The following is a 70,366-nucleotide window of genomic DNA, read 5'->3' on the forward strand; positions in this document are numbered from 1 at the left end:
AGCAATTTCGATTCGGGCTGGATTTGAAATACAAAGACACCAGGATTTATCTTTATTTTATGACCTTTTCTCATTTAGGCATTGTGTGGACCTAAACGATCGTCCCATAAACATTCAAGCACGCACTAAAGTTTATACCTATATTAACGTCCTTACATTCACAGTCGCCTTTGTTCAGTTGCTGTTGAGAGTTTTAAAAGCACAACATTGCCACCCTGCGGTTGCTGTGACGCATCGATTGCGCATTATTTAATCATTAATGTATGGACTGCCTGATTTGATTGTGGTTTGCCGCTTTTTGTCCTCATCTAAGTAATCTCAGACTAAAAAAGCACCAAAAGCTTAAAGTATAGCGACGTATCGCAACGAGTCTCATTCATCACTCCCACGAGAAATCAGAATTAGCCCCTTACCTCATTTTAGACTTGACTATTTTAACCCGGCAATAATTAATAAGAAACATGTTTAAAATGACAGAGGCAACAATCCCCTTTCAGAGGACGTAATACTTTCGATCCTGTACATGGGGAAGTATGAACTGTAGTAAACCTCCAAACTGAAGTTATTGTAACGAGACTGAAACGTTTCAAACACTATAGCCTGTAGGAAATGTTGAATCATTGTCGCGTCTTTGTCTTCTTCCAATGAAATGAAACAACAGACATGTCAAACAGGGGACATGGGAAGAAGAGTGCTAATTCCAGATACGAGATGCACAAAATCACATTTCCCCAGTCTGCTCCTTTTCAAATGTATTTCATCAATGACAATCAATGCTACTCCATCACTGCATAGTCATCTCAACCATACATTACAGTACATACAGCCCTAATGAGAGCAGCATGCTAACGACAGCACGTATGCCCAGAGTTTCGCTCACTCAGTACTTGATGATTTGTTGCAGAGACATTTGCTCTTGGAGGACACAATTTTGCGAACCCTCACTTGTGCCGATTGCGTGACACTTTGGCAAAGAAGCTCGCGCAGCTGGAAAATCCCAATTTGCAAACGACTGAACAGCAAATGTCTGAATGCTTTTCATCAAACGAGAGCAACAGATAATTGCAATTTATGATGAGTTAAAGGGTAATATGTTATAAGCAGATCAGAAGTCAGGTTCCGAATAAGTTTACATTGCGCTGTCTTTGATTGGTGGGCCATCGCTTAATCCCTCGACCAATCGGAGCGCTCCTCACTTGGAAGTTCATTATTTGCCTTGGAAGTGTGGCCAGAGATGTGTCCTTCTGTGCACTGCAGTAACACCCTGCAGAACAGGTGCACAGGTATATAAACTTTCACTCACCGTTATCATTAGACAATACTCAAAACAGGATATTGTCTGATCTGACAGAGGCGCTATAAGTAGTCTGGTCACTGGAGCTCCTTCTGGAATTCACTTTTCACAGTTATTAACCTCTGTTACAAGCTTATTTTATGTGAAGAGTTAAAGATCCTCATATTAACAATATATGCAAAACAGCACATAATCTGATATTTGGCTGGACTCCATTCAGTCAGTAAGGCAATAGAAAACAGTTGATGGGAAGCCCATTTTTTAGTCCCTTTAGCATGGGGATTATGGTTGCTTTACCTCATAACCTGCCACCCTGTTGTGTAATTACATAGTTTGCCCTGAAGAAAGTGGAGAGCATATCATTGTCCACTAAAGCATGAAGGCACCTTGCAAATAAAAAGGATAGGTCATGTATCATCAAAAAATTGGTTGCTCTAGAATTTCTCAATTTTTATTGGGTTTTTAATGGTTTTTTTCTTCCCCTTCACACACAATGAACTTGCAGGTCGAATATTGCAGAAATTTAAGGAGGCCTGTTACTTGCTGGAATGGCCAGTATCCTATCTGGGTATGTTTGGAGAGGTGATTCATGAGACACACTGAATAGGCAATGTTAACTGTCAATATTCTATGAACATTTTAACTACAAGGAATTTTGTACCACACTTCCTATGGTTTGCAAGGTCAATGTGCCATAATCCATAATTGGCATCTCATGTCTGGGTTGGAAACATAACGTGGAAAAACACTGCTCTGCACTTTTGTTGTATTAGCCTGTTCTTGTATGAAGGCAAACTCGCACCATAATGGACTGATTTCATTGGTTAGATACTTCCTTCACTCTGATTGAACAGTCTCTAGCGCTGAAGGACAGAATCGTAGATCTGTCAAGCGACAGCGTAATAAGATTTTTATATGGAAGAAAAATGAATTACTGTCACTTCCGTTGATAAAGTGATAGCACTTGACATGTATTTTACTGCACAATAATAGCCATGTAAACTACCAGGCTGGTATTTAACTTTTCAGACTGCGGTAGAATGTGTCATTTATTACCGATGTATCAGTTATGACTACTTTAATATACTGGTAATTTATCATAACATGTAAAATAGTGTCAATCATTATAATATGAAAAGAGTAATAACTTGCACAGATCTAATATGTGATTTGAGTTCTTTTTTCACATGGATGAAAAGAAAGTATCCCTTAAAATTTTTTTGAATTTTACATTGATAATAATTTTCACTTTTCAATAATATCACTTTTAATACAGGCAGGGAAAGGCCTTGCAATGCAATTGTTTGCAGTCATGGTGGTGTGTACAGTCATCCTGTCCAGTGGACGCATGCAGTATGCAGATGGATGGTCATGGTAGAGCGTGACCTTGAGCTGGTGTCACGGAGATGAAGGTCTTGATGCGATTAGGATGAAGACTGTCGCCAGGCTGATCTCCCCCCACCCTGCCCCTGCCGCCCACCTCCCACCCCCGGCCCCTGGCCCCCAGCCCCCAGCACCCAGCCGGCAGACAGGCTGCACTGATGCTCTGTTACTCCCAGTGTCTGCCAGGAAGACTGTGTGTGTGTGTGTGTGTGTGTGTGTGTGTGTGTGTGTGTTGGGGGGGGGGGGTGGTACTCAGGATGCACAGGACATTCTGGAAGGTCACCTGAATATTGGGAGTCTTGGCCAGTGGGGGAAGGGGGTAGTGGTGGTGGGAGCAGAGCTAGAGAAAGCAAATGATGGGGGTACACTGGGGGTACACCCCCTCAATTGCTAAGCATCCTAACATGTACTGAGATGCTCACTTCTGTTCTGATGAATTCTGAGCGATGGAGATAATGGAAATAACAACAATGAATACTGGTCATTTTAAGGTTAAAACCCCAATGCACATTGTTTACAGGGAAGATCTACTAAAGAGGCAGGTTTGTTGTGTTTCGCTCTGCTTCTGTATAATTCTTGACAGTTGAATCATGGGCTCTGGTTCCAGGGGGTTTCCAGCTTCCAGATTGGGCCAGAAATGAAACTTTATGTGAATGATTTTCTCATCATCACTAAAAGATTAAGATTAAAAACATTTTATCTGTACTTCTTGACTATGTTTTTCATAGCAACCACTTTGTTCCTCAACCTTCGCTCTGTGTGCTTGTGAAATCAAATTAGGATCAAAGTGAGTGGAAAACGATATGAGAACAGGATGTGGGATCAGTCTGTCTCCCTAGTATCACCCTCTACTGGACTTGGTCGAAACAGCAATTTGTATATCTCTGCCAGCAGCTCCCACATAAAGGCAACAACGTGGGGTACATTTAGGGACGATAGAGCAAAGCATCATGGGTGGAGCTACAGTGTACTGTCAATCACTAGCTCATATCATATAAATGAGTCAAAACAGTTTTCTCTCAACAGCAAAGCACTCAAATTTATTCTCATCAGTGAATTACTGATGATCTTGATATTTCCACCACTTTCATTTAGCTTCACTCTCCTGCCATTGGGTTCAGTGACAAGAAAATGGTGACTGCTGGGAGGGTCTCCAGTGCCTGTCCCCACTTCAAACATTTTGACCACGATATTCAGTGAGTTTTTGGACCCCTTTAGCACTTTTTCTTTCCAAAACATGAAATGACAAATCAAGTGCTCTTCAAGGTCATTATGAATGAATAAAAAGCGAACGGATAAAGGTGGAAATTTTTCGCATGCAGCACATCCGTGCCACTTGTTTGTGTTACATGCAAAGCCAACAGTCTGCATGCGGTAAGACGTAAGACTGACAGATGCACATCAAAGCACATTCCTAATGGTTGCTGGTTCAATTTTCAAGACATTTTCTCCACAATTGCCTCAGTAAAATACCCAGCTGTATAAATGGATAACATGTGAAAATTGTAACCTATGTAAGTCGCTCTGTATAAGAGCATCTGCGAGATGACAATAATGTGTTGTAATGTAATGTAAAAATAATAATATGTGTATCGACATCATGGCTTTACTTCATGACATAAGCCTGCAGTCTCCTAGCACTAAATCGAGGTCTCTCTTCCAAAATCTGATGAGATAACTGTGGCCAAAGGATGCAGATGAGATGTTAATCAGTTTGGAAACATGCTGTGTTCGCTTTCTGCTTAGGACTAGACTCCACCCAAATTTTATTAGTGCACCCCTTTCACACGTTTAAATATATTTATGGAACATCAGTCACCCCATTGACACAGCAACCACAGCAACCACTGAAGCGGCTCACTCAGGAGAGCTGCGAGCCAGGAGAAGGAATAGATTTTGGGGTACGCAGAGAGATATAAGGTAAAGAGCTAGTCACAATTCAGAAGGACGACTACAGTGAAATAGTGAGAGGAGGCAAGAGGTGGAGGGTGTGCGTGTGCGTGTGTGTGTGTGTGGCAGGGGGATGAGCGTATTGTCAGCGGTGCTGAGTAAGGGTTATTTGAAAAGTGTTGATTTCCACTCCATTTCTCGGGCTGTTTTGTAATTCTAATGAGGGCGAGAGTGTCTAGTAGGAGAGAGGGAGAGTGCAGATCAGATTAGATATCGACTGACTTCAGGGCGTCTGACACAGACAAGCATTGCACTGAGTCATTGCTAAGCCCTGCCAGCAGTTGTGAAGGGAACAGAGAAGGGGAGAGAGAGAGGGAGGGAGAGGAGGACAGCAGGAGGAAGGGAGAGAGAGAGAGAGAGAGAGAGAGAAGGAAGGACAAAGAGGGAGAAAGAGGAGAGAGGGAGACATGGGGTGGGAAGTTTCATTATTTGTTACAATGTACCATACCACATCTACATTAAATTAAAGTCATTCCATATATGTAAAAACATTGTTTGTTTTCATATTTATTTTAGAATTTGCATAGAATTAACATATAAATCAATGACAGTAAGTGGTAATAAATGATACAATCTCTGTGTGACATGTTTCATTTCATACATTTCAGCCAGATATTTCTTCATGTCTTCCGTAGTATGTTGTCAACAGATATAGCTTTAAAGTTAATTATATGCTCTCTTTTGTTAGTTTCCTGTTTTTGTGCTTTATCTGGTTAGATTCTTGTTAATTGTCTTTTGGCATTTGGAACACAGGACTCACAGAACCAGTCAAAAGTTTGGACACACCTACTCATAGAAGGGTATTTCTGTGTTTTTACTGTTTCCCACAATTTAGAATAATAGTTATAAGACATCAAAACTATGAAATAAGTCAAATGGAATTATGTAGTGACCAAAAATGTTCAACAAACAAATCAAAACTATCCTATATTTTAGATTCTTCAAAGTAGCCAATTTTTTTTAAAATAATTTTTAAATTATTATTTTATTTATTTTTTTTTTTTAAAGAAAGTCATACATAGGCATCAACTTGTCTTGTATATTTGTCTAAGAAACAAATTTCAAGCATTTAAGCATAAGTCTTTAAATCAAAATGTATTTGAATGCATGTTTCCCATTATCTTAATCAGGTGTGTCCAAAGTGTAGACTGGTTCTGTATATTGTGTTATAGAATTGTTCACATTCACACAATGGGCTGTTACTACCTGGTTTAACAGCTTGAAAGTTGTATGTGTGGGTGGTAAGTGGTTTGTTTAATTATTTCTACAATAATTTAATAAATTCAATGCACCAAATTCCAGTATAATGTCTATTGTGATTGATGCGATATTTTCTAATTGTCGTGATTACGATTATTATGTGTTGTGTTTTTTCCATGATTAGGAAAACATATAATAAAGATAGAGCAGTGTTATAAGAAGACATAAGCATTATCTGTTAATGTAAAATCATTAACCATCTTTAAAAAAAAATCTTCAAGATATTTGGTTAATTTTGAGTTTAATTCCGCCGTCTCTACGGGAATTACACTTTTTCTATTCAAACCAAATTAGCTCAAGTGCTGCCACGCGGTGGCGGCATTCGACATGACAAGCCACGGCCACCAAATACAGCACATGCGCAGTCTTAATAAGGAAATGACGTCGGCGGAGAAGCATTCGGCTCTGCTCTCCTGGCACTGAATGCACTTGAATCGCAGGACCCAAGGCTGGAGCAGTGACTGCTGATCGGTGTCATGATCGAAAGGCTGTAGGATTTACGGGGGACGCTAGCTAACGCCGTGAGGTGAGTCGTGTTCCCTTCCGTTTACGAAGATCAATGTGTCATTTATAGATCGAAACAGAGGTCTGCGATGTAAGAAGCACTAGATAGCTAAGGCTAGCAATGTAACGTTAACGTTATAACCAGGAAACAGTACTCAAATCCCTAACACAACGGGGCGCTACGTGGGGGGTCATTTTTAGCTATCAACACGTGCTGTCCTCTTGCTTGGACAGGGTAATAAGTTTAGTTTCCTAGTGTGTTCGGCAACTGTCAAGTCAGCTATAAATACGGCTTTCCAACTAACGGTATCCGTCAGAGTAAATTCCTTATATAGTTCGTCCTTTTCCAGTGGACCTATATGGCTGACAGTAGTGTCTGTAGCATTGACGACTGTTCATCTTAAATTTTGGTATCTAATGGTGCCTAATGGACCGACTAGGCTATTAACCAGTTGTTAGCAAGCTAGCTACAAGTTATGTTCTGAGTATGCAGTTGCCAGCAAGATACAGAATTGCTAAATTTATGAATAAGAAATATAGGCTGGCTAAGTTAGTCAGTCATCCATTAGGATATATTTAGGGTTGCTAACAACAGTTGAAAAATATTGTTCATCTTAAATTGAGCAAAAAAAAAAAAAAAAAATCACTTAAACATCATTCTTATAATATTGCTTGCTAGCCATGTACATACTCCGAACTGTACACACGGTTCTACCTCAGGTTACTGTTAAAAGATTCAAATACTATCGCGCGAACTAAACTATCAGTGGTGTATTTTACCTACTCACTGTGGTGGTTTGTCACTATGACTTCCCTGCTTAGTTTTCACCCTAACACCAAAACCTGTAGTCAGTTTTTTCACTAGCTACTAGCGAGTCTCTTGCAACAAAATTAATGGAGAGTGGGCAGCTAGTTAGTAATCCCGCAGCAAGATGTCCCTTTTTGACCTGGGTCACAAGATGAGCGTTGACAACTGGGAGCGGGCCAATGGATACCAGATTTGGCAGCTGAAAACGAGACGGGGGGTGTGACAGCAGGTGATAATGAATATGTCACAGCCTCCAACCTCATTCCTGGAGAGCGGGATAAGGTTACAGGACGTTCTCAAGGACTTCCCTTTTACCAGATCCCACCCTCTAACTGCTCCACAGTCAGCCTCACCTACCCTAAAACCCAAGACTCAATCATTGTGTAAATTAGTAAATTAAACTGACCCTAAGACAGTGTTTGTTGTTATTGAACGGAGAGAAGAAAAACTTTACTGCACTATTCCAGGTGAATTAAAACTAGCTGAAGCATTAATTATTTCAGGGCAGCAATTCAAAATTTCACATATTGAATGTGTTAATGGGATGACAAAAAACAGCACCTTGGGTGTTTAGGCGTATGGGAATATGAGTGGGTGGAGCACTCCATCACTAAGAACCAGTCCAGGTTCATCTTACCCAAATCTAGACCTAACCCAAATCATTATGTCCAATAAATCTGATATTGATCCAGGGGTGGGGGGGTCTATGCCCCAAACAGGATGGTGGATGCAATTGAGGACGAGATGGCCTTCTACTCTAAGGCTGAGAGGTACTGGCAGGAAATCCCCCCCACGGTGGACGGAATGCTGGGAGGTTACGGCAGCATCTCCAGCATCGACATTAACGGTTCCAAGAAGTTCCTTCAGAAGTTCCTGGGGGTGAGCAACACAAACCAACTTACAGAATAATACAGAATTATACATTGCACATGCACGCACACACACAGACAGGGACAAGCAGGGACAGAGAAACGCAGGCAGATGTGAAAGTGTTGTTATTGTTACTTGCTCATCCATTATTTACAGAACTCACAGGTTATCAAACACCTATAGAGCTGGTTATTTACTGATGGTAAATATGAAGGGTAGATATGAATATGAAGGGTATTTAAATGAGTCGCCTATAGAATAACCTTTTCTTTTCAAATGATATTTTAGCTGTTGTTTTCCACATACTGAATAAGATGTGGTCTTTCTCTGAGTCACTGCACTCGTGTTTCTGCCTTACCACTATGAGAAATAGTACCAGAGATTGGTGCATAAAAATTATATATGATGGGAAGACCCCACCCCTCTCTCCTGTCACCCACTAAGGAGGGCAAAGGGAAGACAGGTACCGGGTGTGCGCTAGACTGCGGGGCAGGCATCGGTCGCATCACCAAGCGCCTGCTCCTCCCACTCTTCCGCACGGTGGACATGGTGGACGTAACAAAGGAGTTCCTGGACAAGGCCAAGTCCTACCTGGGCGAGGAAGGCAAGAGGGTGGAAAACTACTTCTGCTGTGGCCTGCAGGACTTCAACCCGGAACCCAGCCGTTACGACATCATCTGGATCCAGTGGGTCATCGGTGAGTCACACAGCTCGGTCCCGTCGGCCACGCCGACCTACCTGCTCTCTCAGGCAGCGCCGCACTTCTAATCAGGAGATCGCACTCCCTGCTCTGTGGTCAGGGCCAAGAATCCAGTCAATCACAGAACGAGCAGCTGCTGGTCTGTGTGTGACCGGACTGCATTGTATTGAATTATGTTAACTCCCTACAGGTCACCTGACGGATGATCACCTGGTGGAGTTCCTGCGGCGCTGCCGCGGCGGACTCCGCCCGGACGGCCTCATCGTGATGAAGGACAATGTGGCGTACGAGGGCGTGGTGCTGGACGAGGTGGACAGCAGTGTGTGCCGAGACCTGCCTTTGGTCCGGGAGCTGGTGCAGCAGGCAGGGCTGCAGATCGTCTGTGAGGAGCGCCAGGAGAACTTCCCCGAGGAGATCTACCAGGTCCACACCCTGGCGCTGAGATAGGACAGACTGAGGGAGGGAGGGAGAGAGAGGGAGGGAGAAAGAGAAGACAGAGTGGTGAGGACATTACCAGGTCCAAACCTTGGTTCTCAGATAGGATGGCATGAGAGAGGGAGGGACGTGGGAAGAGGTGTTGCAGGACACTGGGACTGTTTAACAGCATTGACTGTCAGAGAGTGTCTGCCCAGCCAACTCTGTGTGTGCGTGTATCTGTGTGTCTGTTGTGTATGTATGTTCATGTGTGTTTGTGTGCTTCAGGTTAGTGCGCCTGTGCATGAGCACTTCCCTGTGTGTGTGAGAGCGATGAGGCCCAAGGTTCATATATGCTGCAGCAGCAGGGACCTCTCATGCCAAACTTTTCATGAACCGTGTCCAACCGTTCTTCCTCATAACAGCAACAAACAGCTTGCTTTCTGGGTCATTATGACAGATCAGTGCTGGCTGACGGTGTTCATTTGGGAAAGAATGACAATCCCTCAGCTGTCTGGAATCCTCGTGCCTGCTGAACATGGGGGAACCAGTGGGATTAAAAGTGTGTACTGTATTTGTGGATCGTACATGCCACTAGAATCCACATACCAAATGATCTCTGTAACTCCTGTCTGCTGGTCAATAATGTACCACCTCAGCATGTGGTTTCCCTTTGGTCTTGACAGAGATGCTGAAAACAGAGTTATCTTACATTTGTATGGCGTGAATAGGTTTCAGGGGGTTGCTTTAAAATAACTTATCGGTGGTTGTGTTTGTGATACAGAAACTTTTACGATGACATGTTTGCTAGCCGGTTTTCTTCAGTTTGGCTACTGAATGTAAAATTAATCTTAACATAAACACACACCAATGTTGTCTTCTGATTTCTGTGACTTATTTTGTGAGAACTACCCACACTGCATTCTCCTGCCCTTCATCTACAGCTTAACAGCTCGAGTCCCTTGTTGCTGTCAAGATGGATGATTTTCAGCACCACTGATTGACTGTCAGACAACTTTCAGACATAGTTGTATTCAGTTCCCTTTCAATTCACTTAAAGCAAGAAATTAATTGTAATTAGGACGATTTTCAATTCATCAATCTATCATTTTCTATCAGAATTTTCAGTTGAATTTCAGTTAATTCCCTTAAGTGACTGAACTGTAATAGAATTGACCCCACCTCCGCTTTCAGGTTATCAAGCAACGATGAAAAACATAAGCATATCCATGAGTATCTCCAGTTGCTAGGTAACAAAAAAATGACTACCCAGGAAAAGGAGAGGAAGTGTACAGTACAACTGCCAACACAGTTGAAGTGCTCTCAAGTGAGTTATATTTCAAATAAATAATGGCAAAATAGCAGATGAACCCAGGCTGTTTCCTGTTTACAATAAAGCTCACTGGGGATTGCTTCATCGATGTGCAGATGTTCCTCCAGACTTTTTTCCCCATTCAGTAAGTCTGAAAAGGTAACACGGATTTCTGCAGGGCTTCTGCTAGTGCTTGGTTGGTGATCCTCACCAATGGCTTGGTCTCGCCCCCTTGTTGAGGCTGGTGCTCAGAGCATGGTGTGGCTTGAAGTGGTTCCCCTTTATCTTAGGACTGCATCATTTAGTTATGTAGTAAATACATGTGTATTTTTGTGTAGTTTTTATTTTTATTTGCGTTTGTATTTATTTTCTTCACTTCCGTGGGAAAATTCTTTATAGAGCCTAACTTTCAGGTGGTCCTGCTCAGTTCCGGGAGTCCCCTGGCAGGTAGTAACAGGAAGTATGGCCAGGAAAGCGTTAAACCACCACTCCAGGATCAAAGCTTGAGTCACTGATCTAGGTTTATTTTATATGTGTGTAGAGGTACCTGTATATAACTACATTGTGCCAAGGTCTCTACACAATAAATCCTGTATAATAAGGTGTATTACACACTTACTACACAATTACACATGCACAGGGTCCCTAAGGCTTAGTCTTGCCAGTCTTTACAAAAGCTACCCTTTCTGGCATTTAAATTGGGAATTGCATTTTCTCCTTTTAAGACATCATTTCTGACTGACCTTTAAATGCTGAGCTTGAAAGGCTAGACTTTACACCTACCACCCCACCACACCCCCCAATTTACATAAAAAGAAGACTAAAAGAAGGTATGCATTCATGTTTATTTATTGAATTCTTATATATATTTGCTATTTTGGTTACAGAGGGTGGAATGCGGTGCAGGTGAGAGAGACACAATGTACATCTACACAGGTTTAACATTGGAAGTGGATAAATCTATCAGGCCCTTTTATTTGCATAGGTTCAACGTCACACTAACAATGCAAGAAAGCAAAGCAAAAATGGTGGTATCTACTTTCAACGCAACAACTCGGGTGAGGTTTCCACCAAGGAACATGTACACACATAACATATACATAAATAAAAGACTGTGTGTGTCAGAAATGATTCACAATACTTTGCACTTCAGAGGCAGAAAGATAAAAACTCATTAAGCGCAGTGTGTAAAAATTACAATCACAATTCATTAGACAGCAGCGATGGCCCCAGGGACAGAGAATCGTCCTTTAAACTGGTGACTGTTTGTTTCAGATTGTTTTTAGTGGTTCCTTCCATTTTAAGTGATGACTGCTCATCAGCGGCTGATTTGTTTTCCACTTTGCCTAATGTTGTGAGTCTTCATGCGCTCCACATCATACTATTCTAATTTTAAGAAACTGGGTTAAATCATTATGACCTTAAAACGGAAAGGAGATTGGTTTAACTTGTAATCAAAAATAACTTTTTGTTAAAAACTGCATCAGCTACACACCTCCACATGAGCTAATTTCAGTTATCGGTTTTACCCATCTCCAATAAAAGAAGACTGGTTCAACTTATAATTGAAATGAGTTCATGTAGAGGTGTGCATGGGACACAGTCACATTAGATGCAGTTGAGTTAAAATGCAATCAACTGCTAATGTGTGACACTTCATTAAATTTGCCATGTTAAATGTGCAAATCAATCAAAAAGAGGTTCAGAAGGGTTATTACATAACGAGTCTCTGATTTGCTCATTTATAGCTCACTACAGTGGTGTTAGTAATACAACGTGTTGTCTTGATGGAAAGTAGCACAAGGTGTTCTTGGCTTTTTCTCCCCTTTCTAATTTTTCAAACCGACTTTGAAATTGGCAACTGACCACAGCGCACTCGACTTGCTGGGCCTCCCACACCCACAAAGGAAGCACTGCAGTGAGGCGTGGGCCATTCTGAAGCACTAACCCACAGGCAGTAGGCAAGCCACTAGAAGGCGCCAGTAAAGCGGTTAATCACAAAGGAATCCTGGCATACTTAAGTCCACCCTGACCCAGCAGATCGAAGCCAATCGTGCAGTACTACTATGGACTTACGGTCATAGTAACGTAATGACAGATACCCAATGAGGTATAAATTAACAAGTGATGTTGTCACACAGTCGATTTCCGAGTGGGAAAAGGAACAAAAACTCACAACTGGGTCAGACAAAATGGAGAGGGAGGGATTTTAAACGGTGCGTGAGTGAAGTGCATGGCTGAAGTTCATGTATCTGTGGTAAATTCACATGGAGTTTGGCTCCTGCAACAAAAAGTCCAGAAAGCTAAGGAATACATCTATGTTAAAATATTATCACGTTACAACACGTATAAATCACTGCCACTTTAACATGCATATTGTCACACAGCTACATATTGGAGACTTATATTGCAGAATGACATACAGGGTAAAACATACTCAGAAAACCATGAATAAAAGCGGCAATATATCCTGGTGCATTTAGTAATACATATCACAAAAATGACAATAAATATTCCTGACATTCTGGATCCATAGATATATTGAAATGCTGTTTTTCATTTTTAGAAATATATGCAGGGGCTCTTGTGTAGCTCAGTGGTTAAGGCACTTGCCTTGAGCTCAAGCAATGATGTTTGATGATGTCAGTGAAGCTGTGCCCATCCTCCAACAGGCACTTGGTTCACTTCGGGGGGGCTGGGGGGACTTGCAGGGGGAAGAACAGTTGCAGCTAGCATGTGAGTCAACAGGAGGATTGCATTCACTGTGCCCCAGTGCCCCTGCACAAGCACAGTGGTTGCTGCGGTGAAATGAGCCTAGTGTATCCTATCGGGCATTCCAAAGAGGGCTCCAAAATGGGGAGAGAGGCATTAGAAAAAGAAGCACATGCAGTTATTTCACTGGCTGCACTGCGGTTAAAGAGAGTCAAAACGCAGGGCTGAGCAGCACCTGAAGGGCTGAATTCAAATGGGTGGGTTCTGACTATACAGACAGACACAATTAAAAAAATAGCAAGATCCACAATGAAATTCTCTGTCGTTTAATAGAGGACAGTACAGCATGCTGTATCCTTGAAAGGTGCTACTATATGGCAGTGTCACACAACAGCTATTTTGTGTGCCAACACAGAAAGAGGTCCAGCACAGATTTCAGTAGGTAAGACACTACAGTGCTTTTATGCATTAGGCACCCAATACACTGAAAAAAGGGAGAAAACACTACAAGTAATGAAGGCTGTTAAAAAGACTTCTTTGAGTACATAAACTTTTAACTTTTATAGGTTTCTTTGATCAATCTGAAATGGCCATAAAGCTATTTCAGGCCTGTGCAAAATAACAGCAACAGAAGAGTGAGGCTTCATGAACCCCCAAAATGGGTGGAGCTATAATGCTTACTCAGCAGGTCACTGATCTGAACCAATAACTGTGTCTCTTGATCAGTTAGTTTCTGCAATCAAAAAATTTTAATCTTCTGAACAACAGACCGGGTTTATAATTACTGATCTTCACCAAAGTGCATCTACTTTTGAGAAGTGCAACACCCACATTATAAGCTAAACATCATACTTTTTGACATTTTTTATTTACATATTTAAATATGATCCTTTTTTAAGATGTTTACATGTGTGAATTTTCTTAGATTTTCTCAATTACATGTAATGCTGCACAATAGCAGCAATTTTCACAGTCTGACATAACAAAAAAATCTTAAAAACATAAAAACATTTTTTAACATCATTTACAACTAAGAATTAACTTATGGTATTGTTGAATATTACGTAACATTATTGTCAATGCAATCTTTCTTCTCGCAATTGCAAAGTCAAATTCTTCCAGTTTGCACTTTCCCTTATTTTCCTCATTGACATATTTAAAATATATATATATATATATATATATGAAAATTTAACTGCCAAATTAATTTTAAAAATCTTTCACTTTTGATAGTACAGGCTTCTGCGCAAAAAAAAATGCTTTTGGCCTGCCATCTAGCTGGTAGCTGTGTACATCACACTGTATTACACTTAACTGATCATGCTGTGCAGCACAACTGTATGTCCAAATGAGAGATGGCATAGATTTTTTTTTTTCATCCAAGCTTCTGAACTGCAGTTAATGACCAACAGTTGCTGCCAGTTGGAAACACGATAAAGAAAACGATGGGGTGACAAAGCTCCACCAACCACGGGGCTCACGCAGACTCGCTCTCCATCACTACAAAATGGCACACTGCTGGACTGACAGCAGACGCTCACCGATTTGAAAACACACATCACTACTACCATCAGCATCATTCCTCAGTATTTAAGAGTTGACAATGAAAAACTGTTATATCTTTACTATGTTAGCATACAGTTTGAGTATAGATTCACAAACACCCCCCCCCCCCCCAGCATGCACGGTAAGTACACTTGAATTTCTCCGGAAACGGAGCGAATTGGAAATGTGATAGTTATTGGGGGGGGGTCAGGGAAGATTGAGGAGGCCGGCAAATCCAGGTGAGTGGAAGAATGTCTGGAGAGTACAATATAAGAGCCCTTCAAGCAACTGCAGTGCAACGGACTGGGGGTGTTAAAGCCCCTGCCTGTCCCAGGACTACAGAGACTACCAGTCCAGGGAGGTCGTGGATAAATTACACAAATTATACTCCATCCATCTGCCCCATGACATGCAAAGAATAGATATCCTTCCCCTGCACTTCCACAGATCTGCTACGCCTTTATCCTGTCACCAACCACAACAGATGAGCAGTAGATGACACAAGCCATAAGTAGGCAATGTTCAAAGAATACTTGCCAGGCAATTGTGTGCAGTTCTGCCTTGAGGTAAAAGCCATTATGATGTAATGTGGCAGTGAGGTGTAGTGGTAACATGGCGTAGTGGTAGGGCTCGTAACCAGAGGGTTGCCGGTTTAATTCCCCTCTGGGGCACTGCCATTGCAAAACTGCTTCACTAAATGTCCAACTGTATGAATGGATAATATGTAAAATAGTAATCTATGGGGGGTCACTCCACAGCTTGCACTGAATGGGTGGGAGGGGGGGGGGGGGGGGGGGGGGGGGTCATCCCACTGAAATCCTGAAGCATTCACATAATTTCCACCACTCGTATAACATCATTCACATAATTACAGCCTTAGTTTGACCAGATAAGCCATTCCTCCCTGACTGTGATTGGTTTAAAGAGAGGCAGGACCAGTGCAGGACGGGCACGGGTCACTCCCGGTTCAAAGACAAGGTGTCTCCGCACACCCCTAGCGGAGAGGGAAACGCTGGCTCTGAAAAGACTGAGAGTGTGAGGGACAGAGGGACGGAGAGAGAGAGAGACAGCGGTGGGTGGATGGATGAAGAAGGCAGGTGGGTTCCCGTTCGGATTTCTGGCACCCCTAGTTGCGGTAGAGATGGACGCGCTGGGCGATTTCGCCGCGGCACAGGGGGCAGGTTTGGAGGGCATCGCTGCACACTTGGCAACAGCAGACGTGACCGCACAACAGGAAGATAACCTGGGGCTGGAGGGCGGGAGGGGGAGAGAGAGAAGGAGATCAGGGAGACAGCGGGAGAGAGAGCGAGAGAGGGGGAGAGTTATTAAACATAAAAGACTTTCTCATTAGGAGCAGTTTTGCTGTACTGGGCATAAGTGATGGGCAGGTGGGCTCTCGTGCAGTGAGGATGGGTGTGTGCCCTTACCTCTTTCTCCATGCACACCACACACTCGGAGCTTCCAGGGCTGTCATCCAGGTCCGGGGCAGTGGGGGTCATCGCTAGTTCAGGGGAGGCCGGGGGGCTCGGGGATGGGAGAGGGGCGCTCGGCTGGGACGGACCAGCTTCCTCTTCCTGGGGGGATGCTTTAGATGCTTCTGTGGGGAGAGGACATTCCAGCCTCTGGTCATCTGAGTCTCTCTCTCTTTCTTTGTCCATCTATCTCTCTCTCTTTTCCCTCACTCGCTCAAGAATAGCCAGTTTTGCTGGAACGACATGTATCTGTCCCTTATCATTTCTATTCTTCACTCCAAACATGAAACATGTTTTTGAAAAATATTCCACCAACCTTAAATATAATAATATATAAAACCTTACAGTGACAACAACCTTGGGCAAATAAAATAATTTATCCCCCCCCAAAACTAAAAGGGTATCTTTTGTCAATGGTGGGGTTAAAATGATTCACCAAGGTGTTCATTGCCTCAGTATTATGTAGTATTCTCCACTGGAGATCAGCCTTTGGAAGTGGATTCTTATATATTAAAGTACATAACAGCAGAAGCATACTATTCACAGCTAGGAAAGCTCTCCATCTTGTGTGGGGCGCTGTAATTGTTCCCTGAAAAAAGAGATTTCACACTGAGCAAATATAATTGCTTTCTGTTTGCAGTCTCAACTGTTACACTGCTCAACCATCTCTATTTTCACAGAGAGTCTGATTCTGTGCTGCCCTCGGGCTCCCATGGATTCAGAGACAGGCCTAAGAAACGAGACTGACGTTCTGGAATTTTCCTAGCCTTCTACACCTCCTGGCTGTTCTCAAGACTCCCAAAGCAGAGCTACAACAGCAGGGAAACTATGATTGCATTGCTGTGGTGAGAGATGATCACTCCTTATTTAAAACAAAAGTTTACATTTTATAAACTAAATGGTTTCACACTGAGAAGAAAATTAATGACATACTGTGTCATGTTAATGAGGCGGATGGAAGGACATCTAAACCAACGCTGTTTTGTGTGAAAATGTTTTTTTTGTCCTTTAGTTTTTTGTGGCTGTTTGTCTCGCCATCTCCCACACTCCCTGTCAGTGGCTGTGGAGGATGTGTCGGTGTGTGAAGTGTTGGAGTGAGGCGTGTGGGTCAGTACCTTGGGGTGGAGCGCTGACCCGTTCCCTGGCCCAGTTCAGCAGTGCCTTCTGCACTCCCACCTCACAAATTCCCAGCTGTGTGAACAAAGACTGGTATCACCACTAAGCACATACACACATGCACGCATGCCCGTATGCACACGCATGCCCGTATGCACACGCACGCACACATGCACACACGCATGCATGTGCGCAGACTGATTCCACCACTAAGCACACGCGCACATTGCACAGACACACATATAAAGATGGATTTCCGGTCAATGGAGTGAGCACCTTGCTGAGGTCAGAGGTGGTCATGTGACGCAGTGCCTCGGAGGTGATGCGATGGTGAGCCATCACAGGAAGGTAGTGCTGGGCAGACAGCTTACAGAGCAGAGACACCAGGTCCTCCTCCACACCAGCCTCCTGCAAGGAGTAGAAATAGTCACATACACACACACTTATACTCACATACAGACAAACTTATACTCACATACACACACACTCACTGCAGCGGAGCACAGAGGACCAACTCAGGACCGTATTTAAACTTACACTCACACACTCTCACACAACTAAATAAAAATGATACAGGCACCACAAGTTTCCAGACTACATACATGTCCTAGGGTCAGTAACACTTTAACGTAAGGGGAAATCCACCAGTTGAAATCTGAACAAAAGATATTCAACCCATTCTACTTCTTGACCAGACCAGAGCTTTGTGTTCTGAACACTGAAAATTATGCCTCAACCTCTGGTGAACAGGGACGCATTCTGATTTGTTACCACATATGCATATTCATTCAGAGGGCTAAGAACAGAACATCCACAGCTAAAAGAGTAACACAGCTAGTACCAGAACCTCAACAAAACACACTGAGGACAGATGGATTATAGAGCTGAATATCGGCTCAGTAAGTAAAACATCTGTGGGAAAACAGTTAAGGCAGGCGAGACAGCGATGCCCTCTGTTCCACGGAGGCATCTCCAGCGACAGGGGGAGAGGGCCTACCTGCATTCGCAGCGACAGCGGCTTGGCATCCAGAAGCCTCTGATACTGTATCATCCAGTAGTTCTGCTGAGTGGAATCGCTCTTCAGCTCCATCTCCGCCTGCCACACGCAGGGATGGACGGACAGAGAGACACCGCTCAAACTCAGAGCTGAGGATTCAGCACCTCTGCTCTCACAATGAACTCCTATTGTCAAGGCAGTGAAGAGAGATGTACCTCACTGACTTACATGAACCAAAAGGCTTTGCTCTGCATAGCAAAACACTGTGCTTGTTTAAAACTCACAGACACCACATCGTAGCTCCACCCATATTAGGGTTGATGAAGGGTGACTCTCCTACCAATACCTCAAGCTCGATTCCAACCATAACTCTGACCCTAACTCAAGGAAACATCTAATGTAGATCCATAGCTGTAGTTATTAAACCATGTGCTGGGAGGTACAACTAGGATGGGCTTTGATAGTGTCAGTCCTCAAAAGGTCCTGTTGATTTCGGAAAACTTGCGGAGTAAATGTTTGATAAGTAATCTAACCTTAACCCCCACCCTAAATGAGTAGAGACTAAGTTAAAGGATGTCACACTCATGGAAAAGATCACATGGACAAGGTCAACTATTTGGACAGATATTCTTGTGGCATCTGCACCCTGCACCTTTGACCTGACAAGATGACAATCCCCCCGTCCCTGTCCCTGGCTCCACTGCCCCTGTTTTCTTCCAGTCTCCAAGTTTTTGACTCCTCTGTCTGTGTCTGACTCCTTCACTTACAGTTGTCTGACTCTTCGCAAGTGACTCACCAGGACTTGCCGAAGCTCCACCTCTCTCTGGTCCTTCTGTTTGAGCAGCTGTTGCAGGAGGTCAGTGAGAGCTGCACGCTGGTCAGCAAGCACCTCCTGAGAGAGGGAGGGAGGGAGAGAGAGACATGCGCAAACATACGCACACACACACACGTAAGTACACACACATTCATTTAAACATCTTGGCACATCAGTCCTAATACTTTCAACTCATATACAAGGGGAATAGAATATTTGGTTCACTATTATCTGTTTGAAGCTGTGGTGGGCAGGGAAGAAAGGGAGGGGGAGACAGAGAGAGAGCAAGAGAGAGAGAGGAGTCACCTGAGAGACACTCCTGTGTGTACCAACACACCATTACTCTAATAACACTCTCTACCTGTTTCCTGTGTTTCCTCAAGACTGTGTTAGAAGAATGAGTGTCTGTCTGTATATCTGGGTATCTGAGCTTGAATGTGTGTGTGTGTGTGTGTGTGTGTGTGTGTGTGTGTGTGCGCATCCGCACATTTATCTGGTCCTCCCTTCTTCTGTGTGAGGTTGTGTGGAATGTATATATGATTGTCTGCATGTGTGTGTGTGTGTGTGTGTGTGTGTGTGAAAGTAGAAGTGTGTTTATCTATGCTCAGATATTCCATCACCCTCCCTCTCCTCTACTAATGGTCAGGGATGGAATGAACGATCTCTCACAGGGGTGTTCTCATGAAGGACGAGTATGATGGAAGGAGTGAGAGAAGCCAGAGAACGAAAGCAAAACGGCTGCTGCCAGTACAGGAGTGGGTGGGGTTGGGTGAGGCAATGGGGGGAATTCTTCAGAAATCACTGTTAAAGGTGCATGTCGAATGTGTCTGACACAACCCCAGGGGCCTCTCTCTAATAACAGAGCCAACCTCTCATCTGTGACTCCCTGATAAATATACTTCAAATCTGGGTCACAGTAATGACTAATATTTACTGTTCTGCCTAATATTTACAGGTGTTGGTAAATGCTCCACAGAGAGGATAAACCCTAATTCAACATTCCCAGTGAGAGTGTGGTCTAAGGGAGAATTACACCAATAGCAAAGAAAAGGGCAACATTCATTTTATAGCTGCATTTTCCTTAAAAAATAAATAACAATAAAGTTAAATAGTACTTGCTGCCCTTTTCTCAGCCACTGATATGCTCCAACTAGGATTCTACACCCTAAGAAGCCTACATTGTCATTTACATTACTTGTTTTCCTTCAGAGATGCCCTTATCCAGAGCAACGTATATAGCTTACATTTTTACACAGTTGAATATTAACTGAAGCACCTGAATGTTTAATGGTACAACAGCTGTGCCCCACCTAGGAACTGTGCCAGCAACAAGCCTAGTTCCTTAACTATAACACCACACTGCAGCTGCAGTCTAAATCAGTGTTTTAATTTAGAGTTACATTTCTGTTAGAAAATGTTATTCACTCCTTAATAAGAAGCATACAAAACCAAATCATGCACCCTACATCTAGCCCTGCCCCTTCCTGTCAGAAGTGGCAGGCTGTGATTGGTCGACAACCCCCCACCCCCTAGGCACGTACCTGCAAATTTTCAGTGTCCAGATTGCGCCTCTTTACTTCCAGTTTAGTCAGCTGCCTTAACTCATCCTCTATTAGCCTAATCTAGAAAACACAGAGCAACGTGTGAACCGCCAGCACAAAGCCCCCAGAAAAAAGCGCACCGGCACACACGGGGTTAAAACAAGTGAGATCCATGTCACTGCTCCTTGTACAAGCACAGCACTCCAAAAAAACAGCTCACTCATGCCACAGGGGCTGAGTTAATCACTTTCCCAGGCATAAAAAGCCAGTTAACGAGTTGATTGTAGTTGGCCAGCCTTTCAATGGTGGATTCTCCAGACTCAAGGTTCAGGTTCAGCCTCAAGGCTGAGGATTAGAGGAGCTCTATACTGTCTATATATGTGTGAATCTACATCTTATGAGATATGAAATATTAAATGGACGTATTCATTGGGTGTTATGGTGTCTGTCTCTACTAGATTTGCGGTCAATTCCTTTTCAATTCAGTCATTTCAAGAAATGAACAGAAATTCCACTGCATCTAACGCTTTCCATTCATGACAATCATCCAATATTTGCTTCTTTTCTTTTGTTTCTCTATGAACTGACTTTGTACTCAAATCATGTTAATCTCAGAGCAAACTATGTTTCCTGGCAAAAGCAAAATCTTAATTTTGTTTGTTGATTAATATATTTAATATTTCTAATATTTTAAAGTTAAATACAAGGCATTCCATTAGGATATCTCTCTACACTGTTTGCATTTGTGGCATGATGCGCTTAATACATAATTCCTTTATTAAGAGTGCTACATCAAATAAAATTTGATTGGCTGAATCTGAGTTTTGGTCTTGGATTCAACCTCAGATCTTATTGCTTCAGTGGCGAACATGGGACCCAAGTCCCATCAGACATCCCCAACTCCCAACACTGAGGTACTCAGTATATTCAAAAATATACCTAAAAGGTAACAGCATGTATTAATACATTCATAAGAAAACCTTTATCAAAGTCAATGGTGGTCAATGGGCCCTATTTTTAGCATTACACAGATATAGTAAATAAATCATCTGAATGCTCCCTTAGCCGTAGAGAACTATCACCCCAATGACAGGAGAAGCAGAGTTAAGAATCTTTTTGTAAGAGGAGAGCCTTTCTCTGTTTATACAGGAATCTCATTGGATGAGAGAGATACAGGGAGCTGCAGGGATTGGCTGACTGAAACAGAGGAAGGGCAATGCAAAAAAAATCACTTAAAAAAACTGCGAGCAATGGCTGGAGGGATGCTGCTCCCTGATGGAAGGTGGAAGATGAAAATGGACTATGTATGTCTCTTTACTGCCCTCAGAAATTTCCTTTGCAGCTAATACAACAGTAATATCAACATTCCACCTTAATACTGTTAGCAATGGGATAATTTGAACCCTCTACAATTCACAAAAACTGCAGAGACAAATCTACATCCAGCACCGTTTCCTGTGTCCTACCAGGGGATAGACCCTGCGTCCTATTGGACCAGGCAGAGGCAGCCAAACCCACCTGGTTACGGATGAAGCCGTGCATGCTGTCTCTTTGGAGCTGCAGAGCCTCAAAGGCTGCCTTCTGCATCTCCTCCTGCAGGGGGCGAAACAGAGCAGTGGCAATACAGAGCAGCAACCAACACCAGTCCTGAATAAGCCCCTGTTCTACATGCTGTGAAGTGTGCCTGTCTGAAGGCATCTCATTGTACAAAAAGTCTGTGCATACTCACTGAACATTCTACAATATGGACTGGCCAGTGAGGTGGGTATAGTCAGTGTAGCAAGACATCACAATGCCATAACGATTGCTGAATCTGCCCACAACTGTTGTGCAGCATGATGCCCTCGTACACAACCAATACCTCACTCAGATGAGCACCTTATCAAGACCTCTTTGTTGAATCCTTAGTAATTACTAAATGGTTAACTGGATGTCCCATTGGATAGCAGATTCAGAAACCATAAAGCCATTGGATACACACAAAAACATTCGGAACCGAGATGCCTGAGGGTGCGGATGATAAGCAGAACGCTCTCCTGGGATGCTATGGGACTGACTAAATGTGTTTTGGAGTCACTCTTTTTTGGGCATGTATTAGCTGAATTGTGTACAATGAATGGGATGAACCAGTGAATCTGCACAAAAGTGCAATGCCCTCAAGCACACACTGTTATTTAGCTCCTGTTTACAGCAGGTTTTATTTCCCAGAGGTGCTGATGGGAAATGAAGTTCAACACACAGGAGGACCTTTAAATCACTCAGCATGGAAAAATCCAGCTAGTACAGTCTGTGTTACATTAAGTTATTTCTCAAATATAATAAAGAATTCATTTTTAAACATTACCTTTCAAATGCTGTGAGCTACCCAAGAGCATACATCACACAACACCAAGAATCCCTATTACTCCTGTGCAAATCCTAAATTAATTCCAGTGTAATGTGTTTCTGTATTGTCTGACTCCAAGAAACGTCAGTGTAACTTTAAAGTACTAGCCTCACAGAGTACAAAGCATATGCACCCTGGACCATGTTTAGAGACTGGCACCTTTTTTCATTGTTATACAGCTGACGTGTGCTTCCCTCGAAAACTACCGTCACTTGTAAACTGCAAGTGTTGCCAACAACCTCACAGCCCTGACCGACAGATGTTCGTAAGCTGTTAAGCAGGTATGCAATGTGTGAGTGTATGTGTACGTTTGAATGCATGCATGTGTGTTTCATACCTCTTGCAAGATATGGGCAATAGCTTTGGTTTTATCAAGCTGCTGCAGCGACAGCACTTGGTCAAACTTTTTATCCAGACTTTCCAGGCTATCAAGAGACGGAGAGAGAGAGGGTGATAAAGAAAGGAAGAGAATGAGGAGTTAACAACTGCAGCTTCTTTAACAGTATAACACCAGCATAACAGTATAGCAATTCAACAGAGAGTGGGGGGTGGGTTAGGGTTTGGGTTAAGGACAAGGGAATTGGTTAAGGATTGGGTGGATTGGTTAGGGTTAACAGAAGGGGTTAGGGATAGGGATTGAAAGCCTTTTCTCTGACCTCCTACAGGTCTCGGTGACCAGGCTCTGTCTCCGATTTTCACACGCCTCCTGCAGCAGACGCATTGAGTAGCCCTCCGACAGCATCTTCTGCATGGCAGCTACAGAGTGACATTAGTATTTATTCTCCATCTACACATCCCTTCTTGGAATCACCAATTAGGCATGCCTCATTGCAACAACCTCTGCACTTGTGCACCATCGCAGAAGCAAGACAAGTATAATTCTGCAATACACTCCTACGCAAGCCAACAGCTATTTTTCTTACTACACATCCCACAGGACTTGGCAGTGGAGAGGGTGCTTTTCCACTGATGCCACCCGAGTAACTTGCAGGAGACTGACGAATCGCAAGGGGCTTGAGACAAGAGCAGTGAGACGAGGAAACCTTGCTGAAGTAATCCCACCTCCCCCCTGTCCCTGGTGGAATATAGTCAGTTTGTTCCACTAATGTGGGCTCATGGTCATTGTTGCCAAATGACATGGGCAGTTTCACCCCTGGGCAAAAGGAATTTAGCCTGCACTTAAGACAAGCCGCTTACTGACTGAACCACTGTTTAAAATATCACGTAAGCATAAATAAGCATAACACATGGTTATTTATAGTAAAATAAGAAAATATAAGAAAGCCAAAACAAATCCAAAACCATTAACCCTTAGCATGAGAACATACATTCAGCTCAAGATATGATACATTTTGCAAAATGGAGTGCTCAAGATGAAATGTTCTGAATATGATAAATGATAAAAAAACAAAATATAACGATTAAAATATAATATTGTACAATTATTGTATAAAATATAATGATTGTACAGGTTTCCTTGTCTTTCTTTGCTTTTGTCAGATATCAAAGCCCTATCCATGCCAACTTTTGTGATGTACCATGGGTTTGTGTGCCCTACCACTTTTTTAAGACGGATCCATAAATGGCTGAACTCTGTTTAGCTAGAGCTGACATAAGTAAGAAAAAACACTGAAATTAACAGGTTATATTGATTACATGAAATTGCTAGTGAAGGCAGTACCTTTCTTGTTATGATACATAGGAAAGTTACTCTAACATTATCTAAATGGTGCTGCTGGATTTGCTAGCAAGCCAGTGAACTAGCCAGCTAATACGCAGGCTTTTGAAATATCTTACTTTACTTCAGAGACTATTAATGTTACACAGCAAAATTTATTTGCTGGCTTACTGAAAGAACTATTTACTTTTTGAAAGGGATAGGAAACATTTCAATCTTTGGGAACGTAACTTAGCTCTAAGCGATGTGGAATAGATCAGTTACGATATTTACATATTTACATATCAGTGACATATTGCCATATTCCATTAGCATATTCCATATTGCATTAGTACACTTCTCTCTTTAAAGGCAGCAGTTGCTGGCTCCACCACCTTCCGTGCGTAAGCTAGTGCCTAATGTACTCTCGCTTCAACTTGGTGACTGACAGCCTGAGCTCACACTCTCCTTCTAAAAAGGCCTTAAGGGTCACTTCTGTCATGCCTATCATGCTTAAAATCTTCTTGCTTAATGCTGCAGTAATAGGTGCTGTGTGTATAAATTAACTACAACTCCCAGACTCACCAGCAATTTCCCTCTTTCGCAGTGAATTGGCCTCTTCCTGTGTGATGGCAGTCAGGTGCTCCATTCGTATCCTGCCGAAGCAAAGGAACACTGACGTCAGGCAAAGTCACGAAGCTAACTGGTCGATCAATATTGGAGCCTAGCAAGTGAAAGCTGTTCCATTAAGAGGGCAGTCTGAAAGGGCCTCCAGCAAGAGACAGTAATTGGTTTATCCACTGCAGTTTTCTGTGAAATCGATGTGCTGGGGTCAGGTTCCATCACGTACCGATCTTCTTCCAAGGACTGCAAGAACTCGGTACTCTTTTTCTGTCTGCAAAACAAAAATGTCCATGCAGTCAGACAGATCAACCACTCAGATCCATTTCCCTACAAAAGGGCATTAAATGCAGCTAAATTTTGATCTAAAGCAGGCATATGACAGCATCGTGCTTCACGCAAATTAACATACATTCACACCCAATCGCACACCCATACACACAAGCCCACACATGCTTAAAAGCCTACACCCACACACACACACACACACACCACAACACACAGACACACACACACACACGCAGACACACACAGACACACACAGACACACACAGACACACACAGACACACACACCCCCTACCTCTTATTCTCTAGCAGCAGACAGGAGATGCGGCTGGAGATGCTGGTCTCTGCCAGCCTGATCTGGGACAGCACCCTCTGCCTCTCGGCCTCTAGTGCCCTCTGCTGCTGGGTCACACCCTGTTCCAGCCGCTCCTGCTCCTAAGAGACAGGAGACAAGGACAGGTGTCAGGAGACTTCCCTTTTATAATGTCATCTGCAGTCAGGTCAATGAGGAGAGCTGTAAGGACTCAAAGAGTTCTTGTGAAGAAAGCTGTATGGACTCAGTGAGTCAGTGAGGAGAGCTATAGGACTCAGTGAGTCTTAGTGGGATATCTGTGAGGACTCAGTCAGTCAGTGAGGAGCATTGTATAGCCTCAGAGAGTCAGTGAGGAGAGGTTTAGGAGTCAATGAGTCAGTGAATAAAGCTGTAAAGACTCTTACCTGCTTCACAGACAGCAGGATGTCCTCTTTGCGGGAATTGTTGAGGAGGAACAGCTGGGTGTGCTCCCTCTGTTCCTCCTCGAGGCGGCGCTCAAACTCCAGCTTCTCCTGATTCTTCTGCTCCTGGGAGGGGGAACAGACCACAGAAGGTCAAAAAACACCCCACGTAAAAACCGACACTGACAGAGAGGAAAAAAAACAAGCTTCCTACCTTTCTCTTCTCGTAGTCCTGGAACTTACTCTACAAACAAAGAGAGAGAGAGAGAGTGTCATCTCAGAGCTGAAGGGCTGTGAAACAAAAGCACAGTCACAATAGTAGCTCTTTTGCACTGGCACCAGCCTGTCTGCAGCAGTCACTCACCTGCCAGGCCTCTTCCTGGCCATCGACACAGTCCGTCTGCACTGACCCGTCACTCTCCAGCACCGGAAGCAGGTACTGCGAGGGGGGGCAGTACTCCAGCCCCAACTCTATCAACATACAAAAAGGGATACGGTGGTTAGGAGGGGGGGGTGACATAACACCAAAAAACAGTGTATGAGAAAAACTTGACATCCCACATCTTTGCTGCAGACAGCCCCGTACTTACGTCTCACGGAGAAAGTAAATGATTGTGGGGATAGTATTCGTTTCAGTTCTGACCTATTGACATGAAAGTGAATATGTGCGAATGCGAGTTCTCTGTGAGGCTCGCATAAGCTCACGAAACCACAATTTCATCATGCATTTATTGACGTACAGATGAACTGTGTGTGGGATGTCAAGTTTTTCCCGGGACACAGCTAAACTCAGCTCCTCTGCAGCAGCGTGACTCACCTGTGCAGAGGAAGCGCTGGATAACCTCGGTGCCCGCGCTGCACACCGAGGCCGGAGGGAAGGACATCTGAGCTGCGTCCAGGGTCAGGCACTAGCGCGCACACACACACACACACACACACACACACACACACACACACACACACACACAGACACACACACACACACACAGACACAGACACACAGACACACACACACACACACACACAGACACACACAGACACAGACACACACACACACACACAGACACACACACACAGACACAGACACACACAGACACACACAGACACACACAGACACACAGAGCGTCAGAACACACGCAGAGAGCGCAAAAACACACACACGTTAGGAGCTATTAGTGCTGAGGAGAAAAAGCAGAACTCATCTTCATCTTATTCACTTGTATTGATGAAGTAAAGCATATTGTTATTATTATTACTGTTGTTAATGCTGTAGATGCAACCCCATCCACCCCATCCACCCCCCCCAATCTGCTCATTACTTTACAGTGGCCTGAGAACTGGGAGTATCCAAGACTATGACACTTCCCTTATTATGACATTAACTGTAAATGTACTGCAATGTACATGTAATGTAATGTAATGTAACTGCAACACACTCCTAATGTAAAACACACTTCCTGTTCCTTGCATGAGCTACACAGGCCCAGCGCCTGCTTTTCAGGGAGAGCTGCACTTGCACGGCAGCATTCCCTTCAGGATTCGTATGTTCCGCAGAGAGCATGCCCAGGGCCACTCCCAGCACACTCACCTCCAGGGTGCGGATGTTGGCCAGGGCCTTGGGCAGCTCCCTCACCATGTTCTCGCTCAGGTCCAGCGTGCGAAGGCTGCTCATCTGGCCCACAGACGAGGGCAGCTGGCTGAGGCAGTTTCCTACAGGGACATGCAGCCACGGACGTCAATTTCTCCAGGTCCACAACCCTGAGGCAATTCACCTACGCCTGGCACACTATACCCCTTTTCCACTGACAAGCTGAAACCAGGCTGGTTCTCTCACTCGCAGGTTCTGGGTACTTTTGTACAATTTTTTTATGCTAGTGTTAGAAGCACTAGGGGAGAAAACACCCTCACCTTTTACATTTAGGGTCTGAAGAAGGCGGAGCTCCCCAATGGAATCTGGCAGGGATTTTATGTGGTTCTTCTCAACGTTGAGAACCTGAGAGAAGCGACACAGGCACACTGTAAAATTGACAAAGTAAAAACGTTCATTTTTTCTCCTGAAGATTTGCTCTTGTTAATTATCATATATTTTTAGCTTCAACCTGCAGGGACTTCAGCTGTCCGATGTCATCAGGAAGTGACGTCAACTTGTTCTCATGGAGATCTAAAACCTGTATTCCATGGGAAGAGAGAGGGAGACGGAGAGAGCTTAGTACACAGTCTAATTCCTGTCACCCAAGCAACCCAGAATCCCAGAGGGCCACAGTCCCCAGGATCAGTGGAGGGACTTGAAGTGACCTTTTAAATTTGGAATGCGGGACTGCTATCTGGATCTCAGTACACATAAATCACCAACTGGAGCAAAAGAAACAGTTTAACCTACAAACAATATTCCACTCTCTTGCAAAGATAGCCCTTGTTATATAAGGTACAGGCTGTGTAATATTTTCTATCTTCCACATCTTTGATTCAGAAAAACATGTCAGAACCACATGGACAGATTGACAATCAGGCAGAGATAAAGTCGGGAACAGAGGAGTCATGACAGGGTGACTGAGCTGTGAGAGTGGGCCTTATCTCACCAACCTTTAGTGTTGCCAGGGAGGTTATACTGCAGCCTTTGGGCACCAGCAATCTCAGCTCATTCCCATGGAGAATGAAGACCTTAAAAATGAACAACCTTGAGAAAAATGTCCTCATTCTGTCTTCCTCTGTATGCAAACAGAGAGGCAGACCGATAGAGACAGACAGAAAGATGGGTAGGCAGGCGGAAGCACACACAAATAGACAGACAAGCACAAACACTTATTCTTCCTTCACACATCAACACATAACCCTACCTTTTTTTGAAGGACCTTGCATATGGAGAAGGCACTGGCAGGAATCTGCAAAATAAAACCAATGAAGAGCAGTCTAATCTTCACTTCCACAGAAGGCTATTGTGCCTAGACCCTTAAACCCATCTTTCTCCTAACTTGTCTAGAATCTACAGTACATCTCTGACCATACCCAGTCTGGTCATGAAGGTCCCCAGAATCTATTAGTAGTTGCTAGCTGTAGTTTAACAGATGTTCTTATTCATGGAGATTTACATAGCTAGCATATTATGCATTTACACAGCTGGATGTTTACAGTAATGATTCTAGTTACTGACATTCTCCAACAGGTACAACAGCAGTACCCGAACTAAGGGTTGGACCTGCAATATATGAGCGACAATCCCAGCCCTTAACCATTAAAACACCACACTACACCGCCCCCCCAATCGCTGATTACAACAGGAAGAAGTCAATAACTTCCGGGTCACACAAATCGGACAAATTAAATATCAAAATCAAGCTCGGCCCGTGGCCCATTTTTTCATTTCCTATTTTTGAGCATAAAAATTTCTGAGCATAAAATCGAAAGTATGAAAAACAACCCGTTATTTGTTTTTTGGTATCAGATTCATAAACAAGCATGTTGTCTTTCTGCTCCCTGCTCTGCTGTCTCACTTCCAGAGCTACAAGTGCAAATTGGTTGGCAAAAGTCAAGGTGTGCAGATTTGAAGCTGTAGGGACCGATTTGAGAGGTTGTAATCAGTGAGCTTTGGTTGTACTGGAAAATGGACTCAAGTAAAAAAAAAAAAAAAAAATATGAGTAAATGTTGGATTACAAGTTTGCAGCTGTCATTGTATTTATGTAAATATCAATCTACACATTTGTGAATTTCACCATACAAGTTCACATTTTTTCTAAAAGTGAAAATTTAAACATAGTTCAGATTTTTGTTCGACACATTTTTACATTGTATTCTACAAGTCCTCAAAATCAAGCTACAAGCTCTCGCATTTTGCATCATATTTACCCCAACCCCCACCCCAAGAAAAAAACCCTCACCTCTGCGAGCTCACAGGCTGAGATGTCCAATATGTCATCAGCTCCAGCTTCCTTGGACTGAATGAGGACAGAGGGAGAGTGACAGAAAACGCTGTCACAACATTATTTTGGTCTGGTCACAGCGATGATGTGCATTCAAATTTGAATAGAACAAATCTGAATTCAACTGCCTTTTCACATCACTGTAGATGTGCACATTCATGAGTGCCTCCCACGCTCACAGGGGGCTCCCAATCCCTCATCTCTGAAGCCGAGAGCCAGGACTCACCAAGCACAGCTGATACTCCAGCCGCTTCTTGGAGTCCTCGCTGGGCTTCCTCTTCCTGAAGAACAAGGGCATGCTGGTCCTGACTTCCTCTCTGCCTGGCTGTCTGTCTCTGCGCACTTGTCCCACCCCCCTCGGCTCTTCAGACTCCGAGGGGTTGCTGCTGCACTGCTGGAGAAGGTCGCAGGATAGTAGTGTGAAGATATTACCCAGAACAGCAAAGAACAATTTGTTGTGGGGGAGAGAAGACACAGCACTAAGCAATAAAACTGAGTAACTTCTAGCACCTCAGTTTCTCTCTCAGCAGACAGGTGCACAGTACACTCACTATAACCACATAATGCATAATTGTTTGCCTCATATTCTGGCATTACACGGAGCTGACCCTGTTTTAATATGAATTGTTTTGTGTGGTAATATGGACAGCAGCCATACCACCCCTTTGTCTTCTCCTGCTTAACAACGGAGGAAGCTAAGTGGCTCTTGGGTTTGTTAGTAGATGGATGGGAGACTTCCTGGAAAAACCGGGCTGTTGATGGAGGTGCTGTTGGTGAGCCTTTGGGGGGCACTCTTCCCATTGAATAATTCCAAGCATAAATCCACTACCTCAGTGCAGTGATGGGCCTCCAAGCAGATGCTGTCTTGATATGGACGAATAGGGCACTATTGTCAAGATGTGGAATCTTACCACTTGCTATTAAGTACTTAGCTTGGATCCTGACATAATACACTTCTGGTGGCACAGTGCAGTAAACCTGTGCATAGAGCTTGTCGGATTTCAGCACTGGATTCGCTTGATTATATTCCGTCCACACTCTGGTTAACTGGATAAGGTCAAGCCGCACCCAAGCATATGCAGTTTTGTATCTCGTTAATATCTAAAGACTGAATGATCACACTACAGTAACTACTGCGCAACAGCATATACGCAAAAACACTAAATGTATATGTAGTCAGCTAGACATGGATTGATCCTGTAAGTAGCAACCTGGCTACGACTGTACCCACACATTTGTCAGAAGAGCAGTTCAGAAAACAATAAAACATATCTTTAAGAAGGCGCAGATTCCATGTATTGCTAGCTAGTTAGCTATATGCCAACACAGACCCCCTCCCCTCCCCTCCCCATCACAACGACATGTCAACATTAAGTATGTGAAGCGACTGATAGCAGCTAGGTGGCTAGCTAGTTGGCTCTTTATCTACAAACTGCTATCTTGCCAGCAACTTTCTATCTCATCAGTTAACATTAACTCACTAATCAGGTACGGTTAGTTAGCTGGCTAGCTAAACGACTGTTTTACATTTACACAACGTTGATTGTCAGGTTTGATAGTTTCAAAATTAGCGTAGCTCGCTAGCTAGTTCCGTACCTTACCTATAAGCTGGCTAACCAATCCAGAAAAATGTAGTTCAAGACCAGGAAAAACCCACCTCTGATAGCTCGCTGGCCAGCTACAACGACCTTCTTCTCTTTGGGATAGTTTTGCTAAAATAAACCTTTTAAGACTTTAAAAATAAACATTTTAATATTCTGTTTCACTGTTTTAATATGTGCTTTGCCCTCTGTCCGCTGTTTGTTTCGATATTTGACACCGCGATATCAAACGACCGCGTTGTCAAGAGTGTTTTACACAGCCTGTACAGCACCTATTATGGCGGTGGTGATTATTGCTGTCACGCTGGATGCCGCAACAAAGATGGCTGCCATAATCTCGCGTTATTTTAAAACAATAAATCCCAATGCTCTGCTCGCAGTCTTCCTTTCTCATTTCGGTAGACGGTGAAGGTGCAACAGTCTTCGGTCGTCCCGATTCCGGGTTCATCCGACACCCTCACTGAATCAAGCTGAACTGAGCTCAACTTCTACAACACCACCATGCCTCCTAAATTCGACCCAAATGAAATCAAAGTTGGTACGTGTGAAAGTCGTGGTTGTGAAATGTCACGGTGAGAATGATAATGGATAACTTGCTAACTTAGCAAGTTAGCTAATGGAGCTGCGTCTGTCAAGATGTCCCTTAATACTTGCTCTGTACTGACTGTGTGTGCGCTTTAATTTTGTTTAGGTCTTTAAAGGGTTCAGGGTGGACTGCCTTTTAGAGATTGGAATATATTTAGTTAAATAGTTAGCTAGCTATCTTTGGGGTAATTCGACCCACGTTGTGCCGTGGCCTATACAGACTGCACAGCCTAACATATGACCCTGGTTTAACGTTAACGGTTAACGTCTTTAGAACATGTGAACTATTCTGTGTAACAGGTTTTTTTTTGTGTTGAATGCAATACTATGTCTCCAATCCGTAATGCGCTAACTTGTATTTGCGCGCTGAACAGCTAAGTCTAGTTGCTAGCTAACGTTAGCCAACATCGCTCAGAATCTCGTGAAGCACGTGGTTACGGTGGGATAGAATGAGCGTTAGGTTGCGATCTGGTCGTATGATTAAAACGTCTTAAGCAACGTAATGATCAGAAATATGGTCGGATTATTCTGACGCATGTAGTATGAAATATTAGCGAGGTGGTTCGCTTGACGACAGGCAGTTGGAACACTGTTTTATCGCATTCGTTCATTCAGCTGTAGCTGGATGTGTTGAATCGAAAAAACTCGTATTTCGCAAAGTGAAAGCTTAATGTTAAATGTCATTTTGCATTCAGCAGAGGAGTTTGGAAAGACGCTGCTTGCAGGATTAGTTCGTATATCTGGCGTAGCACTGAAATTACATGCCTAAGGCCACAATGAACTCGAGCACAACACTGGAAGCACCCCATAAACTTTATACTTCATGGCATAAAGTAAAGACATGTAGCAAGACTGGTCCAGTTCTGAAGAATGGTTTGTAAAACCAGGTTTATGAACAGCAGCTCCAAAATGTGTAAAGGAAATGCGTTTTTTTTTTTTAATAAAAATAACCCACCATTGACGCGGTTTTACTTTAATGACGTTTATACTATGAAGGCAAGTCCATAGGAGTGCAGTGTGTCAGATACAAAATCATCTAATGTCACGTGATTACTGAAAAATTGTAATGTGGATTTGTAGTGCAGGCCTCATTCCACTGAATAGTGACAGTCATGCTGGATTGTAGGGCCTGTTGTCCATAGTCTTTAGGACACAGTTTTATCATTCCACAATTAATATGGTGCAAGGAGGCCCGTTGATCACATAATCAAAACAGTTAAACACCTAGTGACACCCTCAGCCAGAATTCAGACACTTCCTTGAGTACATATTTGGCTTTTTTGAAAAGTTGTAGTTGCCCCACAAAGTGGTTATGAATTTTAACAGGTAAAGCAGGACTTGACCGGTAAATTGACTTGACTGGTAATCCCTCGCCTATTAACCATACCCCATATGAATTCATAATTGGACAACCACAGCTGGGACAGCCTTAGGGAGACATTTGCTACTCTAAGAGAAAATGGAGCTTGCCATGTGTAGTAGTCCATCCACGCATCCAGTTTAAAAAGAGTTTAGTAGCTCAGGTTATTTAACTTTGAATTGGCTCCATTTAAATTATTTTTTAAAATATATCAGTAGCTTCCACATCAGGGATATTCGCAAGATGAGCATGGACCTGCATGCATCTTTGTGTACTATGTGTAATACAATGGAAGAATGGTCAATGACAAGGTCATTAAAGGTTAGTTGAGGTTAAACTGTTACATTTGTCAGGACAAACTGGCACTTTTGGAGGCTGAGCATAATGAATAATAAAATTTGTCAGACTACACACTTAAGTGACTTGAAACATAACTGTGTCACAGGTACAAAGGTAGTTACAATATGTCTTGTAAGCCATAAGTGATGTCCAGCCATAAAACGGCTTGATATATTTGCAGTTGTGATCATTTTTAACATGCACACATCTTAAATTATCATAAAAGGTAGCAACACCTGTTACTTTGACATTTGAAGGTTGATTCCACAAAAAGGGGGGAGGGGGTTCCATACAGAGGTATTTAGGACTGAGATAAAGCACATCACTGGACTTGAAGCACATTGTCACATTGACAAAATTAACCTTTTGGCTATATCTACGTGTCCGGAGCAGTTACGTAGCGCATACTGCTGTTGCTTACAGTGTGCAAGAAATCAGCTTGTACTTTGTAAATGTCTTATCTTGTTAGTATTGGGTCTAACTTCAGTAAGTTATTATGGCCTCATATGTGACAGCAGTGTTAAGTTTTGGTCTGAATTAGAATTCCATGCGGCCAGGCACCGTTATTCCAAGAATGTTCTCAGTATGAGTCCGCGGTAAATTATAAAGTAACTCTTAGCGATTTGGAGAATGCTGCGGTTTTGCCTTAAGAGTGAAGCGTGAGGATTCAGGGATTTACCAACTGACGTGATACAGCCCGATTACGCACATCAGCTGCTGTTAGGAAAAAAGTGGTTTGGCAAAGCGTGGCTATTGTAACACTAGATTTTTATGGAAAGCGTGTAAAATGCAGTCTAGCTTGGCTAAATTTACTCTGGGTGGAGTCACTGTTAAAAACTGGGTTTGTATCTGAAAGGTTAGAGGTTAGATTCACAGGTGGGGCAGCTTGACACTGGAGCAAGGTCACTAGCCTGAATTTCTCCAGTTTGTGTCCAAGTACATGTCTGGAAAATTAATAAATTAAAGGCAACAGTATGACTGTAGGTTAAGTAGCTATGCCTTTTACCTAAAGGTTAAATAAATTAATATAATTTAGTTAAAGTTGAAGTAAGGATTATAATGGCATATGAGCTGTTGCATGTAGCCCCTTGACCCCAGTGAGGAGGGGTGATTCCCACCTGTTGCTTCCCGGTGTCTTATGCCCTTTTTTTGTCTTACGCAGTGTACATGAGATGCACTGGAGGAGAGGTTGGCGCTACTTCTGCTCTGGCCCCCAAAATTGGACCCTTGGGTCTGGTAAGTGTGTGCTGCTGAGACAAATGTCCTGAGATGCCAGGTTACAGAACCTGTTTTTTTTTTTTTTTTTTTTTTATTAAAGAATTTTGGTAAGGATGTTGAGGTGGAATAGTAGCCCCCCGCCACTATGCCTGTCTGTACGAGTGATACGGTGTATTCCAGTGGGGGCTGAGAGTGACCCAGCTCTAGGAAGCAGGGCTGCTCAGACACGTGGGCAGCTCTGTGCCGAAAGGCCTGGAACAAACATTGTGCGTGATCATAGCAGCATGGCAGTAATTGCCTGTTTACTTCGGTGTCTGGTTTGACTTTGACTGTATCTCATTTCTCTCCCCCCTCCACTGTTTTCAGTCCCCCAAGAAAGTGGGTGACGACATTGCCAAGGCAACCGGTGACTGGAAGGGCCTGAGGATCACAGTGAAGCTGACCATCCAGAACAGGCAGGCAGCGGTATGGCCACACCCATTTTGTTACTACATACCTAAACATCAGCGCCCCCTGTTCATGTGTCATGAATGACACTCTACGGGAAGTAAACTCCCTCAACTGAACACTACAGTATTTTTACAGTAGTCACCCCTTTATCTTGAGCTGTGAAAGTGTTGCTATCAGCTTTCATTGTAAATCCTAAGGACAGCTGCTCCCTTATGAGTGCTCTTAGGAGTACACACCCTTACTATGTCTGTGTCCCTCCATAGATCGAGGTGGTGCCCTCTGCATCGGCTCTCATCATCAAAGCCCTGAAGGAGCCCCCCCGCGACAGGAAGAAGGTCAAAAACAGTAAGTTTTTTTAATTTTTTTTCTTTTGGATGCACTTGGCAGTCACAGGGGAGACCAACAGGTTGCTCATGATGGCGTAAAGCAGAGCATACCACAAACTCTTTGGAGGTCAACCTTTATTTCTATAGATGTGGTTTTTGTTTATGCCATTGTGGATACATTATCTTGATGCTGTTCAGACCGTCATTTCATAAGAACAATGAAAATAAAATCCTTTATCCAACAAGCACTCTGTCTAGAGTGCTTTTACCTTGGTGAGATTCATCTCTGAGCCAACACCTGATGCACATCATTGATGCTCTAAGCATGTAGAACAGCCCCCCGCCACTATGCCTGTCTGTACAAGTGATACGGTGTATTCCAGTGGGGGCTGAGAGTGACCCAGCTCTAGGAAGCAGGGCTGCTCAGATATATGGGCAACTCTGTGCCGAAAGGCCTGGAACACGCCGCCTTACCATGTGTTGCCGGTTCACTACATCCAAGTGAAACCCTGTCATTGGGTCTAATGAGAGCAGTGAGCAAAAGTCACAATGAAGGGAGCGTTCCATTGGCTAATGCAATTGGGCTGTTGTCTACAGTCAACAAATCAGTCAAGATAAACTACAGCTGAGAAATTTCTCTCATTCAAAATAACAGACCTCTCATTAGTTCACCAGCTGGAATCGGTACAGCACCTGCTCCAACATGGTTTAAGAGGTCCCCAACACAATTTATGTGTGAAAGTTTTTTGTTTAAAGTGTACAGATTCTTAGCTAAACTAACCACTTAGTTGCCCACTTTACTTTCACCAGAATAAAGCTGCCCATTGCACTTATTTGTACTGTTTTGATAAGTCTGATGGGTTATGAAGGTTTCTTATGTCCATGTGTTTGTTTGTGGGTTGGACTAATGAAATGGACATTAGTCCTGTCAACCGCCATCACTTAGATTAAGATGCCAAGGCAGCTCCTTACAGCTGATAATGCTACATGCAGTGTTACTTTACTTTTGGCTTCTTTAACAAATCAAAAACTGGGGGAAGTTCAGATTGCAGTGTTGCCAGTGTTGCAGTGCAGTGTTGTAAAGTCGCACTAGTTTTAATTCCGCAGAAGGTTAAGTGTCTTGTTGGTGGAATGCGTCTCACCTCGCGCCCTTTCTGCCTCCAGTCAAACACAGCGGCAGTGTGACTTTCGACGAGATCGTCAGTATCGCCCGTGTGATGAGGCCCCGCTCAATTGCCAGGGAGCTGTCAGGTAAGAACAGGGGCATTTGTGGGTTCACTGAAAGCTCGAATCTGAACCCAGGAATCTGCATCGTTGCCCCCCGCCACTATGCCTGTCTGTACGAGTGATACGGTGTATTCCAGTGGGGGCTGAGAGTGACCCAGCTCTAGGAAGCAGGGCTGCTCAGACACGTGGGCAGCTCTGTGCCGAAAGGCCTGGAACACACCCTTGTGAAGGCTTTGTAATGATGCCAATCCTTCATTCTCGTCCTGGAGGGCTACAGCATCAGTAGACTTCTACCCCTCTGAGGGCACTTGACAGTTTTATTCAAAATATTTTTTGCTGAACTGATACTGAGACAACAACTTGAGGAGACTGCTAGAGTAACTGGCCCAAGCTTTTAGTCTGACCTCATGCACAACCTGGGTGCTGTGGTGATGTGGCACATTGATTTTTTTTTTTTGTCATCTGCAGGAACCATTAAGGAGATCCTGGGTACGGCACAGTCTGTGGGATGCACCATCGATGGCCGCCCTCCCCATGATGTCATTGATGACATCAACAGTGGCAAAGTGGAGTGCCCTTCTGTGAGTAGCCAGGATTTTTTTTTTCTATGCTTCTATCTAATCAACAATGACTCAAATGGAATGGAAAGTCTATTGCATGTACTAATTTAAACTTTTTTTCCTTCTGTTCTAGGAGTAAAATAAAAAGTGAGGAAGACAAAAATAAAACTCTGGGGGGAAAAAATTCATTTGTTGTCTTTTTTTTTTTTTTAATTGGAGGGTAATATGAAGAAAGATGGTCACATTACTTTGACACAGGCAAAATTAGCTATATCCATGTCTTATATTCATTGTGGTAATGCATGCATAATATGCAGTGTTGCATTACTTGGCCAACATGGGCAGGTATCACTGTTCACTAGTAGAAAACCATTTGCATAACATTAGATACCTGTATGGAAAGACTGGGTTCGGTATTCAGTGACTGACAAGACTTAAGTCCTTCTCAGCAAGGCAACATTTCCACACTGAAGGAACCTGGCTTTCTTCAGGTGCTAAAGAACACAAAATGCAAACCAGATTCAAGACCCTTGTCTACACTGGTATTTTGTTGCAGCTTGGTGAGTGCTTGAGTCTGACTTTTGCAGCAGGGGCAATTTTTGCATTGTGTTGAGTACAAAGCAGGGGCTTTTAGTAAGTGTGCAAATTCACTGATATGAAGTTTGTGGAAAAACAGGAGGGGTGAGAAAAATGGCACATTGGAACTGCCAGTGGAAATTAAAATGGCAAATGCAAAGATCATATTGGCACTACGGAGGAAGATGTTGCTGTCAATTGCCTTTTATTTAATCATGGCAGATAATGCATTACATGAAATAGGTGTAAAGAAAAAAACTTGCCAAATGCAACTGCTTTAATATTGTAAAAAATGTTTGTCCCTCATAGCTCCTCCTGAACTGCTGCCCATGGTCATATTTCAGCAGTTATTGTGACAGGGGGGACTTTGGCAATTACATATGACAATCATCTTGTCTTGTATCGCTTTAAACATTTATATTTACAAAAAAATTTAGTACAAAAGTAACCAAACCATTACTTGCTGCTGTACAAGATTGAAGGTCAGTACCCTGAAATTGAAGGGGCAGTCCTTATAGTTCTATAGAAACAAAGGCCCAAGGAAGACAGCTGCAACAGTGCTAAACTACATAAGTTTTACCCAAATAACCTGACAGACAAGGCTGAAATCTCAAAGTGCCTCTCAACTAAACACGCAAATTGACAACATAAGTTTCAGATCCTCCCGTCTTTGATCCATTTTGTCAAGTTCCTGCATGCTGATTTAGGCCTGTACGTGGGTTTGCTGGCAGTGTTCAGTCCAAAAAGGTCTGCAGCAGTAATCCAGTCCTGTTGTTCCCAAGATGCCAAAGAGGTTTCACAATCCTTTCCCAAACATGATTTTGAAAGTCTTGCCTATTTTAGAACGGGATGTGCATATTTAAAATTCCCTGAATCACATCAAAAGGTTCTGCATCATTTTTCCACTAAGCCGTTCCAGAAATTCTAAGGCACTAAAGCTCAGCATAACAGTGTGCATGGCACGTTAGCCCTTTTTTATCTTTTGACTGAATAAAGGGAGTGGTATTCCAGTGGTGCTCCAAGCCTTTTTTTGCCATCTGAAAGATCACCTGTGGTACTGTACTGGTATTTCTAACATCCACTTCCTTGTATTTTCAGGTGCAAGAACTGATTTATACTGGATTAAATCTGAACATGGGTAAAAAAAATTAATAGAGAAAATCCAACATTAACCATGGTTTCTTAAGAAGTATCATTGACTAGCTACTGCTGGTGATTACAAACCTCAATACCCAATAGGGTTCAGTCCAGTAAAGGCTTTGAAAGATACAGGGAAATGAGACTGGAAATGTGACAGGAAAGTGAGCCTCTAATACAATGGCTGGACCTACAACAAACTGTCAATCACACACCTGAATGAACCAATTAAAAGACTGCCTTCTGAAGGAAAACACTGACTGGTTCAGATCTGTGAATCACGCTGTAACTGGATCCATTTTGGCATTCATGAAGCCTCACTATCACTAGCAGACCACATGTGAGAACACACCGAAGACCAAATGAACATGAGAAGAGACCTGCAGACTACATGCAGGCACTCTCCCAGATAAGACAGCACAGGTTGGATGCTCAGTTCTCCACCTCCTCTTCCTCTCCTTCGTTTTCACCTTCCTGCTCTTCCTCCATGCGCTCTTCCTCCTCCTCCTCTTCCTCCTCCTCCTTGCTTTTGTCAGTCTCCTCCGTGTCAGTCTTCTTCTCTTTGTCTTTGCGCTTCTGCTCCGATGCCTCTCTTTTCCCCTTCTGCCCTTTCTTGTAGGCTGAGCAGGAGAAGAAAAATCAGTCTTGCAGGTGACAATATGCAGAAGGTTCACATTCTTTTCCTAGATTTCAACTTCAGGCATGTTCCAGACTTCTTCCACATTTTTAAACCAACAAATACTACATTTTGTTTATTCACAAATTTTATATGACCAAAATTAACTTTTTCTCCCCAGACTATTGTCATATTAATGAATTGATTGGTTGAATGTTCACCTCTGTGTGTGTGTGTGTGTAGATTAATACTACTCATCACCTGTACACTGATTGTTATTTGCATATCCAGCTCCCCCACTGCACACTAAACCCCATCCCACTCTCCCCTGACTCACCCTCCAGCGCCTCTCTCAGTGGCTGGAGGAAACGTTCGAACTCCATCTCCTCCATGGCTGCCAGCACGTCTCCCGCGTTCAACGTTTTCCTCTTTGCTTTCATGGCAAAGTTATTTGCACTGGTACCGTCCAAGAGAGATGAAACCGTCATTTCAAATGCATTTGTGGGACGTGTGTTTTACATTTTGCAAAACAAGTAACATTTATGTTACATTTTGTAAAACAAATTGATTTATTGGCCCCCGTTTACAAATCGCTGTAATATTGGATGTATTCGTCTTAAAGGAGACGTTATTTTTGTTGGTTGCCTTTGCAGATGATGGCAGAGATCAATTTCGTGAGTAAATTTTAGTACAGTGTGTGGTTCGCTCACCATGAAGTTGCGTACAGTACGAAAACACTGGCAGCCTGAGATATTGCTTTCCGCGCCTCCTTAGACACGTTCACCCCTTCTGGCAGCTAGAAGAACAGATGACGTAGACAATTGGTGTAAGCGGACCAACCTCCCCAAATATGTAGCCACTTCGTCTCACGTACAGTACAGTTGCTATCAAGCTAACATTAGCTACTGTTTCATGTGCAAGTACGACTGGACAAAGACACCAAACTAGCCAGCAGAATGAAAAATATAAAATGTAAATCAAACGGCAATTGAAATGTCAATTTAAGCAAACAACTAGCCGCACAGGAAAAGAATATAGGTATGTAAGACATTTGTGTTTTTCACATTAACATGGCCGATTCCTTCAGTCTAGAATTGGCCCAGCTATGTCAGGTGAGGTGTAATATCAAGAAAAGTGTATCCTCACCGCTTCTTTGATGATGCGCGTGATGACGGCGTTGGGAAGATTCAGGTCTTCTGGTCTCTCTGCCATGTTTTTATCGTCCTGCAAAACAAAAAGAAGAGTTTGACAACACTGACAATAATTTTAGGATACCTGTAGTAAACACAGCCATTTAAATATGCGGAGATTCCCGCGCTCATGTGCAAGCATCCAGCTGGATTGTTACATTAGCTAACCTAGCAACAACAGCTCGTGAAGTTAGCTACCATGCTTTACGATTACATCTCTGTTAGATTGCCGGCTAAGTACTGCCTGCTCTGGCTACCTACCCCAATCCAACGTAATATTTCAGAGTGTGTTGGAAGCCACAATGAATACAGTTAAATTTTCGTCGTACTTTAATATTTCTTTACAATACTACTTTCGACTTTGCGCCCGCCTGAACCAGACGAATCATATTGTCACCCTTTCACCTTTCAACTCTTACCCTGTCACGCCGTAGCTGCAACGCTATGAATTGAAAACAAAATAATAAAACAACATTCGGAAACTGTTTCTGCATGCATTAATTAATCATTGTTGAATATATGTATATATCTACAGTAATGGTTTTAATTAATACAACAATATGTAAACTAACGTCTTCCCAGAATGCAACACGAATAAGGTCATCTTGGCAGATGGATCGGTAAGGGTTCCAGGCGAAAGTTGTCCTGCTGATGCAGGTTCCGTTTAACTGTTTAGTGTATGGTTAAGTGGTTAAGTGTAGGATTGTGGTTTGGGGTCTGTAGTTCTGGCCAATTTCTGCCTGAAACGTTAAAAGGGCCTGTTTTCTGCGGTTAAAAAACAATGTTGTGTTGTTTTTGCAAGCTGACTATCTGGTCCTCACTGCTTTCCCAGGTCACTGACACTGAAAATAATGTGAACGAAAGTAGTTAATATTTTGGTGTGTTAACGTTATTTCCCTGAGTAATGGGCGAAATGTAGGTACACTTACCATAAGATCCACGATCCGTTAATATACAGTTATTTGGAAAGTTGGTCTGGAAATATTAGTTGATACCTAACAAAATCAATTACATTATAAAACGTGGTTACTAACATGGAGAAACGTCAGTTTGCACATGCCAGTCAAGTATTATGAATAAGAGAGCAAAATTCAACTGAAATTGCCTAAAATAACTAAAGAGGCACTCTCCACGTGAATGCTCCCCAATTTTTTCTCTATTCTTTTGAGTTGCTCTTGTTCTTCTATAATATTTTATCATGTCAAAAGACTGGGCTTTCAAAGTTGTGGTGAATCTGTATAATAAAATGTAATTATGCTGGGCTGAAGTGTTGTAAGAGCTTATATATACATATAAAGTGACACCATTAGACTATGAGTTTTGCTGATGAGTTCATGGTCTCACAGTGGATAAAGGGCTATGGGCTGGCTGGGTGAGCTTTTCACTCTCAATCTGGCCATTTGATCATGTGAAACAAAGTTACTGATGAGGCATGTGACAGGCATTGTAAAGTGGAGGTTGTCCAGACAAGACGTTTGTTTATCAGACACGCTCGGATATATAAAAAAGGATCTCTCCGAATCTCACGCCAAAGGTAGCTTGGCAGCCAGCTGTTTATTTTTCATAGTTGGCAGGGCCTTACTTGGTGAGTGCACGGTAGTCACGTATCCTGTTGATTGCCCCACGGAAGCCCATCTGAAGGAAGAATGCCTTTTGGATTGCAGAAATTCCTCCCGGGCTGTGTGTAAACAGAGGGTTGACTCGAACCAAGGGAGAGCATCGTCAAGTGCAGCAAGAGCGTGGAGCTGTGTCTTTGATGGATGAACGGAAACTTTTCTCCTTAATGGGCTGCTGGTGTGAGAATGTTGTGAAGTGGGTCATTCCTTCAAACACATGGCTGTACTGGAGTTGAAAACATAGTGTGATCAGGCCAGAGAAAGGCTTCAGAATGACTGGTCAGGGTTAACATACTGGGTTTGTGACCAGAGGACTGCGAGTTTATTCCTAGATGTGGGAGATGAGCTAGGTATTTCATTCAAAATTGCTTCTCTGGATGTCCCAGCCCAGAGATAGATAATACATAACATATTAGCTACTGTCTGAAAGTTTCTCTAGTTAAGGATGTCTACCAAATGTAAATAAAATAATTTGGAATCCCTTCTTCTTTACCCTAATGACAGGGCAGTGAGCTCTTGTGAACTCCAAGGAGCTCTTTTGTGCCATCAACACCCAACTGGCATGTAGCAATCAAATGACTATTCTCTCCATAGCAGAACACTATTGACTGAATCAGTGAGTCATTGATAACATGGTAGCTCCATCCATTCTGGGGTTCATGAAGCCTGACTCTTCCATCTCTACCATCTGCATATAGGCAACTGTTAGTAAATCCAGGAAGTGAATTGATAATACAGATTTTAGTTTCACTTCTGTTGTTGGTGTATCAGAATGTAAGAGAAATGGCTAAGGCCTTGGAGGGCCAGGCAATCACTGGTAAGAATTCCCTGTCTCTGCTGGTACTGGGAAGAAGGCAGGTACACTCCACCAGTCCTGTGCTAACCCTGGCCACCCCAACATGAACTGGATAAGCTTCTGTTTTTCCTCCTATTACCTCCTATTATAAAATTGCACAGCCATTAAAATTATGAAATCATACTAATATGAATGTACTATTTATGACATGAGGGGATTTAAATATTTAACCCAAAACACAAACAAATTTCATGTATATAGAAAACACAGTATGTATTTCTAGTATGTATTCATGTATCATCATTTCTATATATTTAAAGCAATTGGATTGATTGTTCTAACATCATTTCTTTGGTGAGGGTAGCTGTTGGTGAAATAGCTTCATGTGGACCACCAGCCATTGTCAATGCCATGTAGTTCCTCCATGCTGTTATATAACTTATAACATTTGAGGTTGAGAATTTTGCCATAAACTCGATCTATCGCTAAATTTCCATCAAAAGTAACAAAGTGGGACTACATGTTTTTTCATTTGAGAAGCCCATTTTTTACATTATGTCAAAAGCTGAGTGTTGTTACTGCCATGAATTTCCATGACCTTTTCCTGTTTTTTTTTTTTTTTTTTTGGGGGGGGGGGGGGTTGCATTAGTCTTTATCCAAATGCACTGAGGTTAGTTTGATATATTTGCTCAGCATGCCATTAACATATTTTATGCAATGTAATGTGTTTTATTAGGACTATTTAATTCTTTTTTCCACTCTCTCAATGGCAAGAAAGTGATGTCATTAGCAGTTATACAAAGCACCCTTTCTCTGGTTTTGACAGTTGCTGAGATGCTCAGAGTATGCAACCATGGAGTTAACCAAATCTGTACAGATCTTTCCTTATGAGTAGATATTCATCTCCAGGTTCTGGTTGTTAATGGCGGTCTCATCATTCCTATGTTGAATGTTCATAATGAACCAGAAAATTAGAATACTTGTCACTTCAACAAAGGCAGAGAAAGAATATTCCATCTGACATGCACTGAGCTGACTATCTGGTCCATATATGAAGAATCTAATATATCTGTTTGCAAAGCTGTGCTGGGCTATGTAACTCCTCTCTCTCCTGTTTGTGTAATGAATCGGTAGTGTGACATAATAAGCTTAATGGTTACTGGTTTAAGGGTCAATATTGTCGTACTTGTCATATCTGCTGTGCATTTTCATTTGGCTTTGTCAGTATACACAAACAATGGTGGACACAAACCATGTCCACTAAGAATTTTGTGATGTCATTTGTAATTAGAATAATGTATTTATTTATTTAATTGTTAAACAGTTTTACAATTAAATCCATTTACATGTGTGCTGGGTCTGTAACTGATGCAGCTTTGAGAAAATGGCCACCTGTCATGCTTGTTTTGTTTACACAAAATCCTCACAGTGCATACAAATAAGTCCATTTCCGTGGCAACGCAAGTCACATGATGGTATAACCTGGCAGGGCATGTGAAGGAGTCTCCCTTGTATGAGCAGCACCTTCTGGTCTGTTCTGTTTTATTGTTTTATGTTATGTTCATGGTTATATGTTGTATATTAGATTCAGTAGTATGTTATGGGTTTTATCTTGCATTATGCATGTTATGTTATGTGTTATGTGTGGCATCGCCCACAGCAGTGGTCCTGATCCTGGGGCTCATGGCCTGCTTACGGCCCTAATGGCACAGAAGCGCTGGCCCTCTGACATGGAGCAAAGACACAGGGAATGTTTGCTTGACACAGCTAGCCTGTCAGACAGCAGACAGATAGTATAGGACACTTACCTCACACTCAAAGCATCACCCTGTTTCAGTGTGGAATTTTATGTCATGAAGGTTCAGCCCCAGGGCACTGCTCATCCATGATTGAATAACCCTTCAGAACCATGGTCAAGGACTAACTTTCCTTGTGTTTCTGCCTTTCTCAGGTTAGGACCCCAGTGAATTATGGGTACACTGCAGGAGTGGGAGGAGGATCCCCTCTCTGCGTGAGTGTCAGGTCAGAACCTCCTTCTGACATCATCCATCTTTTAATATCCTTGACAATACCGGTACAAACATCATCCAGATGTCATAGATAATCAGTTCCAAATCCTATAGAAAAGATCAGTCAGGATAAAATGATGCTAGTATTGCATCCTTAGCAGACTGCAATGATCTCATTCCTCTTGAAAACAGCAGGTGTCAGTAATAACTCTGATTTCACTAAGACCAAAGCCCACCAGGATAAGACAACCCAAGGCTGAGGTCTGATGCTGAGGGCCTTTACCATATTTCCTAATGGATTGTCAGTGATTCCACTGCTGTTAGTAACTGCAGAAGCCTTCTTCTCAAGCCAAAATATCACGTGCACGTTTTTATATGATACATCCAGAGAACATTAGTGAAACATGTCATAGATCATATGCATTCAACTATGTATGCAAACTAAATGACCAACACATAGTTATGACAGTGTTTTAGTGGTCTGTGGTGTAGGTTGTGGCATTTACCTTTTGTCTTGTGTGAAATATATGTGATACTTTTGCCTGGCGTTCAAATGCATAACAATAAAGATGACATATTGTCACATTTCTTCTTTATGTATCAGTATGTGACATTATCATTCAATGCAACCATTGACTTTGGTCAAAATATAAATGAAAACTACCTTTTGGCATATTTAAACATCTGTGTCAAAATATAAATACTTTATGTTCTTAAGACTCTTTACAATGTGTCTATTTCATGCACATCTCAAAATAAAAAATGCGCCTAAAGTCAAGCATCATTTGAAAGGACTGATTGGGCGCTAAACTGGCACACTGGCTTTGACTGCCACTTGCCTGAAAAGAGTGCTTGCTTTTTTTCAGCAGAGGCAGAGGCAAAGTGACTATGTCATCTCCTTAGCAACAGCCTTAATGACCGTGAGCTACATTTATAAACAAACCAACAACATGAATTACGTCTCTGTTGAGAGATTAATCTAAATCAAGTAGACGTGGTAAATTTTAGGCAGCCTGCGGGTTATGTCATTCTCTTTTGAAAGCACCCATGGTATCCTTCACATGATGCAGAATGATGAATAGAATATACTGTACAGATCAACGGTAATGCAGCATGGTCTGTATTGTCTGAATAATTGGTATGAGAATCAAAATAGATATATTAAGATGAGTATAATCTTTAGGAATCAACAGAGTGAACAAATGACATTACTGTTTCATATAAGGTTTGTGTTGGTTAGCAACCCTCCAATGAATCATATGTGTTTACCAACTGTAAAAAAAATACTCCTCGTTTCAATGTAAGCTTTTTAGAGTTGACACATACATAGAAGCACTGTATGCACACACGTGTTCCAGTCCAGTGAGGCACACTCCCCCTTTCCCCCCTCACCCCCCCCCCCCCCCCTTTAAAAACAATCAGTTCTGACCTTTGACCTGCCACACATAAAGCATAATTTGCATGGCAGGGGCCGGTGTTGGTGCATAGGACCATAGTCTTGATGGGTCATCAACGCAGGCACACAATATATACCATTTCTGTGGCATTTCTTGGTCATATTCAGATTGGCATTTGGTGGTCAGATTCACAATCAGCCGGGGGGGGGGGGGGGGGGGGGGGTTAGTGTACAACCAACTGACCCCTGAGCACTGCATGTGTTAGCTTGCTCGGTCATCGTCTAACTGCCTCATAAACCACAGCTCCGTACAGCCTCCCAGTAAAAATGAAAACACACATCTGCTGTTTTTCCCCCTCCTTCTGTGGCTGCTCCCATCACAGTAACTTCTCAGGCAGATGAAGTAAACTTTTCCCCCCTTTTGCAGTGCACACACGCGGTGCCCTCAATACGCAATACCCCATGAAGCCAACAGCTTTTTACTAATTAGCTCTTTCTCCCGGTGCTGCTTCTAGCCTTTCCCACCCTCTCTGTTCTGACTGAATGCGTTTGATGTATCCATGAGTTTGGGAGGGTTTTTTTTCCAACAGTTGTATAAATGAAGCACATTTATAAGGCTTCCATGACTACGGCATGTTTATACCTCATTTTTACCTCATTTATTTATTTCCTAATTTAAAAACAAAGGCATCCTTACCACATGAAAGGTTTTTCAGGGTTCCACATTAAAAAAAAGTTCTTATTGACCATTTGGTTCGACAAACTTTGTTTTCTCTGATGCTAATTCTGAATAAAGCCAGAAAGTCTTGGAACACGGGTTTAAAATTAACTATGAGCGCTGTTTTCACAGCCTCCCTAGAGAGGGTGTTAGCTTGTAAGGGAATGTTGTATCCAACATTAATAACATGCATTTTTTGACAAACAACATCCTATAATTACATAAAGGACACATCAACTATTAAGCTAGTGCTTCATATTTTACCAGTTTTCCAAGCTATATTACACTAAGGGTCTTTGTGTTGATAGATATTTGAGATTTTAAACACTTAAATCTAATCATAGATGTGCTGTTGAATTAGGAAGGTATTCACAAGTAAAGTTCGTAGTGAATAGGTGGATAATATTAAATGGAAACATCATGTAAAAAACCTTTCTCCCAGTCCCTATTTACTGCAAAGAAAGAAGAAGTCTGGGTGCTCTGTTTCCTTTGTCTCCCTGTCTGGTTCTCAGTGAATACATGGTTTAATCAAAACAGGAAGAGATGTTGATCAACTAACTTGATTAATATATACCTATGGGGGGGGGGGGGGGGGGGGGTGTTCTGGAAAAAAAGTAAAAAAAAAAATGTTTGTGCATTGTATGACTGTCTGTGAAAATGAACAAATGTCTGGATTTGTGGGGGAACTGAAGTTGTGAGAACAGAGTTTCAGAGTTTCATGAGGAGAGGTGTGGGTCATGATATTTTTGGTAAAGATGGTAACATAAGGAGAAGCGAGATAAGGAACTGAGCAAGTATCGCCATTCCATGCAAAATTTCATAAGTCATTTTTAGCACACTTGTGTAAAATTCAGCTACTATAAACAGTTTTCTGTGTGGGAAAATTAAGCTAATGGAATCTCCTCAAATTTCCATATGGGGTGTGTGTGTGTGTGCGCGTATGTGCACTATGCACATGTGTATGAGTGCATAATAGGTAATGATGGGAGAATGAGGCATTATGACCCCCAGAATAGGTTGAGCCATCATGCATTATCAATTACCCACTGTAATGAAGAGCAAAGTCTTGCTCATACTGGTTCATGCCAGCTAGTGATTGGCACCTTGTGGTAGGTCCAACCATACTGGGGTTTCATGAAATCAAATTCAGGCATCTGATTGGTTTCTGTTCTATTTGTTACACATGCCTCTGGGCATGGGGAAAGAATGGTTCAGAAGGGTCATCCTTCCAAGGGTAAGTAGTACCCTGAAACTTAACAATGAATGTTTAATTCATAACGCACTAGGCCAAATCAATATAGGGTGACCTTTTCTTTTCTGATCCAGACCTAAAATATTCCACACCCAAAAAAACAAACAAACAAAAGAGAACTGAACAGGTGCTGGTTCAGTTCAGCTTGGTCCCTCTAGTGATAAAGCATCCCTACTGCGATAGGGAAACACACAACCATTTCTACAGCTACATTGCTACATCACAGTCAATAAATAGATGACTAAATACATAACATGCCTGTGTCCAGATGTTCCTCGGCACGGATCTGGACTCCACAGAGAAGACTCGCCCACCTGTGTCTCTGGGCCAGGACTAAGAGCACCACTCAGTCCAGGTCAGTCCTGCTCCTCCCGCACCTGGAACCCTGGCACTGTTCCAGCTTTCAAGGCAGAGGGCACTGAGGTGGGGCGTTGCCATGGAGAACATAACGAAATAAAAACAATTCTTCACCTTTTCCGTCTTGCTGCCAGGCAAACATGGAGGACTGCTTTAAGAGCCCTCCACACTGGCCTCACAGTGTCTCCAGTGAAAGGATATTTCCACAGCACATGCCCAGATGCCACTTCCCGCCACACTCACGGGCAGCCATTTTGAGGCCTGAGTTTTTCTGAGTAAACTTTGATTCTCTGAGGAAGACAGCTGCCGTGGTTCTAGTGCAGGAGGGCCAAGTTCCTGAGGCAGCAGGGAATGGCAGCCCGCAGAGGGAAAACCTGGCACTCAGGAAACTGCACGCTGTCCAAATTCATACCTTTTGTTGTACATCTCACACTTTTTCTGTATTTGAATGATAGATTTTTATTTCCACCACCGTTCCAGCACCCTTCAAGTATAACCCAACTGTAAGTGAGGGCCGTGTACTCTACCTGGACAGAGATAATGAGTTCAATTCAGGAAAGAATGTCTTATTTAATATGGTAATATGAGTCAAAGTAGGCCTACTCTTTGGGCAGCACCAAGTGGACTGTATTGTTGATCAGCAATGAGACACAGTAACTCTCAACATCCACATAATGATAAATTATTGCTGCACCATAAGAGCAGATGTGTATTCATTCCAAGTAAATTAATCCAGGTACTCATACATGCCCAAAATAAATGTCCAAAAAGAAACTGCCCACTAAAAGGTAGCAAAATACTAGTATAATTTGAAAGGTGTTGGCATCATACTGCTCTATAAATCTATCTCACTGTGAAATTGATTCATGTGGCGGGCCCCCCACGCAGTGTCTGCAGGGCCCACACACTGGCACACGGGCCGATCTTTGTTGACCCTTGACCTGAGGGACATTGCTTTGGGCTGTTTGTTTACCTGGTGAAGGAACTAGAGTGGAAAGCTGAATCCAATTTGCTGTGCAGTGAGAAGGCCCAGCCAATGTGGTTATTCCAGTGTTTATACGTTCTCCCCCTGAGGGCAAGTTTTGGTGTGACAAGGCCAGATTTACACAGAGATCGACAGGGTGGCTGTGGTGGGTTGGGGGGAGGGGGTGATGTCACAGAGACAATTCCAAGTCGTTTCCCTGAGGCTCAGCCCAGCTTCCCAGCATGCACCACAACCGTCATGGTAACTTCATCCACGGTAACTTATGCCCCCGCTAAAAGGACGTAATGAGAACACGGAGGCCATAAAGGCACCATTGATCGGAGGGTGGCTTCAGGGAAAGCCAGTGCAGGCGCTGACAAACATACATTCTGAGCTCAGCAGCCCGAATCAGGCAGTGGCACATCGGCGTACGAGGGGGGCGCCCTCGCGTCAAGATGCTAAACAAACAAACGCGCCGACAGCCCCGCTCGCCGCTCCTCTGAGGCGAGGAATGATGCACACATTTCTTTTGCCCGCTGCCAAGCCCGCCAGAGGAGTGTGACGGCAGGCGATGGACTGAGACGTTCTCCCCTGTCCTGCTGGGGGGGGCAGGGCGGCCCCCGCCAAATGCTACAAAAATGGTTTTATTTGATCCAGCACATTCTTTGTTGTCATTATTCATAATTTACGTGCAGGGACTATGTGCCCGACGAGGGACCCCTGATTTGCACCGGCTGGGTGCCTTGGCAAGCCTGTCGATTGGATGATTCACGCCGCTTGCTCTTAATGGCGCAGCGTGTGGCAGAGTGTGGTTTTCACTGCTGACATTTTCTGCACCTAGCTCCACAGTTAACTGCATAAAATGTTGGAGGCTTGCTTGCAACGTCTGAGAAGCACATAGCTGTGTGTGAGTCTGTGACCAATGACGTAAGTCGTCCAAACATCCCTCACAATAAATCATCCAATCAGCGAGGGCACCATGTGCCCAGCCTGGACAAATCTGTGCCTCTTGTCCAACACTCAGCCAAGGCCTTGTTTATTTGCTTAGTAGATGTCCTGTTTTGGGGCGACTTATATAGCCCACAACATACATGCTATCCAGCTGGACTTTCACTGAAGCAGTTCAGGTTAAAAGCACTTTTTTGGAAGGCACAGCAGCAGACCCCAAGCAGGGGTTCAAACTGTCAACCCTCACCATTGCAGTTCCAGTTTCTTAACTGAAATGATGGGCCTTTTTTAGTCCCCAGTGAGCCTCACATCTTCTGAATCCTGGAAAGGAGGCAGCTATGAGGCTTTGCAGAGAAACCCACCTACCCAGCAGTCTGCCGACAGCAACTGTTCTGTCAGGCAGCTCTACCAGCAGTTTAATCTCTTCTCTCTCTGTGAATCTCAATCTGTTTTTCCTTTGTTCATTTTAACAAAATTAATGTGCGGCACACACATTTAGAGACTTTACTCAGATAAAGCAGTGCATGGGCAGTATTGAGATGCTGGAAAAAGCTTGCTTTAGTCAATCATTCTGCTTATTTGATCTCTCTCCCCTCCCCTTAGTTTCTGCTTTTATGGAGTGCCTTTTAATAACGAGGACAGCCTCAAAGCCTTTCCAAAGTTTTAATCAAGGACCCCGCTGCACAGCAACAATTATTTTAATGTTCTGAGGGAGTAACTGCATGAAAAGCATGTGTTTCAATAAGGAGGTCCCGCCATGCCTATCTTCTGCATTCAGAAAGCCACACGTCCAGTCTTGCATCACATTAAGCTTATCACTGAATACATTACCCGCAGAATGTTTACTGGTGAAAATCAAAGGGTGGTTTGGGTCCTTTGGTTTGTCACCTTGGCTGCTGTTCCATGCCATGTTGGAGTTGGTGCTGGTGTGGCATACTGCAGCAATGATAAGCTAGTGGCTTATGATGTCATAATCAAACAGTCCACACAGACAGTTGTTAAACCATCAGTCTGTTCCATGAGCACTTCCAACAGAGACATGATGGGCTTATTGCATTTGCACAGGACTTATGTTAATTTTCATTATGGAAATGTGGTTTCTTATTTATTCTTTATTAACCTTTAATTGCATTGCTCCAACAGACATAGCTCCATCTTATATACTTTTCTTATATGCTCTTTATTATAGACAGTGTTTTCTTCATTAGCTCTGGAACAATGCTCAAAATGGTCACAAGTAAATTTGATGCTGGTGAAACTTTACTAAAACAAGCATGGCTATCATGCCATTTCCTGTCCTTTACCATCTGGCTATGCACCTGTATATATTTAATTGTTGTCTCGAATGCAATTTCTCATCAGGTTATTCTGTGTGTATTAGAGATACCTGGTGCACACCTGGTCATGTCAGCAATACAAGGGGTAGTCTCAATGTAGAGGTGGAGGTAGAAGACGTTGTGTGGGGGGATAGGGTTGGGGAGTCTTTCCCTGCTTTCATCAACTTTATTAAGCATAAAGAAGGAATGCTTGAGGGAGGCCATGCTGTATCTGGGTAGACAGGGATGATAGATCATTGTGCCCTACTCAATGAACCCCATTGTACCCCCAGGTGCATAGCCCCCCAGTGTCACCTGAAATACCTGGGCACAGGTGTGGAGGTTCCAGAGCCCGGTAGAGGGCAGCTGGGAGGGCACACAGCTGTCATCATTCCTATTGAATTTTGGTCCCAGTCTGTGTATTACATGCATGAATATGTTCCTTTAATTTTATATGTCTTCATTAATTTTGCTATATATGTATAATATATTCAGTAAAATTGTTCTGTACTGATGTACTAAAATAGTCTGCTTTTTTTCCCTAAATTGTAGAAGTTACTGGGATGATTTACATGGGATGAAAAATTTCTCTGGTGACTAGCTCAGCCTTGCCACATTACATATATAAATAATGGTATGAAATACTTAGTAAAAAATAATAATAACAAGAATAACAATATCATAAATATAATAAATAATAATGATTTAATAAATCATGTAGGGAAGAAGGAATTTTGGTGAATAATACGTAATTTCTGCCTGTTTGTTATTAGACAGTACAAAACATAACATTGGATGTGTGTGTGTGTGTGTGTGTGTGTGTGTTTATGTGTATGCGTATGTGGTGAGGAAGTGGTCATTGGTGTGAAAGTGTTGGTCAAACAACGTGCACAAAAAGTCTCATATTCTCACAATTGCTGCATAGTTTCAATTCTAACTTCAGGGAGACTGGAGGGTAACCAGAAATTTTGCTTGTAAAATAGTGGGGCATTTAACAAAAAGAGTGATGAAATATTATGGCTGTATGTATGTATGTATGTACACATGTTTAAAACAGAGCTCCACTCAGAATGTTGTTTTGAATGCTCTTTTGCATGTAGGTTCCAGTGGGAAAAAATGCAAAGATGGCCTCTATGAAGTGTGCCAATGGCAATTGGGCAAAACAAATAGTCCTACATTCAGGGGACCGCCATGCTGCATGACCCTGTCGAAACAGATATTTCAGAATACATGAAGCCTTGTGTACCATAGACAGCACCAGTGGGCCCCTCTGCAAACACACACGCAGAGTCACTCACGTGCCAAAACATACTCTCTCACACACATATTCTCTCCCTCTCGCTCTCTCCCTCTCTCTCTCTCTCTCTCTCTCTCACACACACACACACACACACACACATACACACACTCCCTCTTTCCCTCTGTCTCACACACACAAATTCACACATGTATGCACATACACACTCACGACACACACAGAGCAACACTCATGTGCCAAAACACAATCACACACACATTTTGCTCACAAAACTCACACACTCACACACTCACATGATCACATGTTTATGCACACACATAATAGTTATATATAAGAAGATTGCAAGCACATACATTTTCTAATAAACATATTTCCTTTTTCCTAACCCTTGTCTTGTTCCCTGCATGGCCATCACCATGATTGGTGAAAGTATACATCAATCCTCTCTGGTATGTTCATTCATTAATAATGTGTGAATGCAAGCTATTTTAAACCAAGACCTAACATTTCCTGAAGAATCTTTCCAAAAGAATCTCTGGTATCTACAGACAGGACATAGTTTTAAGTGACTCCAGAGGCTCCTCAAGCCTTGACTCATGTGTTTGGTGCTCAGTTGCTCTGGGATGTAATGCTTTTTCCACGTCATTTTTCTCCTGCACAGTGTCATAGTAACAGCCCTTACTGATGCAAGGCTTGCCTGTGTAAAACAAGACATATTTGAGGAGTTGATCTTGGGGCTTGTGGGAAATTTGTTTCCATCAAGGGAATGTTTCCAGCCCAGGAATGTTGTGGGTTTTTTTTCCAGTTGATGCTAAACACCAACTCTACAAATGCACAAACAAATTCAACATTGTGCCCTCCCACACATGTTTATCGGTGCTGGAGGAGGACTCCTGTCCCTCCCTCTCTCCCCTCATCAATCCATTTCTCCTTCTTTCCATCTCTCCTTCTCTGTAAACCACACATGCTCTCGCTAAACATAGGTGTGCTGTGTCCTCTCTCCCCTCTCCCCCCAGGGTAAATGCTGGACCGTCTTGAATGTTTTTTTTTTCCCCCAGCAAATACCTCCTCTCACACAGAGACACCTCAGTGCATATATCTCCTCATTTACAGTATTTACTGTTATTGACTTGGCTCCTATCTAGAGCATTTGACAACAGCAGCATTCTACCTAGGAACTGAACCCACATCCTTCAGGTTAAAAGAACCTGCTGCTTGACTGCTCTGCCAACTGGCAGTTGTATGAGTTGCTCAAAGTAGTAAGCACACCAGAAATATTTGATAGAAACTCCATCCAAATTGTAGGATCACTGTCTGATCAATACCCCCTTCCCAGACTCTGTGTGAGATGCACGCTGGGTGAACTGGGTGACTGTCTTCACCCAAACCCACCCGGAACCACTGCCACACCTGCTCTCTCACTGTGCAGCTGAGATTCTCCAGAAATTAAGATGCTGAAGATTACAGGGGGGCAGCAAATGACCTGGCCCTTGCCCCCATCCACTGCTACTGCACCCCCTCTGTGACACAACCCCGCCCCACCCGTCTGGTCCCCCGCCTCTGCACCCCCCCATAACATAACCCACACACCCCTCGCCGGCTGCGGCCATGGAAACGTTTGTCTGGATGGCTGACAATGGCTGGCACACAGCCAGCAATGCTTCTGCCAGACAGCTGCCATCCCCCCAGTTCCTCCACCGCCTCCTCCAACAGTGAGGTGTGCAATGCGGGGTGGGGGTGGGGGGGTGGGGGGTGGTGCAGACACTTCCTGGCTTCAAGAACCAAACATCCCAGGCATCCACACTGCATTTTGCTGCATCCCTCCTAAAAAGGTGCTCTTAACAAATGTATTGGAGTGCTTCCAATTTTTTTTTTTTTTTTTGGAGGGGGGTGAAATTTGTTTCGTAATGTCTGTCAACTGCTGTGTGCAGAACTTTCTGTCCTATCATTGCTTCCCCACAACCACCCTGAGTCTCCTCATCATCCTCACTCTTTGTCACCTCACACCTCAGAAGTGAGCTGATGCTAACACATTGGTGAGTGTCGGTGTGTGTATGTGTGAGTGCACACACATGCACACGTCGATGTACACCGGTGTGTTTACGTGAATGTGCACACACATGTTGATGTATCTGCCTTTGTGCACGTGTGAGTGTGAGTCTGCATATTTCTGTTTCTTTGTGTCTTTCCTTTAAGGAATCACAAAGAGAGGCTTTAAAAACATTAGTTTAAATCCCTGATTCTTTTCGTTCTTGTTGTCGGAGCAGACACAAACCATGTGTCACTTTTTCACCCTCCCTATTCAGATCAGATCCTCGCTGACCCTCACATTAAAAAAACAACAACCCTGCTTTGAATTCTGCCTTTATTTCTCCAAGCGGTCCAGAGCGGCGTGGGTCATTCATCTCGAATCGGGCACCACGCACACACAGAGAGGACTGTGTTTGGCCTCTCTGGATGCATTATGAAAGCGTCACTGGGCTGAGTGGGAGATATGTACCATGTGTGTGTGATGTCCCGGCCTGCCTGCGGATCCCCGTGGTTGACGGACGCCCGGCCGTGAGAGGCATTGCTCAGTGCACCTTGCCTCTGGCAGTCAGCGGCCATCCTGACTAATATGTGCTAAATTACGTTTCCTGTGTTTCATAACAGTGCCTGCCAAAGGACCCCACGTAACAGCTTCCTGTTCTTGTGCAAAAACACATTTTTTTATGTCTTTTACAGAGTGACAATGGGAACATTTGGGTTTTTTTTCATATACAAAATGTGCAAGGAATGAGATGGATCTCCTTCGCGAGGGATGGTTTTGAACGATGCTCAACATAACCCCCCCCCCCCCCCCCCAAAAGACACACAAACACCTCAAACCAAATTCGCAACAGAGGACACCCCCAGCCCCTCTTTACCCAAAGCTTCTTAAGATTTTCTGTTTTTTCTCTTCCCCCTGATGTCACAGGATTTGTGATTTTTAGTGAAAACTGGACTTGGGTAAACCCCACCTCACACACACATACACATTCTCACACACACACACACGATCTGTCGGATCCACACAGACATTCCTTCAGCAAAAGGGATGGGGGAGTTCAACATGTGATTTTCATCACGTGACACCCCCAGCAATGACTCACCCCAATGTAGCAGCTTGCCCTATTTCCAGGCCTGTATATTTTGAGTTGCAAGTTAAGTGCAAGTTCTGTCACGCAAGGTCAACATTCACAAACATAAATCAGCAGAAATAGCTGCTAATACAAAAATACACAAAGTACAAAAACAACCTCAGTGTGGATGTGACAATTGTCTGAAGAACACATAAATATATTTACATATATACACATACACACACACACACACACACACAATTTTACTAGTTGTTAAAATGGACAGGGACAATTTTCAGAAAACTTTCCCAACCATCAAATTCACATGGGACTGAACTTTCAGTGCACTTTTGAATACCTTTGCTTTGGAACGTCATGAAAACTAGGCCCATGTGAATTGGGCTTTGGTCTGAGTCCCCCCTGCAGCTTAAACACTAGGCTAACCTCATCTCCCGTATTTGACAGTAGCAATGGCTTTGACTTCTTATCCACGACGATTAGCCTGAGTAAGGAGATCAGCAGTGCAGGACCACCGCTGTGGCATTTCTGTTTGGTCTGGTCTGTGTGACCTCTGACCTACTCTGCAGCACTGCCTGGCAATGCTCTACACTGAAATGTAAATTATACTGGCCATGGTCCTGCTTAGATATTTACCTACACCCTTATTGGATCATTTTTATTTTTATGATCACAAAATGAATCAACATCATACAGTTGTGGCAGAATGGGCATAGTAACAGACTGTACAAACGCTCACTACATCAATTCTGTATTATTCCACTGTGTCAATAATACGTGTCCCTCTCTATGATGGCAGTTTACATTTTCTGAAGCAAGAGCTGTAAATCTACCCCTTAAACGAGAAGACATTTCCTGGGAATTTCTTTCTGTGTTGGCTGTTTTCTGGGTCTCTCAGTTCCTGACAGCTTTCCTCCCCATCTATGTCTCTTTTTCACAGCCCCGCCACCTTTCAATCACTCTGTCTGCATGTGCCCCCCCCCCCCCCCCCCCTGCCTAAACTAACCCCCCCAACCCTTGTCTGAGAGGAGCAGTGATGTCAGAAGGGGCCGTCTCCTGGCTTCTATAAGAGAGAGAGCAGGAGAGGGAATTTCTCAATGAAGCAGAGTGCAGCACCTCCAGAGACTTTCAAAAGAGAGAAGGGAGAGAAGAGACCAAACCAGACCCCTCTGGGCACCCAAACGCAGAGGCCACAGGCAGACAGACAGACAGAAAGACAGACGCAGAGAGACTCCTCTTTGGATTGAGGAACGTGCAGACGTCAGGTTTCATCCTCTGACAGCTGGTGTCACTGCTCACCCACACTGCTCTGGGGCTCTGAAATCTGTATTCAGATTTTATAAGGGTGGCACTCTCTTTTAGAGATATTTTTTTTACTTATCTGAGAAAAGCAAGATGAAGGACATGTTTTCTGAGAGCGTACAACAAGCAAGCTTTCCTGTCCTGGTGTTACTTTCCTGCGCTGCTCTGATGGTGAGTTTTGAAATGGTGATATGCACCTGTCTCCTCTCTTTCTGTCTGTCTCAAATGCAAATCCCTTTCTCCACTTCATGTGTGGCTGCGTATTTCTATCACCCTTTCAACTGGCTTGCATAGGTCAGCATTTCAATGTTGGAACTTGGCACACAACAGCAAGGTTGCAGGGTTGAATCCCAGATGAGGCACTGACATTGTGCCCTTGAGCAAGATACTGACAGTAACCTCAATTGCTTTAGTAAGCATCTAGTAGATGTAAATATATATATAATAGATATATAATATGTAAAAAGCTCCAAGCTTTGGAAGTCGGGGGGATCTACAAAGTAATAATAGTAATAATAATATGCTTCCATGTTCTCTTTTATACTTGCATGTTACTGTGACTCTGCATGTGATTCTCAATTTCAGATTACATTTACTTCAGATTAACACAGCTCAATGCACAATATCACTATGAAAAACATCACAGAATTTATTTTAAATAAGCACACAACTTTTGCAATACAGGGATTGCTGTTTGCATTTGGATTGCCTTGAACAGTGGTTTCTTTATTTTTTTAAGAAATGAAAATTTAGATAATTCTATTTCATTTTTTACCTTTCCATCCATTTTTCAGGGATTACTGTGGTATATGTTGTCCTCACACAGGGTTATTCTTATCTGGCATCTTGTTGGGTTGCAATAACTGTTGTAAAGTCGCATTTGAATAAGCTGTTGGTTGTCTCAAGAAGTCATGGGGCTAAATCATGTTTAACAGACTCCTGTTTAAAGAAACCCCCCCCCCCCCCCCCCCCCCCACCAGACACACACACACACACACACACACACACACACACAGCTACAGTTAGGTGCGTAAGGCGAGGGGCTCGACCGCTGTACAGCAGGCATAAACACAAGCCACTCTTTCAAGGACTGCGTGTTTGTGTTTGACATTGTCAGACAGCCTGGACAATAGTGTGTTGTCTAAACGTGAGGAAGTGACTCTATAGAGGAAGCTACAGAGTGTCTGTCAGAGTGTGACTGTGATTGGCTGCTCTGAGAGCCAGAGAAGTGCAGACTGTCCTCACCTTGTTTTTATTTTATTTAACAAGCACTCTTCCTCTAGTGGGAACAGTGCTGATTGGGACAGCACAGAAAATGGATGTGTCGAACATACCTTTGATCATGGTTTCCTGGATTTGGATTGGCCAGTGATTTACAGGGTAGAAAAAAAAGTCTTTTGAAGGGACAGCTCTGTAAAGGATGGATCTTGCTTTTATTTGCTAGATATCTTGGGATAGCATGACCTTTTGAATATTTTCATAGATTAATGTTTTTTATAGATGTAATTCACATGAAGCTCAACAGCAGTATCCTTTCTGGGATTGGAACCGGCTATCACAACTCACTGATGTCTTTGTTATATTTGTGCAGTTGTAATGTGTTCTCATGCCCCGCCCCTCCACTTCCTGTTTTGCGCTCCAGGTGGAGGCAGGCTGCCCACTGGAGTGCTCCTGCCCGCCCGTTCCGCTCTCGTGCCCACCGGGCGTCAGCACAGTCACAGATGGGTGTGGCTGTTGCAAGGTGTGTGCCCGACAGTTCAACCAGGACTGCGGCCCCAGCCAGCCCTGCGACCACATCAAGGGCCTACACTGCCACCTAGGGGCCGGGGGGGATCCGGAGCGTGGGCTGTGTCGAGGTAAAGGCATCTGCGAGTCTGGAAGCTTGCTGTGTAGTCGCTCTGCAGCTCAAAGCCTGAACCAGGATCAGCTAGCCAAACCTTATTATGTGATGAAGGTCTGAACATGATTTATACTTGGTGTTTAGGGCAGAATGTACAGAAATGGCAGTCACAAATTTGGTATGGCTAATGGAAGGGCAATGGTGCTAGACATGTTAATCTCTCCTTATGTCAGTGATTACAATTGAGAGTAGAAGTTTAAACGCTGAAACATAACAAATGAACTCCACATCAGTCAGACTGGAGCCTGGATTCAATAAAACCATGATACACTTTGTCCTTAAGTCTATGTAAGTAGAAGGCAATTAGGGCAAGTCTTGAATTCTTTCTTTCAGTAGTTGTGACAGCTGTTGGAACTAACTCAATGCCAGGGTAAGAACAGAAAATAAACGGAACCTTTGCTTAACTACATATAGAAGTGAAGGACTAGGAGCATTGTGGTCGGACTGTGGATCCGATTCGTGCGTGCTGATGCGGTGCTCACTGCTGCCCCCTACAGCTGAAGCACAAGGCCGACCCTGCGAGCTCAATGGCCGTGTCTACCAGCACGGCGAGGACTTCCAGCCCAGCTGCCAGCACCAGTGCAGCTGCATGGACGGGGTGGTGGGCTGCATGCCCCTGTGCCCGCACCAGGTGCCTCTGCCCGACTGGCGCTGCGCCAACCCCCGCCTGGCCAGGCCCCCTGGCGGGTGCTGTGAGGAGTGGTTCTGTGACGACAGTAACCACATCAGCGAGGACGCGGGGGCGCCTCGCCACATGCCTGTCCCCAACCGACACCCCGACCCGGCCGGCAATGAGCTGATGCTGGCACTCATGCCCCGAGACACCAGCTCTTCAGCCCCACAAGGTACAGAGCCCCTCACAATATCAATCCCAGTATCTACACAACTCTGCACCCACATCTGTGTCAGTGGGTGCTTGACTCATTTCTTGTGTCAGAACATGTCTGTGATCCTGTGTTTGGGCCTTTGTTTGTGCCTGTGTCTTGGCCTGTGTCAGTATCTATTTCTGCTCCTGTATCTTGGCCAGTGTCTGTCTCTCACCACTCTCTGCCCGTGTGTCTCCCACAGAGTGGAAGTCCCTGTCTGAATCTCAGGGGCTGATCACCTCCAAGTGCTTCCCACAGACCACAGACTGGTCCCCTTGCTCCGCCTCGTGCGGTATGGGCGTGTCCAGCAGGGTGACCAACAGCAACACAGACTGCCGGCTGGTCAGGGAGACGCGACTGTGCCAGGTCCGGCTGTGCGAGCCTGTGCTGGCCCCTCCCTTCAGGGTAAGACGCCGGAGGCTCCTTGTCTGACCCACATTGCATCGTTAACACCGCGTGCCACTGACTGGCTGCATGTTTGACCCCGTTTTTTCCGCTCTCCTTCCCAGAGAGGGAAGAAATGCCAGAGGACCGTGAGGCCGGAGAAGGCGATACGGATCCGGTTCGCGGGCTGCTCCACGGCGAGGCGGTACCGGCCCCGCACCTGCGGCTCCTGCACGGACGGGCGCTGCTGCACCCCCTCCCTGACCCGCACGGTCAGGCTGCGCTTCCACTGCCCCGCCGGGGAGAGCTTCACCCGCAACGTCATGTGGATCCAGCGCTGCTCCTGTAGCGATGCCTGCCGAGACCAGAGCCCTGCACCCGCGCTGTCCGTCAGCTCGCACAGCGACATCCACACCTTCGAGCGCTGAGCTCCCTGCTCACCCGTCATGGGCTGATTGGACCTGGCCGTGCTCCCAAGATGCTGGTGTGGCTGTGGGGGGGTGTGGTTATTTGTGGTTATTTGGGTTGTGACTTTACCCCACACCCCCACCTTACAGCAAGAGGCCCCCTAACTGCCCCACATCTCTCCCTTCCATATATGTTCCCTACATGCCTTTCCCCTCCAAGACAGAAGGGGTCCTCATCACTCACTCTGCTTAGTTCCCCCTGTCCTCCAGCAGGCTGCCATTCCAGCTCACACACAGGCCATTCTCTTGCACTTTAGGTTCCTCGCTGCATTGCAGTGCCTGGGTGTCCGGATATTTGGAAGCACGTACCATGCATCCAATGGACTGTGTCAACCAGGTGCTCCTCCTCAGTTTTTGACATTGTGGAAGCTCTGCTGGTTTTATCTCTAACCCTGCAGACTCATTCAAAAAAGAAAACATTGTAATCTGTCCCCCTGCTGAAACTGACTCTGGTCACCTCTGGACTTCACATATCTTTTGTTGAGTATTTATGTAGTCCTTTGTGAGGTAATACGATTCTAAAAACCTTGACATAACCAATTCCTTTTCTGACTGTTATGTGTGTTTGCCTGCTGTTTTAATTCTCTCATATGAAAGAGAACTTGCCCAAGTGGCAAAGATTGTGAAGAGAGAGACCTTCCAAAGCTGTTTGAATCTATATTACAGATAAAATATTTACTTTGGCTAATTGGTCAAGATGGGTGGTTGAGAATAGATGAATATGCGTTGTTTACTTAAAGTGGTGAATTAATTCCACAAACACGCTTTGAACTTACCAGCATTTTTTATATTTTCGCAGTGATTTGTTTGTTTTTTTTTTTTAGTTCAACACTAGATCACAGTAACTTCACGTTAATTTATATATGGACATGTTTTTATGTATGTATTTACTTGGCTTTGTACATATACAGAATAGTGTGTCACTGTGGATATGTGTGTTTGTGTGTTTGTAGGCCTGTGGGTGTGAGATCTATGTTTGTACAGACTTCACTTTTGGTGGAGTGACACTTTTTTGGGGATCACTTCATTTTTTTGAGGTGTGCATTAGGTGCTGGACAGATACTGGAACGAGAATTTTATTTGTATATTTAAAGACTTATATTTTGTTTAATAAATTTCTTCTTGAATGTGTATCAGAGTTAATGTTCATTATTGATGGGAAAATATATAAATATATTCCAGACATTCTCATGGTGTGTGCATGTGTGTGTGTCAGCCATTTGAGGTATTTTTGCCCTTAATTAATTTTGTGTTCCACTATTAATTTTGTGTTCCATTATTAACAGGAGAGAAGCTAAAAATGGAAAATTAGAAACAGAACATTAGCCAGTGATTTAGAAACAATCTCGTGATCAGATCTCAGAGGTATTTATTGCTACATGGTTGGCTTAATTATTGCTGAGGGGGAGGTCAGTGTTCTGTCCCGGTTTAAAATATTCATGCAACCGCCCTGGTGTAATGGCTTGATATAATTGAATTTTATTCCCATTGGGTGTGGTCTTAATAGAATTGCACACAGCATTCTGATGAACCGACTGCCGCTATGGAGTCACCACGCAAGCCCTGCTCTCTGTGTGTATTGCGTTACCCTGTGAATGGCCTTCTTAGTGTTTAACTGCCTGATATTCAGTTTAACCATGTCATTTTAAAACCTTTGACCTTTATTGAGTTGTACATTAAAACCCACTTTATACACGATGTTAACAAATGGTTGCTAAGTATGAATAAAGTATTAGCTTACACTACATCATTCCCACCCCTGTCACAAAGGTGACCTCTGCATACTAAAACAACTGGCGTATCTCATGTATGAGACACATGTTAAAACTTAACAAACACTAAAAGATCCTCTTGCTGTTAGTGGTCAGACTCAAATGAGAGGCCCGCAGCAGTTTATTGTTAAAAATACATCCTGCTTCTACTACACCCTTCATTTACTATGTGGACTAAAGTACTCACCCCTGGTGTTTTTGGGAAGGACGTGAGGGAACCCATCCCACGATGTTGTTTGCCTTTGTCCTGAACCATCACTGTCCAAGGGTACTCCCAAGAGTACACTTGGCCACCCCATCCCCCTCGTCGGCTTCATGAACCCCAAACTGCTGTGGAACTACCAATGTGTTGTCAGGGACTCAGGAACCAATCATAGCTCTCGGGGAGGACAGCATGTGCTAGCTAAACCCATCGTGATGTTTGTGAAGCCTAACTTTACCATTATCAGAGTTGATTGTTGTTTTCAGAGGTGTCTAATGTGCAGTAACAGTGTGCCAAAACGGTTGCGGGGGCCGGCACCATCTCCAAGCTCGCCCCTGGTGTTTTTGGGAAGGACGTGAGGGAGCCCATCCTGCAGTGTTGTTTGCCTCTGTCCTGAACCATCACTGTCCAAGTGTACTCCCAAGAGTACACTCGGACACCCCGCCCCCTCGCCGGATTTGAACACACCACTCAGCCTGGTCTCTGCTGGGCAAACATCACAGCCCCCTTGCAAATTCCACATGGTGCCCTCCTTCTCCCCCTTCCCCATCCAAACACGCTTCCACCCTGCTACTCCCCCAACTGGCCACGCCGCACCCTCCTGCTGCTGCCCTCTCCTGCCTGGCTGTCTGGGAACACACAGACCTTCACACTGTGGCCTTTATACAGGAAGCAGGGGCACCAAGCGTGGTGACTCATATATGTCCAGCTTTGGGGCCGTATATTCAGGGTACATAAATACTATTTGTCCCTTTTGTAATGCTGTTAAAGCTGGGAAACTTCATTCAAATGCATTCATATCCCAGAAAAATTGTATTCAAATATGACCTATCAACGGCGTTTTAAAATGTCTTCCCAAAACACAGACTCTAACCAACAAATAGATTAGACAGGAGCACTGGGCGTGTATCAATTCAAGCCCCCTCCAGCAGGCTGCCCCCTGGCATCATCACAGTGCACCAAAGGCAACAAAAGTGTAAATGGCATGTGAGAAAGACTGCATGAGAATTAATTGTTACAAGTACTGTAAAACAATATTAGAATATTATTAGATATTAGATTAGAAGAGATTAATAAGAAAATGATTATAACAACAATAACAACAGTTATAGTCACAAAGATGGCTGCGAACAGCAATGACAGGGAATGACCCAGAGACGTGGCTGAACCTCAGCGCAGACACAGTAGCAACATGGTGCAAAGGAGGTCAAAGGTAATTGTGAGACTAGGGTGAGGGATCTGAGGAGAAACCCACAGCGTATGGCATAAACCACCAAGCACAGACATGTTAAGCCACAGGGCTGGTGCATAGCTTTTGACAGTATACAGGACACAAAATCAGACAAAATAACCCTACAGCAAATGGATTCCATGACATTTTCAAATTAATTCCACCTACTAATTTATTCTGATTCAAACTAAATTCTGTACCTGGGTAGTGTGCAGTATTTTAAACAATTCTGTCATCCCATGTTCGAAAATGTATATAACAATGTGTCATGAGCTTTCAATGTCTGGTGTAGAGAATGGGAGAGATGGTGGTGCTAGGGGGTGGGGTGGGGGTGTGGGGGTTAGAGAGGGGCTGGAAGGGAGTACAGAGGGGGGCGGGAAGGGGAACAGCCCTTGCATTTACGTAATGACTTTTCCCTTGTCTGCAGCTGCTCTGGCATAGTGTACATTGGCCGAGGAACCAGACAGGAAGTGCCAGGTGTTGCCCATCCTCACAAGGACCTGTGAGTTTCAGCACTGGCCTGACAGAGGAAAAGGAAACGTGTCGGAAACTGGGGACTGCAGGTGGAGGGGGTGCTGGGGGGGGGGGGGGGGGGGGGGGGCTGAGAGGGCTGGTGGGGGATAGGCACAGTCACGAAGGAAGGGAGAAAATCCCTGTCCACCTTCCCAACCCTAAATGTTTCCATCCAAAAACAATGATATAATCAGCACATCATGCTTCTGCAAAACTTATCTCAACATTGTCATTTTCAGAAGCTTCTCTATGTAGTCTCTGCTGTGTCTCACTGTTCTCAGATCAGTTGCCTGTGCCAGCAGATTACTCAGGTCACTGCCTGAACTAAAGACTAAAGTTTAGAAGACTAACTTTAGAAGACTACAGTTTAAACTTCAAGCAAACCAATATCTTGTTGTTTATTCCTTCATAAATTGTGGGTGCTCCATCACGTTTATCCTTATCAGTAAAAGTACAGGAATATTGTGCTTATGTCTAAAAAGAAGCTGTTTATTGCTCAAAAGAGCTGTGCTGCACTGCCAAGCTAAAACAGGGCTCACGGTTTCAATACTGCCCCCTATTGGAGGGAAGCTACTATTACAAAGAGTCAGAGCATCGGCCAAAGAGATAGATGAGAAAGCAGTAGAGATATCATTGATAATATTCCATTGCAGTGCAATAATTATTTATGACTCAGAAACAAAGAAATAGAGAGATAGATGGGTAACCCTGTTAATGCCATTTTCCTTATATTATATTATATGTTGTATTGCAAAAAAATGAAACCCAAGCCAAAGAGGTGGTTGAATGGCATTCCTTGATCAGTCGTCTTTTATTTTATCTATTTGTCTGGCAGCCAGTCAACGGTCAACCAACACAATACATTTGAATCTCTGATACTTCTTCTCTGCTCATTGTTTACAGTGTCAGCTGATCATGGTCCCCCCCCCCCCCAGGTGTTCATCCTTCCTGGCTCATCCCCAAGGTCTCAGCAACCTCACCCTCACACTCACCAACTACCGCCCTTCCCTTTCACCATCCTTGATCCTCCCAGTCCACAAACATGAACACACGTGCCCGTTCTACAGGACAGGTCCCAGATGTCATTAAAAAGAATAATGAACTTCTGTGTCAGCAAATCAAGGGTTGACAAGTTACGGAAAGAGGGGGCGCACACCAGAATGTGCTATTGCATGAGCAATACAATCGTTCACTAAATGAATTTTTGCCATTACATACTTCCCTGTATTATTGATGCAACAACATATCCGTGTTCCCCTTTATTTGGGTTCCTATTGCTAGAAGAAGATACATTTTTGCTGTGGGTTTTTTGGCCCCCAGAAGAGTCTGTAGTTGCATGCTTGTTCTCACCTTTGTAACTCTTGCTTAGTCCACATCTCTCTACCACTCCCCTCCAATCACACACACACATACACACACACACACACACACACACACACACACACACACACACACACACACACACACACACACACACACACACACACACATACTCTCTGCACCCCAAACGCACACCTCTGCCTTTTAGGGGTGGTCAGTACTATTTGTTCAACAGCAGGCCAGTTTGGGTGAAAGACCTACATCCTTTACTCAGGCAATAAGTCAGACAGAGTATGGTGCCCCCTTGTGTCTCATTGAAAAACAGATCCTGATCACAAGTTTTGGTAGCGTCACAATGTGTAAGCATTTCCTGCCCTTTGCACCTGATCCCCAGTCAGAATCAAAACACCACTCTCAAGTTTGGGTTAGGACTGGGAGTTGGCAATCTAACCTTTGATCTGTTGTTAAGGATAGAAAGTAACCAAGTTGTGGGGTGAAGCCTCTGTACAGAGAGAGTTTTAGACATTTGTGCAGAGCAGTCTGCCTCTTTTATACCCCTTTAAATGTATCTCATTGTCAATCACTAGATCTCAGTTTTCTCTCATCACACCAAAATATAATGACTGACAAGTGTGACATGTCCAAAGTATTTCTGAAGCAATTGCATACTGGATGCAGTGACTGGGCAATGTCTGAAGAAAAAAACATGGGAAATGTCATCTATGTCACTCTAATTTTAATCAGTCTTTTAAAATCTGCATCATATCCTGTCACATAATTTGTTTGACCTATCAATCAATTGTTTGACCTTTATATTTGACTTATCAACCCATCTTTCTATATATGCTCTCTTGTTCTTCCTCTTTCTCCTTCTCTCTTTCCACATACAGGTTTATTTATTTATCATTTCAAAATACAGCTTTTCATGTTACACATCTTACAACTTTGCAGGTTCTGCGTGCAGCTGTGTTAATGAACTGAGATGAGGTACATTGCTCAACATTAAAGCCATTGTGAATGCAAGATTTGAACCAACAACCATCAGGTTCTGACTTCAATTCCTCAACCACACTTTGTATGGCCTTCATTCTGAAATACTCAAGGTGAGTAGAAATGCATGCATGTGTACAAAGAGCCATTCATCCCTTTCCACCATCACACAAGTTTCAGGTGGTCCTTCTTTTCAAAATGTTACAAAAATATAGTTTCAATGAATAAATGGAAGAAATTAAGGTTTCATGAAGAAATTTCATGAAAAAATTAATTGCGTTCAATACATTTGGCGATACATTGCATCGAGCGAGTCTTTTCATGCCAAGTTTGTGTTGTTCATCGGTTCACCGTCGTCATCATCTCACTTCATTAAGTCTGCAGTGTCCTTTATGTACATATACAGGTTGCATATGATGTCTGCCAATTGTAACTACTACTTCAAAACTAGATGTACAGTATTTCTTAGTTGTCTCCAGCAGATGTCGCCCAATATAATCATTTAAGAATATTTTGCTTATGGGTACTTACTGCTTGTTAGTGAAAGGTTAATGTTTCTGTTTTGTATTGCAAGTTGACATAAATAAAGTCAAAGTAAAGCATTGATCTGATAAATGCTGGATGGTCGTGATTCAATGCATCCATGCGCCTGTGTTCACAAGACGCGATGGAATGTCCAATGTGTTTAAAGAATCAAAGTGGATAGCAGACCTCTTTCTTATCAGTAATAGTTACGGTTTTCGTACCGCTATTCCATCGAACCAAAAATATTTGGTAGCTTTTTCCCAGAGCTTGGCCTCCATCGATATTGGTGGAGTATGATCACACAGACGAGATATACTGTCTGATGTTGAAATTTTGGAACTTATTCATTTTCCTTTTGCAAGACACGAGGAAACTGCCACCTCGCGCACTCCTATCCGTAAAGGCCTGGTATCTTTCTAATACCAGTGTGCAGATGCTGTCATGGGCGTCAGTTTGTCTTTAAAAGTGCTGGGGACAACGACGGTTTCGACGTGTTCACACCTTTTTAAAGTGGCGGGGACCTGTCCCCAGCGTCCCCAGCGTAAATGACGCCTATGGGTGCTGTAATGTACGACTATGGCAGCGCTTTTCAGGCTGTAAGAGGAAGCACTATCAGTAACAGAATAATTTGAAGCGACTTCAAAACTCTGCGTTGGTTTCGCAAATCATTAATACTAAACGATAACTGGTAGTTATGAGGAGGTGTTTTTCCTATTTTTTTAATGGTGACAAAGCAGACACCAATAACAACGTGTTAGAGGTGTAGGCTAGCCCTGTGCATTTCAGTGAATTTTCTCAAACATATCTGAATTCAGTACAAAAGATAACGACCTATATAATCTGTTCACATGCTTATGTGCAGCAAGATGTTTGCTCGGAAGGGTACATTATTCGGAGCAAACATTTATTTTGATTTAATGGTAGCCCGCTGTTTTAGCTGAGTGTAAACCACCAGTTCCTTAGAATTAGGACTACGGCGGCACGATGACATTTCATGCCGTATTTGGCGCTGAGGCCAGGCCACATGCCCTTGTCCCCACCCAGATCGCGCGACGCGTACGTACTCTTCCAGGCGGTGAAAGAAGCTTTACAGTCATACTGCTCAATGCCCAGCTTTGGCCGTTTTGTAGTGTTTTGGTTGCTGCGTTATACCTTACCATTTATACAGAACATGTTTAACATCGGTCCAATGTTGCGTTGATTTGTGCCAGACGTGCATCATGTTAGCGCTGGAAAAACGAAGACCAAGTCGCCGAGTTTTTGTCTTGTTGCTTCATGCTGACAGAACCAAGAATGTGTATGGATGTCCTTGACAGAACATAGCCTAAGCTTATACTTGGCGTGCTGAATACGGCGAACAGGCTCGTTTAACCTTTTCAGACCACACAGACACTAGCGTGCACATGATATAAGCAATACTGAAGGATCTTTGTGTTATAAACTTCAGCTGTAGTGATGATTCTGTGGGCAATGGACAGCAATGTATACGGTGAAAAAACTCGAGAAGTGCTTACTTTTGGGATTTCTGTGAGGTGAAGGGAGTATTTTACGCATTAATTAGTTACGCCTCGCCCAATAGGTAGTTATTCCATACAGACAGGGGCCCCACTTTCTTTAAGTGTTTGACATTAATCTGCCATTGTAAGAACAATGTTGCGTTAAAATGATTAATGAGTTTGGATCGCG

General features: G+C 43.5%; 5 protein-coding genes and 3 non-coding genes across 9 annotated transcripts; 6 read left to right on the plus strand and 2 right to left on the minus strand.

Annotated features, from left to right (window-relative positions):
* Nucleotides 1-6,301: 6,301 nt before the first annotated feature.
* On the plus strand, nucleotides 6,302-10,270 carry ntmt1 (N-terminal Xaa-Pro-Lys N-methyltransferase 1). Its single transcript, XM_036529272.1, has 4 exons — nucleotides 6,302-6,413; nucleotides 7,919-8,078; nucleotides 8,514-8,766; nucleotides 8,960-10,270. The coding sequence occupies exons 2-4, from the start codon at nucleotides 7,920-7,922 to the stop codon at nucleotides 9,214-9,216; spliced, it is 669 nt and encodes a 222-aa protein (XP_036385165.1). The 5' UTR covers nucleotides 6,302-6,413; nucleotide 7,919; the 3' UTR covers nucleotides 9,217-10,270.
* Nucleotides 10,271-15,550: 5,280 nt separating this feature from the next.
* Nucleotides 15,551-32,141, minus strand: lrsam1 (leucine rich repeat and sterile alpha motif containing 1). 2 transcript variants are annotated; one of them, XM_036530066.1, is made up of 25 exons: nucleotides 31,932-32,141; nucleotides 30,501-30,665; nucleotides 30,233-30,289; nucleotides 29,194-29,238; nucleotides 28,940-29,017; nucleotides 28,456-28,524; nucleotides 28,265-28,349; nucleotides 27,945-28,066; nucleotides 27,174-27,264; nucleotides 26,721-26,827; nucleotides 26,571-26,600; nucleotides 26,360-26,482; nucleotides 25,938-26,077; nucleotides 25,586-25,630; nucleotides 25,321-25,391; nucleotides 23,735-23,834; nucleotides 23,416-23,503; nucleotides 22,211-22,285; nucleotides 20,693-20,773; nucleotides 19,134-19,229; nucleotides 18,338-18,436; nucleotides 17,617-17,748; nucleotides 17,340-17,415; nucleotides 16,180-16,349; nucleotides 15,551-16,001 (listed from the first exon to the last, which is right to left on the minus strand). In XM_036530066.1, the coding sequence occupies exons 2-25, from the start codon at nucleotides 30,570-30,572 to the stop codon at nucleotides 15,879-15,881; spliced, it is 2,175 nt and encodes a 724-aa protein (XP_036385959.1). In that variant the 5' UTR covers nucleotides 30,573-30,665; nucleotides 31,932-32,141; the 3' UTR covers nucleotides 15,551-15,878. The 2 variants fall into 2 exon arrangements, with proteins under 2 accessions (XP_036385959.1, XP_036385958.1); XM_036530065.1 differs by having other exon boundaries at nucleotides 30,501-30,668.
* A 125-nt stretch (nucleotides 32,142-32,266) lies between these two features.
* Nucleotides 32,267-38,504, plus strand: rpl12 (ribosomal protein L12). Its single transcript, XM_036528795.1, has 7 exons — nucleotides 32,267-32,413; nucleotides 35,322-35,395; nucleotides 35,744-35,842; nucleotides 36,091-36,172; nucleotides 37,318-37,404; nucleotides 37,849-37,965; nucleotides 38,497-38,504. The coding sequence occupies exons 1-7, from the start codon at nucleotides 32,377-32,379 to the stop codon at nucleotides 38,502-38,504; spliced, it is 504 nt and encodes a 167-aa protein (XP_036384688.1). The 5' UTR covers nucleotides 32,267-32,376.
* Nucleotides 35,514-35,640, plus strand: LOC118778591. The gene has a single exon (XR_005004998.1). It is a non-coding gene; the product is annotated as a small nucleolar RNA SNORA65 (small nucleolar RNA).
* On the plus strand, nucleotides 36,493-36,619 carry LOC118778593. Its single transcript, XR_005005000.1, has one exon. It is a non-coding gene; the product is annotated as a small nucleolar RNA SNORA65 (small nucleolar RNA).
* LOC118778592 lies at nucleotides 37,474-37,600 on the plus strand. Its single transcript, XR_005004999.1, has one exon. It is a non-coding gene; the product is annotated as a small nucleolar RNA SNORA65 (small nucleolar RNA).
* Nucleotides 38,505-38,636: 132 nt separating the features above from the next.
* pole3 (polymerase (DNA directed), epsilon 3 (p17 subunit)) lies at nucleotides 38,637-41,858 on the minus strand. The gene is made up of 5 exons (XM_036529390.1): nucleotides 41,721-41,858; nucleotides 41,416-41,493; nucleotides 40,980-41,065; nucleotides 40,607-40,725; nucleotides 38,637-40,273 (listed from the first exon to the last, which is right to left on the minus strand). Exons 2-5 carry the CDS (start codon nucleotides 41,479-41,481, stop codon nucleotides 40,086-40,088), a joined length of 459 nt encoding a protein of 152 aa, XP_036385283.1. The 5' UTR covers nucleotides 41,482-41,493; nucleotides 41,721-41,858; the 3' UTR covers nucleotides 38,637-40,085.
* A 16,745-nt stretch (nucleotides 41,859-58,603) lies between these two features.
* ccn1l1 (cellular communication network factor 1, like 1) lies at nucleotides 58,604-62,554 on the plus strand. Its single transcript, XM_036528797.1, has 5 exons — nucleotides 58,604-58,681; nucleotides 60,153-60,366; nucleotides 60,908-61,255; nucleotides 61,479-61,681; nucleotides 61,786-62,554. The coding sequence occupies exons 1-5, from the start codon at nucleotides 58,604-58,606 to the stop codon at nucleotides 62,086-62,088; spliced, it is 1,146 nt and encodes a 381-aa protein (XP_036384690.1). The 3' UTR covers nucleotides 62,089-62,554.
* The last annotated feature ends 7,812 nt before the right edge of the window (nucleotides 62,555-70,366 follow it).

Source organism: Megalops cyprinoides, chromosome 5 (genome assembly GCF_013368585.1).
Source record: "Megalops cyprinoides isolate fMegCyp1 chromosome 5, fMegCyp1.pri, whole genome shotgun sequence".
Lineage (NCBI taxonomy): Eukaryota > Metazoa > Chordata > Actinopteri > Elopiformes > Megalopidae > Megalops > Megalops cyprinoides.

Excerpts from the sequence above, each read along its gene's own strand:
- rpl12 (XM_036528795.1), top strand. The coding sequence starts at position 32,377 with ATGCCTCCTAAATTCGACCCAAATGAAATCAAAGTTG. Across the intron at positions 35,396-35,743 it reads AAATTGGACCCTTGGGTCTG|TCCCCCAAGAAAGTGGGTGA; the intron begins GTAAGTGTGTGC and ends CACTGTTTTCAG. Across the intron at positions 37,405-37,848 it reads AATTGCCAGGGAGCTGTCAG|GAACCATTAAGGAGATCCTG; the intron begins GTAAGAACAGGG and ends TGTCATCTGCAG.
- pole3 (XM_036529390.1), bottom strand. The coding sequence starts at position 41,481 with ATGGCAGAGAGACCAGAAGACCTGAATCTTCCCAACGCCGTCATCACG. Across the intron at positions 40,726-40,979 it reads GTACTGTACGCAACTTCATG|TGCAAATAACTTTGCCATGA; the intron begins GTGAGCGAACCA and ends GGACGGTACCAG. Across the intron at positions 40,274-40,606 it reads ACTGAGAGAGGCGCTGGAGG|CCTACAAGAAAGGGCAGAAG; the intron begins GTGAGTCAGGGG and ends TCTCCTGCTCAG.
- lrsam1 (XM_036530066.1), bottom strand. The coding sequence starts at position 30,572 with ATGCCCTTGTTCTTCAGGAAGAGGAAGCCCAGCGAGGACTCCAAGAAG. Across the intron at positions 26,828-27,173 it reads CCAGCGCTTCCTCTGCACAG|AGTTGGGGCTGGAGTACTGC; the intron begins GTGAGTCACGCT and ends GTATGTTGATAG. Across the intron at positions 26,601-26,720 it reads GCCAGGAAGAGGCCTGGCAG|AGTAAGTTCCAGGACTACGA; the intron begins GTGAGTGACTGC and ends CTTTGTTTGTAG.
- ccn1l1 (XM_036528797.1), top strand. The coding sequence starts at position 58,604 with ATGAAGGACATGTTTTCTGAGAGCGTACAACAAGCAAGCTTTCCTGTC. Across the intron at positions 58,682-60,152 it reads TTTCCTGCGCTGCTCTGATG|GTGGAGGCAGGCTGCCCACT; the intron begins GTGAGTTTTGAA and ends TTTGCGCTCCAG. Across the intron at positions 61,256-61,478 it reads CAGCTCTTCAGCCCCACAAG|AGTGGAAGTCCCTGTCTGAA; the intron begins GTACAGAGCCCC and ends TGTCTCCCACAG.
- ntmt1 (XM_036529272.1), top strand. The coding sequence starts at position 7,920 with ATGGTGGATGCAATTGAGGACGAGATGGCCTTCTACTCTAAGGCTGAG. Across the intron at positions 8,079-8,513 it reads TCCTTCAGAAGTTCCTGGGG|GAGGGCAAAGGGAAGACAGG; the intron begins GTGAGCAACACA and ends TCACCCACTAAG. Across the intron at positions 8,767-8,959 it reads CTGGATCCAGTGGGTCATCG|GTCACCTGACGGATGATCAC; the intron begins GTGAGTCACACA and ends AACTCCCTACAG.